The sequence below is a fragment of the Lagenorhynchus albirostris genome, chromosome 16, assembly GCF_949774975.1.
Source record: "Lagenorhynchus albirostris chromosome 16, mLagAlb1.1, whole genome shotgun sequence".
Lineage (NCBI taxonomy): Eukaryota > Metazoa > Chordata > Mammalia > Artiodactyla > Delphinidae > Lagenorhynchus > Lagenorhynchus albirostris.
In genome coordinates, this window is record NC_083110.1 from 47684778 (window position 1) to 47745725 (window position 60948).

The 60948-nt window shown below is 43.4% G+C and overlaps 2 protein-coding genes across 2 annotated transcripts; both read right to left on the bottom strand.

Moving 5' to 3' along the window:
- Positions 1–16225: 16225 nt before the first annotated feature.
- Positions 16226–21813, bottom strand: CH25H (cholesterol 25-hydroxylase). The gene is made up of 2 exons (XM_060125407.1): positions 18407–21813; positions 16226–18001 (listed from the first exon to the last, which is right to left on the bottom strand). Exon 2 carries the CDS (start codon positions 17881–17883, stop codon positions 17071–17073), a length of 813 nt encoding a protein of 270 aa, XP_059981390.1. The 5' UTR covers positions 17884–18001; positions 18407–21813; the 3' UTR covers positions 16226–17070.
- Positions 21814–24633: 2820 nt separating this feature from the next.
- On the bottom strand, positions 24634–60239 carry LIPA (lipase A, lysosomal acid type). Its single transcript, XM_060125406.1, has 10 exons — positions 60101–60239; positions 57251–57362; positions 55078–55195; positions 39196–39394; positions 37965–38074; positions 36289–36425; positions 33392–33538; positions 32435–32506; positions 25821–25892; positions 24634–24950 (listed from the first exon to the last, which is right to left on the bottom strand). Exons 2-10 carry the CDS (start codon positions 57359–57361, stop codon positions 24717–24719), a joined length of 1200 nt encoding a protein of 399 aa, XP_059981389.1. The 5' UTR covers position 57362; positions 60101–60239; the 3' UTR covers positions 24634–24716.
- Positions 60240–60948: the final 709 nt, after the last annotated feature.

A 60948-nucleotide genomic window follows, 5' to 3' on the forward strand; every position in this document is an offset into this window, starting at 1 on the left:
TTAGGCAGCAGATGGGACCCCAGGGCCTTCGACTTGAAGGGTTTCTACTGCGGGGAACAAGGCGGGTCATCCTGAATACTTAACAACAGAAGGCGACTTGGAGCAAAGAAGCTGAAAACCCTCTACAGATATTCCAGCTTAATTATTCACTCAGTTGACACGTAACCTAGGGGCAGGACAGGAATAAAGACGCAGACGTAGAGAATGGACTTGGAGACATGGGGAGGGGGAAGGGTAAGCTGGGACGAAGTGAGAGAGTGGCGTGGACATATATACACTACCAAATGTAAAATAGATAGCTAGTGGGAAGCAGCCGCATAGCACAGGGAGATCAGCTCCGTGCTTTGTGACCACCTAGAGGGGTGGGATAGGGAGGGTGGGAGGGAGACGCAAGAGGGAGGGGATATATGTATATGTATAGCTGATTCACTCTGTTATACAGCAGAAACTAACACGGCAATGTAAAGCAATTATACACCAGTAAATATGTTAAAAAAAAAAGATGTCTATCATTCAGTCAACAAAAACTCCATGAATGTTTGCCACATCCCAGGCCCTGTGTTACATGCTGGCGATACAGTGGTGAACAGGAGAGAGAGAGAGCCCCTGCCCTATTCAGTAAATGTTTCAAGCAGGAATGAATGAATGTAAGAATTAATGAATACGGCTAAAGACGTGCAGGGCCTAAAGGGCTGCTGGCTCTGGTTCAAGAGATGTGCACTTTGGCAAAAACAAACAAACATATATATATATATATATATATATATATATATATATATATATTCTGGGAAAAAGCATTTGATTACCTCATTATTTCCCATCTAAGTGTCCATTTACCTCGGGTAAATTTGGTTTTGAGTTCTGCTCCAAAGGAAGCTATTCTACCATGCCTCTGTCTAATGGGGCAGGTCTAATCAAGCAGCAGTTACCACCTGCTTCTACTTACCCCCGGTAAACTGACACCTGAGAAATTTATCTAACCAACTTTGATTTAAAAGCCTTTTTCACTTTCAAGAAAAGATGTGATATGACCTCTGCATCAGTCAGGGTTCTCCAGAGAAACAGAACCAACAGGATACAGGTTTCCCCTGCTCTCTGAAAGCAGAGCATTCCTGTGAAAACTTTTGTGAGTCAAAATGGCATACAGTGAAGAAGCAATTACCTTAGGACACATCTTGTTAACAGATGCACAAAATAAATCGAGATAAAGCACAGATGTTCACAGAGTTCAAAGCTATGGTGGCTGTATGCCGAGATGCTGAGTGTAGTTCCTGGGAAAGGAGCTTGGTGACACCACTCCCACTGCCCTGCCCATGCACTGCCTCTCCAAAATAACTGGAAAACAAATGCTGAACACTATTTTTACTTTTTGCCTTTTTTCTGAAAAGCAAAAAATTTTGGATTTCGTTTGAACCTACAGGTTCTAATGTAGGTCTTCCACAAGAGCAAAGTGGCATCAAGCAAACTTTTGAAAAGCAGGAGCTACCTGTATGTAGGTATTTATAGAGAGAGCTTTGTTTTAAGGAATTGGTTCATGTGATTGTAGACACTACCAATTTTTAAACCTGTAAGGCAAGCTGGCTGTCTGGAAACTCAGGCAAGGTTTCTATGTTACAGTCGTGAAGCAGAATTCCTTCTCTGAGAAATCTGTTTTTGCTCTGAGGCCTTCAGCTGATTGGATGAGGCCCACCCACATCATGGAGGGAAATCTCCTTTACCTGAAGTCAAGTGATGGTAGTAATCACATCTGCGAAACACCTTGAACAGCAACAGCTCGACCAAACAACTGGGCACCATAGCCATTGGCTTATAAAATTAACTATCACCATTGGCTTATAAAATTAACTATCACCATTGGCTTATAAAATTAACTATCACAACCTCTTAAGTAGCCAGAGCTTTCTGTGTGACTTAACTGAAGTCTTTGGTTACATTATTGTTTTACATTTTTCAGCAGTAGTTCCAGTAAAAAGTACTGACTTTTTCAGTAAAATGTAACAAGTGAAGTTAGCCAGAAAAAAGAAACAGAACAAAAGTTATGTTTTTACTGTTTGCAGAGACACTGCTCAAAACTCTACTGATCTTCAAAGGATTGATTGCGTGATATTCACTGAAGTAAACAACACTCCAGACAGCCTAATTATTGCTGTCACCATAATAGGCAGGATGCCAGCAAAGATGGTGAATTTTCACAGGATGCTGGCTCCTTCAGCAAAATCAGACCCAAAGAAACTATATATTCTTCTATAGAAGAATATATAGACTTTAGGAATTAAAGAGGAGAAAGAAGGAGGCTAAAAAGGAAGAGGAGATGAAGAAAAAGGAGGAAGAGAGGGGAGGGGAGTAGAGGAGGAAGAAAGGGGGAGGAGCAGAGCAGAAGAGAAGAAACCCCTTGGGAGATGGAAGACTATTTTGAACTGGTGTGTGTGTGTGTGTGTGTGTGTGTGTGTGTGTGTGTGTGTGTGTGTGTGTGTGTGTGTGTGTGTGTGTGTGTGTGTGTGTGTGTGTGTTTGGCCAATGCACTGAGTAATGGCTACAGCCTCGGTGGAGGGTGGCTGGCACTGTGAAAAGATCAGTTGGAGAAAAGCAGAGTAAGTTCTGCTCTTGCCTTTCCCGCTCCATTATCTTAGGACAATCATTGCCTGTGGGATTCCTCTCTGCAGAAATCTGCGACGATGGCAAGAGCATGGGTGCAGGAGCCTTTGGAAATAAAATTACAGCAGAGCACAAGCCCATCTGGGGTGAGAAGGTGAAGAAAACGGATGTAACTAAATGGCTTCAGGAATCCACCACACCCACGGCAGGCACCCAGTTCTGGTGTTTTAAATCCCCGCCTCTCCCCACCCTTTCTCTTTGAGGGTTTGAAAACAAAGCCCTCATGGTTATTGATGAGTTACTGAAGGGTTGCTGGTGGGTGATTCCAAAGGAAATGGGTTAACTCTGATTTTTTAAATTCTAGGGCTCATATCCTTCTCTTCTTGAACTTACCACTGACTATAACAGAGTTTCTCGAGTAATTACTGCACAAAAAGAAGAGGAATAACACCCTTTATTTGCCAATAAAAAACAAGGATCAAAAGAGTAAGGCAAATTGAAATCATACATGGGTTGTGTATTTTCTTAAAATTTGGATGTAAGTTAAAACAACTACTGGAAAGGTCAGAGAGTTCCCATCTCTGGCATGATCAGCTTATTAGAAAAACAACTTGCAGCAGCTGAGAGAGAAAGAGAGAGAGAGGTGAACATCTAGAATTTTTTTAACCTCATAGTGAGAGGTACGCATGGAACCAAAAGGAATGGGAATGACTGTTGGGCGGACCAAACAACAGTGGTAACCACATAGCATGTCTACTGTGGTGCCTTTGATGATGGAGAGAGGAGAAAGGGGCTAAGAAGAGCTGAGACAGTAAGGGGTCAGGGCTGCAAGCACTTGCCCTTGAACCCAGGTCTGTCTTACTCCAAAGTCAAGATCTCAGTGGCTATGTGGCTGAAGGGTGTGAACAGAACACAAGATTTAGAAGAAGAAGGAGGAGAAGGAGGAAAGCAGAGAAAAGAGAAATTTGTGAAGTTAGAGGCCACAATATGAGACACATCATTATCAACAAATGTCCCTAGAAGATTAAAATGGAAAAGTAGGGCTTCCCTGGTGGCACAGTGGTTGAGAGTCCGCCTGCCGATGCAGGGGACACGGGTTCGTGCCCCGGTCCGGGAAGATCCCACATGCCGCGGAGCGGCGGGGCCCGTGAGCCCTGGCCACTGAGCCTGCGCGTCTGGAGCCTGTGCTCTGCAACGGGAGAGGCCACAGCGGTGAGAGTTTTGAAGATTATTGTATGTATATTGTATTTTTAATTAATATAATTTTGCCACATGAAAATGAATTGTTAAGGCAGCATTTTCTTCTACTCCTGAAATCACACAGAGAAAAGAGGAGGAGGAGAAAGGACAACAAGAATAACAACAACAAAAGTATCTTTTCAGTAGAACTAGGAGATTTTAAAACACTCCATATGTGTAGGGTCTTGAAATATACATGAGGTCGGTAAGAAGTCACACAAAAGGAAGCATAAAGAATTGTAGGAAGGCTGGTCAGTGGCAGATCTTAGAATGTGCCAGCAAATAAATTTTCTACAAGAGAAGAGTTCACTTTGAAAGGCAGAAGCTGTAGCCCTTGTCTTCAACAAGATTTGAGGGATAAACAGATATAGAAATAGGAGAAGGAAATCCAAAGAAGACAGGAACAATGGATCAGAACAAGTATTTACAAAGATATATTATAAAAATTATAATTTAAAAAAATTCCTGAAATAAAAGAAGTTCCAAATCTTCATATTGAACGAATACCATATGCCCTGGAAAATGACTCAGAATTTATTTGGATGTGAAGACATAGCCTAATAAAGTTATTGTACTTGAAAGATAAACATCCTTTCAGACATCTCAGCCAAGATCAAGTTCCTAAGAGAGAAAAAAATCAGTGTGGCCTTAAATTTGTCCATAGCGACATTCAACTCCAGGATAGGGTAGAGCAAGATGGCAAGATGTTTAAGAAAATGGGAACCAAAATTTGTATAACCATTCAAACTTTCCTTCCAAATAAGAAGGGGTGTTTGACATACAAAAGAAGAAAGAATAAGTACAGAAACAATAAGACAATCATAAAAAAAATTTTTTTGCTGAACTTAATACAAATAAATTTGCAAACATGGCTGAAATGAGTATTTTTCTAGGAAAATTTAAATATAATTTAAAATATAATTTAGGAAATTGACAGGTATGCATACAGCAAGCAGAGAAGAACTGCTCTACCTTCCATCCCAAAATACACCAGGATCAGACATTTCACAGGGTACAATGATTTTAAAGAGCAGGGTATTTCAATGTTACTTGTCTCAGAGCACAGAGAGAGAAGGGAAGCTCTCATATTCTTTTTATGAAATGAATGTAACCTCAATACAAAAACTTGATAAACACCTCCTGACTGACCTCCTCCTCTGTCTCCTCCTTCTTCTGCCTTTCTCCCTCCCGTCTCTCTCTCTTTCCTCTTGCTCCCCCCTCCCCCATTCTGACATGCATCCACACCACAATATTCAAACTCAGTAATGAATATTGGGGGAAAATTCTAAAAAAAAATGTTGGCAAAGCAAATCCAGCAGCATACTGCAAGAATAATACCAAGAGTACCAAACAGTTTTTATTCCAGCTATGTAAGAATAGTTTGATGATGAAATCTATTAATTTAATTTATCAGACTATGAGATCACACTAATGAAGGGTTTTTAATAGATCGCATTAATAGGTCATATCATCTCTGTAGACACTAAAGGGCATTTGACAAATTCAATAACCTTTCTTTATTAAAAATAATAATGGGGGCTTCCCTGGTGGCGCAGTGGTTGAGAATCTGCCTGCCAATGCAGGGGACACGGGTTCGAGCCTGGTCTGGGAAGATCCCATATGCCGCAGAGCAACTAGGCCCGTGAGCCACAACTACTGAGCCTGCGCATCTGGAGCCTGTGCTCCGCAACAAGAGAGGCCACAATAGTGAGAGGCCTACGCAACGCGATGAAGAGTGGCCCCCGCTTGCCACAACTGGAGAAAGCCCTCGCACAGAAACGAAGACCCAACACAGCCATAAATAATAAATAAATAAATACTACTACTAATAATAATAATGGGAAAAGATGAATCATTCCTCAATACGATAAAAGAAAATCTATCTCAGGCCAACTAGTATCATGCTTATTGTAAGGAAAACTGGAGAACTTCCTACAAGAGTCAGCAGGTGGACAAGAATGTCTTCCTTCACCACTATTATTCAATATTTTACTAGAGGTACCAGTAAATCCATGATACAAGGAAAAATTACAGACAATTTAGAAAGCAGGAGGTAAAACTATAGTCACTTGCAGATAATATCATTGTAAATATTAAAAAACCTAAGAGAATAAATTGAAAAGCAAATGCATGCTTAAGAATAAGAAATAAGGGACTTCCCTGGTGGCACAGTGGCTAAGAATCTGCCTGCCAATACAGGGGACACATGTTCGAGCCCTGGTCCCGGAAGATCCCACATGCCACAGAGCAACTAAGCCCATGTGCCACAACTACTGAGCCTGCGCTCTAGAGCCCGCAAGCCACAATTACTGAGCTCGCATGCCACAACTACTGAAGCCTGCGTGCCCTAGAGCCTGTGCTTCGCAACAAGAGAAGCCACCGCAATAAGAAGCCTGCGCACTGCAGTGAAGAATAGCCCCCGCTCGCCACAACTAGAGAAAGCCCGCGCACAGCGACGAAGACCCAACGCGGCCATAAATAAGTAAATAAATAAATAAAAATTAAAAAACTAAAAGAATAAGAATTTGGTACAGCGATGGGGATGCATTTGTTTAAAAATCAGTATCTTTCATCAATACAAACAAGACTCATAGAAAGATATAAAGAGAGGTGGAAAAAACATTAAAAGTAGCAAAAGAAACGGTAAAATAGGAATAAGATTACAAAAATTGTGTATGATCTTGTCAACAAAATAATTCATCAGTCGTCAATCTAAGAAAGAAATGAAACATTTGATTTGAGCCAACCTGAGGATTATAACCCAGGAGACAGTCTCTCACAGAGCTCTGAGAACTGTTCTGAAGAGGTAAAAGGCGGGCCAGTAAATATGTGATTTTAGTGAAGGAGTGCGTGAGTCAAGCACACATCTCGGTGGAAAGTTACTGCTCTTCTCAAGGAACAGATACCTTGGTTAATGGTTTTAGGGCTTTTCTGCGCATGGGAAGATGCAAGAAACGGGGTTTACAAAATCTTCTTCTAGAAATATCTAATTATCTAAGTAACAGTTCTGTCAGTTTTCCCAGACAACAAAGTACCTCATCCTGATCTTTGCCCTGAATTCCTGTTAGGGTATATGGTAGGTCAGCAACTCAGTGACTAATGAATCATCTTGTAGAACTGGACAGTGGCAAACATTCTTTATTCTACGATCCCTTCTCTTTCTGTCTTAATTTCAACCAAAGTTTGAGGGCATTTTGTAACCAGTTTGTCTCATGGAGCTAGGAATGCTCATTCCCAGGTCAGGTGAGGATTTCGTTGATAGGCCACTCACTGTGCACTCTGGTCTAGACCCTGTTAACAGCAACCAAATGCCTCTGGGCCACCCGTCTTACTAGTCTGTTATGGTCCAGGAAACGGTTTCCTCTTGTTGCTTCTGCCCATATTTAGAGTTACACTATTATAATCATTAATCTCATAGAACTATATTTTTGATCAATTGTATCAAGTCATCACTGATTTTATCTGAGGCTCAGTCACACACTTGGTAATGCAAGAAACAATAATCTTATAAAATAGGCAGAGTACATTTATAAGGTCACAAGTAAGTACTTAAGCTAAGAACTTCCATTAGGTGCTGCACGGTTTCTTCCCAGGTAGTCTGACCCATCTGTTCTGCACCAATTGCTTTTTTTTTTTTTTTTTTTTTGCGGTACACGGGCCTCTCACTGCTGTGGCCTCTCCCATTGTGGAGCACAGGCTCCAGACGCACAGGCTCAGTGGCCATGGCTCACAGGCCCAGCCGCTCCGCGGCACGTGGGATCTTTCCAGACCGGGGCACAAACACGTGTCCCCTGCATTGGCAGGTGGACTCTCAACCACTGCGCCACCAGGGAAGCCCCCAGTTGTTATCTTTAAGGGGAATGATGTACTGGCATTGTGCATAAAGTTCGCTGAAGATGTCTGCACATATATCTTTGGTGAACTTTATGTAGATGAGGACTGGGTCATCCTGCCTTAAAAGACTGAGAAAGGAATTTTATCTTCTAAGGAGTTACATGGTCGGCGCCAGAAGAAGAAAAATTGACCTTTATGGTTGAGTAGGTATTTCTGCCATTGGGGAGGTCTGGTTAACACATAATGCAGATGCATGATATGCACACTAGAGGGGAAGGAAGAGGCCAAAAGGCAGAGAAAAAAGCTTTATGTTTAAATGTTTCTTGTCTTGCCTTAAAATGTGAATTTTTATTTCATCAATTCTATGTAAAGAGAGATGTAAAACACTGGAAAGACATACCATTGTTGGGCAGGAAGAAACATTCCTCTACCCTTCTAGGTTCTTCTGGCTGGTCTAAGAATTAAACTGATGAGAGACAGATTAACAGGAGAAAATCAAACAAAAGACCCAGTAAAATGGAGTAACTCACCAAAATGGCTGAAACCCTCACCTGAAATATACCATCTTCAGCTAAAGACAAAAGGGAACCTTGGGGGCAGTGGTTTAGGACATCACAGAGGAGGAAGGTAATTCACATGGAGAGGGAAGAAGAAAAGTTTGGTAAACAAGTGTTTGCTGGGCCTGCAGAGACAGTAGGACATAGAGTGAACTAGAAGACTGAAGTTTCTTCCTGAGTCTTTTGGGCCTTGATTGTTTTCAGCTCAAATAATCCACATGCCAAAGAGACATTTTGGGGTGGCAAATTTTGTCCTCCTACACCATGTTCTTAATAGAAAGTTTCAACATAATAAAGATATCGGTTCTAATTAAGCTAATTTATAAATTTATTGTAGTAGCAGTAAATAAAACCAACGGGGTTTGGGGGAGACTGAAGGGACCCAGAACAAATCATTTGAAATTTTATAAAGAAAGATAAACAAACAAGACTGGTTAAAAATTCTTTGGGGGAAAAAAAAAAAGTAGCAATGAGAGGTGACTAGCCCTACCAGATAATAAAACATATTATGAAGCTCCAATAACTAACAGGTACTAAATAGGCTGACAGGCAAATAAAAGAAATAATGAATTCAATAAGTGGAGTCCAGATAACTGCATTGCTATTGGGAAAAAACTATAATTGGCTTCACCTCTCACAAAATGTCAGTGTATATTATATGTATATATGTATAAAATATTAAACCACAAATGGCCTCAAGAAACAAGAATTCTTTATAACCTTAGGGTAGTGGAGAAGGCCTTTATTATTTGACTCAAAATCAAAAAACCATTAAAAAACTAAGTTCAATTCTTTAAAAAAAAATTAATGACTTTACTTGGGTAAAACTCACCATAAACAAATCAAAAAATAAATTAACAAGCTGGGAAAACTATTAACAATTCATCCCAGCAAAAGACTAATCACTCTAAAATATATAATCCCCAGAAATTTTTAAGAAAGAGAACAACAACACAAGAGAAAATGGATAAAGAATACAAACAGTTTATGGGAATAAAGATACAAATAACTTTCAAGCCTATGAAAGAATACATAACCTCACTCATAATAAAAGAATAGTATATTAAAACTACACTGAAGGCTTCCCTGGTGGCGCAGTGGTTGAGAGTCCGCCTGCCGATGCAGGGGACAGAGTTCGTGCCCCAGTCCGGGAAGATCCCACATGCCGCAGAGCGGCTGGGCCCGTGAGCCATGGCCGCTGAGCCTGTGCGTCCGGAGCCTGTGCTCCGCAACGGGAGAGGCCACAACAGTGAGAGGCCCGCATACTGCAAAAAACAAAACCAAAAAAAACCAAAACCAACAAAAAAACATGAGGTCCTGGATTAACTTATCACCATCATCGTCATCATCTAGTATAACTGATATCCAATAAACTACACATATTTAAAGTATAAAATTCAATAAATTTTGACATATGTATACACCTATGAAACCAGTCCCACAACCAAAGGTACTGAACATATTCATCATTCCTAAAAGTTTTCTTGTGCCCCTTAGTGATCCATCTTTGCAGCCACTCTTCCTCCCCCAAACAACTGCAGTCATATGAATTTCTGTCATATGAATTCATTTACATTTCCTGGAATTTTATATACATGGAACCATATAGTACACATTTTTTTGGTTTGGCTTCCTTTACTCAGCATAATTATTCATCTTTGTTGTTGTATGCATCGAGTTCATTTTTGCTTATTGCTGAGTTGTAGTCCATTGCAGTTCACAGGAATGAAAGAAAAGTTCACACCAGCTCTGCATGAAGGTATGCAAAACAGACCTCAGCAAAATTTGAAATAAATGCTTCACTCAAGTTCCTACAAATCAGCAGAGCTGTTTACGTTGTGTTTATGCAAATGATTAATGAAGAATATGGATCACAACAATTCCTAAGCAGTGTCCCCTAACTGCATTTCTGCTGCTCAGCAGGAGACAGCTCCCAGTGGCTCTGAGGACCCAGAGGGTGGGAGGAAAGCAGAAAGGAAAAGCAGGAAGAGCACGGGTCTTTGAGTTCTAACCCAGCTGTGTGACCCCGGGAAAGTTACTTCCCATCTCTGAGCCTCAGTTTCCTTATTCATAAAATAGGGAAACTGGACAGTGGTGTCTCAGCCTTAGCATTTGTAGAATCTCCGAGCTTGACAGTGTCAGCATGTGAGCTATCTTCCCTAGGCGATGCTGGATCTCAGGCAGATCAAACCCACTGCCAAGCGTGGGTCACTCTTCCTTTTCACCTCATGACAAGGAACTCAAACTGCCTAGTGAAGGGTGACTTCTTTTCAGTTACTGTCCAACTCCAAGGGGCTTCTTCTTTCAAAAGCCTTTTGCGGCCAAATCCCACTTCTCCAGCAGGCTGCAGCTCCTGGCTTGGAGCCGGTCCTTGGTACAGAAAGAAGAGCCCTCTCCTGGCGTGTCTCAGGTTGACACGACTTCTGACTCTGGACAAATACTACCGCTCCGGCTACTTCTGCAAACTGCGCTACCCTGGGGCCAGCTTCCTCCACTCCTGGTCCCTCTGAAGCTCGCCTCTCTTCCTATATTCTCCTGAGATTCAGCAGGGCAGCAAGAGCCAGGGCATGCAGAGGACGGGAATACAAGTAACAGAAGGTATGGAGCGCAAGAGGCAGGGGCTGGATGGAGGAAGCCCTCCATCCCTGGAGGAGTGTGGTCGTGGCAGAGATGGAGGGAGACGGCAGCCATAGCACCTTGGTGCCTCCCAGCTGCCGAAGGTCCACATCGTCCCACACCCACTCAGCCACTCGCTGCTCTATCTCATTGGGGCATCCCAGCAGCCTGAGGAAGTAGGCAATGCCAGTTATTATCACTCCAACCTCCACCCATTTCACAGAGAGAGAAACTGATGTTCAGCGTGATTCAATGATTTCTCCCCAAACAGAAAATCAGGCAGCTCAACCGCAGGCTCTTCGGCCTCCAAGCCCTGGAGCCTCCCCTCCAGAGACATTTATTGAGCATTTTTCAAGTGCAAGATCCTTGAAGGAATCAAAGATCTGTAAGACATGACCTCTTCTTTCAGAGACCTCTCTCCCCGGCAGAGAAGGCAACTGCTTCGCTGGAAGGCAGAAAGTAAAGTCACGGTACGTACGAGGCACCAAAGAAACGCTCTAGGCGTGAGAAGGGGAAGCAAGGAAAACCTCGCTTTTCCTCTGGCCCCGGGCAGTTCTGTGCGCTGTGAAGAGAGACAACTTGAGTTTCTCTTCTTGTTTTGAGTAGTGATCAAAAGGAATAGAAAAAAGAAATAAGCAAAAGATATTTAGAAGGAGGAAATGCTCTTGGGCCTTTGTCCAGAGAACTTCTGTTCACATTAACTTCCTTTTATTTTAATGCATTCATTCAATGCAAACCACTTAATGCATCCCAGCTGAGAGGGAGAAAGAGAGAAAAAGACACTGAATGACTGACTTTCCGTTTGGCATCCAAAAAAGGGTTAACTTTGATTATATCTGTGGTGGAAGTAAATTCATTGAATGGGGATGGTTGTTACTTTTTACCTTACACTGTTCTCTAGGTTTGAAATTTTTCCATGACCGTATGTTACTTTTATGTTAAAAGAGAAATCTATGTCTTAGTCTCCACCTCTCTCTCAGCTTGTTTTGCTGCAGGCTTATCATCTCACACTTGCAATTATAACCCTTTTGTAACAACTTCTAACAAAAGAGCTACTATTTACAGTTTTTGCTCTATGTGGGGCAGAGTGCTAAATTCTCTAAATATCCTCCTTATTCCTCACCATAATTCTACAAGTAGGTATTATCACCCTGTTTTTCCAGATGAAGAATCTGAGCCTTAGATGAAGTAATCTGCTCAAACACACAAAGTTCATCAATGGTGGAGGCAGGATTAGAATCCAGGCAGAACCTGCAACGGTCCTAACTGGAATCACCACTACCATCCTCTGCTGCCACTTAACTTCTTCCACCAGATCTGATCACATCACCCCTTTGCTTAAGGTCTGTGGAACTCTCACCCCTGTCCCCCACCATTGCCTAAAAAATACAACCTAAGCTTATTAGCATGTCATTTCCAAGTCCAGTTTTCAATTCATCCATGTACTCATTATAAAACAACAAATAATAGCAAGGCCTAATGTTCATTTCAAAGCAATTTTCCACACCATCTCCCAAATCCCTGTGACATAGGCAAACGAGCAAGCGGTTCGAAGCAGCTTCAATAGCTTGTCAAGTGGTGAGACAACATGCCTTGACATTCCTTCCTTGGTCGCCCAGTGCTTGGAGCTTCCCACCATGTTTCTGGCATATCCTGTTATTTCATCCCTCTCTGATTTACGTGCTGTTTCTTCTTCCAGGTATGCCCTTTACCCCGCCCAGTGAATGCATACAAATTTTTCATGATTTCTAGTGTTCAAAGGACCTGTCTTTCTTTAGGCTCCCTTAACAACCTGTTAACACACCCCCAGTGTGGCACTAACTACATTAGATTAGATGCATTTGCTTGCCTGATGCTCCTTCCCAGTAGACTGTGAACTTCTCTAGAACAGAGATTATGGGTTGTGGGCATGGCCTTAGTTAGGAAGCTAGGATGGACTAGTGATGGAAGATGGAATAAATGAAGAAAAACATGATTAATGGCAAATCTGTGTTTCTACTGCTTCCAGGATTCACACAACACTGAACCAGTATTTATCAAGAACGAGGCATAGTACTAGGGGCACAGATGAATGTTAAACAGGACCGAAATAGTAGTGTGTGTGTGTAGTTAGAGAGAGGAGTATATATATATATATATATATATATATATATATATATATACACATATCCGTATATATACACATATACCTGAATATACATATGTATATATATACATATACACATATATCTGTATATATACATATACATATGCATATTACATACACATATATAATATATGGTAGATGTACGTATATAATGTCTCTATATATGTACACATATATGTCACGTTTGAACATGTATATATATAGTGTATATATATTATGGGTACATATATACATGTATAGGGTGTATAAAGTATGTTTGTACATATATAGTGTTCATACATATACTGTGTATGTTCACATACACATATATACTGGGCAAATGCATGTCTGTGTCCGTATAACAGTGTGTGGACATATAGTTTGTACGTGGTAGGTACATAGACAGTGTGTATACATATGTCGTGCACTTATACACATTCACATGGCCTGTGCACGTAGAAGTGCCCACGTGTGCACTGGAATGCAATGCAAGCAGAGATTTAGAGGGTGCACCAGAAGATGGTAGGAAGGATCGTCATTACACACAACATAGATACTTTTTAATAAAATGAGAAGCACCTTGAGGCTGGCCTCCCTGCTGAGGAGAGCGTGCAGCCACTGAAGGAAGGAGAAACAGCTGGAGAATTGGGAAGGAAAACAACAGAGAAGCGTCACTAAAACCAAGCAAGAACCACATTCTAAGAGGCTGGTGAGCAGAAACAAATACCTTAAAAACAAAGCCAAGGGGCTTCCCTGGTGGCGCAGTGGTTGAGAGTCCGCCTGCCGATGCAGGGGTCACGGGTTCGTGCCCCGGTCCGGGAAGATCCCACATGCTGTGGAGAAGCTGGGCCCGTGAGCCGTGGCCGCTGGGCCTGCGCGTCTGGAGCCTGTGCTCTGCAACGGGAGAGGCCACAACAGTGAGGGGCCCGCGTACTGCAAAAAAAAAAAAAAAAAAAGCCAAGGAGATGGAAAATCAAGGGTGGGAAATCGTTGGATTTGATCATTAGGAAGATAGCAGTGAATAGGGAGTGAAAGTCTCAGGAAGAGGTGGGAGTGGGATGACTCAGAGGTGAGGAAACAGAATCAGACAAACACAGACCTCTGGCTCTTTCCAACACTTTTTTTGGTTCCCTGTAGACAGGAGAGCTCAAACATCTGTGTGGACAGAAGATTACGATCCTGGTACAGTCCTGGAGCTCACATCGTGAAGCATCATTTGTAGCAAACACAAATACAGTCCAGACCTCCAACCCACCTAGCACTCACACAGAGTAGCTCAAAATCTCTCACAACAGCTCTAGGAGGTAGGTTCTATAATTAACTACATTTTACAGATGAGGAAGCCAAGCACAGAGAGGTTAAGTAACTTGTCCAGAGTCACTCAGTTTGTTAAGTCCCAAGTCAAGTTTCCCCCCACACCCCTCCCGGGGCAATCTGGCTTCAGCATGTGTACTCTTCCCTGATGTGCAACGAGGGTACAGAAAACAGAGCCTCTGACCTGCTTCATGCTTTCCCAAGCCCTGCTGAGATTAATCTGGCTTTCTCCCCTGCCAAGCAGAGGCTTTGAATTCATGGCGGACGCTGTGTTTGACAGGGGAGGAATAGCAGAGGGAGGCCATTTGTTGGTGTTGCAGGGTTTGTAGCTCACTGGCAGTTGTGAAGATTACCATAAGCGCCACCCAAAGACAGGTACAGTATACACTACAAGACCTAAGTTCAAGAACCAGCTCCAAATCCTAGTACTTTATCATCTGGAGCAAGTCACTTGACCGGTGCAGATACCAAGTCTCCATCCATATCATAAAAAAATAATGATAATTATTTTTTATATTATATTATTATATATATATTTTATATTATATTATTATATATATTATATTATATTAAAATATATTATATTTTTATATTATTTTAATTATAATAATAATTAAAATTTAAAAAATAATAACTATTCTACATCCCTTAGAGTGTAAGGAACAAGTGAAACAATGTGAGAAAATTCATGCAAATGTGCATTATTTCGTTATTATCATTGTTCTTCTTCTCTCAAAACTATCCAAGAAATTGCTCATCCTCTTCACCCCCCTAGTTCCACCCCCCAAGGTATCAGAAACTGCTAAGACATCCAACTCTGAGAAAGTGTTCTGAACCCAAGTAATTTCCACGTGTACAATTTGTCCTAAATGGGAAATTCCCTTACACAGTGAGGCATTATGACCCATTTCAAAAATTCTCTGGGAGGGAGCTGTAACAAATTGTCATTATCCAAGATTTGCAGACTGCTTTTGCATGCCTAAATCTGCTCAAAGCAACTAATAGTATATATTCTACCCCAGCCTGTTCATCCCCCTTTTCTTTCTCTGCTCACCGTTTGGCTCATGATAATAACACACTACCTCCAGTGAGGCATTTTCCCCTCACTACCTGTGCTTGCGAATTTCACTTTTTATTCTTGATATAATCTTTAAGTCCCAGCATGGTCCTGCTGCGGACAGAGGAGGAGGTGACTTCAGCAGAAGCCAAGAGGGCACGCCCATTGGGAGGGAATGTGAGAAAATCAGAGGGGCAGCCAGGCACTCTGATTGCATCTTGCAAAGGTTTGGAGCACCGCAACATATTTCTAGGGAGGTTCATTTGGCAGAGTATGGATATCAAGTCTTTAGATGGATTTTTTTCATCTTTAAACAAGATAGTTTGGTGCATATATTATGAGCCTAGAATTCCATGCAAAGCTGCCTCTCTTTAGATCTTCTGTCTAAAGTGTCTTGATTTTTTAACTTTACCCTATCTACCTAAACGGTGTTCCAAAGATAAAATTAAAACAATTATGCAGCAGCAGAATGGGGTACATGATGGGTGACAGGTGTGCAGTCAGTTATAGGCACATTTACTGTCACAAGTAATCTATGAGAACATCTGGGACACAATCAATCTCCTTTTGCAAGTGAGGAACTAGGGATCTAGGGCCAAATTTCACTTTTTTCTTTCTTTGAGAAACGAGTATGCAGTTTGCATGTAAGTCTTCATAAAGAAAAGTGAACATACAAAAATCTCAGATTGCAGAGACAATGTGTGATGGTCATTTGTATTAGATGGCTTTATGAAAAGGGGGGGCTCACTCATAATCCCTCCCCTACCTATCAGCCCCTTTAAAGCACACACTTGACTTACCCGTTTTGCAAAGCAAGGCACTTCACTAATTCTACTCATCCCCCAACACCGCCCTTTCCCCCCCAAATAATGCAATGGTGGCCCAGTGTTAATCTCTCTGTAAAACTTTACAGAGTAAGTTTTATCAGTTTTCTGTTACACAGAAATCAACTAAAACACATCCAGAACAACAGTGTTTTTCCCTCTGTGAAATCTCTAGACCCAAACCAACAAACAGGTCCCTTCTCTGACCTCCTTTCCTACAAGCTTCCCCTCCCCCAAACCTGCCACCACCAGATTCCTCTTCCCACAGCTGGGCTGACGCAGACTCTGAAGAGCACCTGCCATCCCAGCTCCCTCTTCTCATTCCAGTTTCTATCAGTCAAAATGCCAGTGAAAATGCCAGAAGCCAGTACTTGTTTGGTTTATGTCCTTTTTTAAAACTTTTTTTAAAGCATAAATAACGTTTCCTTCGATATAAATATACAGCTCTATGAAAACAAAGAAAAAAGGCACAATAATCTTAGTCACTGTCCAGCAGGAACATGTTTCATTGTTTACAGAGTCACAGATCAGATTCTCCATAAAAATATATTATTTTAGCCTAGTTCTAGGACACCTTCAAACAGAGTAAAACTCCTTGTTCTTCAAACAAACCCTTTCAGAGATTATTTAAATACGCCACTGATTTTGGATACTTTGTACCCAGATATCAAGGCTATTGAAGTGAGCTGAAATTCCACATCAAGAATATAATTGTTGATATACAAACATTCCATAAATTACTAGATTGTGAAAAATACATCAGATTTTCTCTGTAAGTTTCCAGCAAATAAAACAAAAAAGCAACCTCAAGGGCGTCTCTCCCGATTCAAGGGTGAAATGCACAATGTCTGAGGTACACCCACCCCTCACCACAGCACACACTACTACGCCGGGAGCGGTGCCTGCATGTCACTTGGCGCGAGCAGACCGCAGGGTTCCCAGTATTTTGTCCCAGTGTGTGAAGTAAGGGGCGAAGTTGCAGGTAAACTGGGAGTGATGCAGGTCGTGGTGTTCCACGCCCCCATACCACCCGAAAGGTACCAGTTTGTGCGTGGACCAGGGGAAGTCGTAGCCCGAGTGGTCCTCCACCGACAGCCAGATGTTGACCACGTGGAAGGTCAGGACAGTGAGCGGGTGGCACTGGAGCAGCAAGACGTTCATCATGTCAAAGAAACCCAAGGAAAACAGCTCCCCGACGCTCATGTATTGCGTGGCCAGCGCGAATGGGGCCGAGTTCTGGTGGTGCATCTTGTGGAAGGTCCGGTACAGCCAGGGCACCTTGTGGTGCAGCACGTGCCACACGAAGAACTCGGTGTCGAAGAGCAGCAGGCAGAGCACGACGTGGCGGACCAGCTGGAGCAGCTCGGGGGCTTCGGGGGGCAGGAGGGCGGGGCTGGCCGCCCAGTGCAGCAGTGTCATGGGGAACACGAACACCACGTGCTGGTAGAGCGTCTGCCCCAGACAGGGCAGCTGCTGCCAAGCCGACGGCGAGAAGTCCGGGTGGATCTTGTAGCGCCGTAGCGCGGGCACCCAGGGGCACAGGACGTCCAGCACCACGAAGGGCAGGCAGAAGCCCACGTAGGTGGTGATGGAGAAGAAGACGGGGAAGAAGGGCGACTGGATGAGGGCCTCCCAGGTCCTGAGGCGGTCCCAGAGGGGCTGCAAGAACAGCTGGCCGGAGCTGCAGAGGACGTGGAGCTCGGAGCCGTTGCGGCTGCTCATGATGAGGTGGTGTCTGGCTGCGGCTGCCGCTCGGGTCCTACCGACTTTTCTTAGGGCTTTCGGCCCCGCCCCGAGTGATGTCAGCCGCCGTTTTTCTCCCCTTCCCGGCTTCGGGGAGCTTGCATAATTAAATAATCCAACAGAGTTGCGCTTAGTTGCTATAAATACTCATCTACAGCTGCATTTAATCGGCATTCATGTATGCAGTTACGCAACGGCACGCAGTACTTTCTATGCATGCAAGATTACGTTCTGATTTTCTAATTGACGTACAATTTACACACGATACCATGCACAGATCTTCAGTGTAGAGTTTCTACGAGTTCTGACAACTCAATTCATGGATCATCACCATTCCCAAACAAGATGAAGAATATTTCCATCATCACCAGAAAGAGCTCCTTTGCAACCAGTGCAGAATTACTTGTGTTTTTTCATGCATACGTAAAATTGCGTCTATGTGTTTTAATAAAGATACAAGTGTAACTGCATTAAAAAACAAAAACTTTTAAAAGCCACGTACCTTTCGTATTTCGGATCTTTTCTTTCTGCTCTCGCCGTATTGATCTAACCAGCAGTGATCAGCAAACTACCCTTTTGCAGTTAACCGCGGGTCTTGAGCGGCGCGCGGCGGCGAGCAGCGCAGGAAATCAGATTGGCGGGACGGGAAACTCCTCCAGTTTCAGTGTCTCCGGTGAGGAGCTATGCCCGCCAGCTCGCGGACTGCTCCAGATCCCACCTCACGCAGACTCCCCCGGAGGAGCCCCCAAACCTGGCGGGCGGGTCGTCCCTTCGCGGCGCGCCGGGGTCGCCCAGACCAGCGACGGGAACCTGGAGGCACGGAGGGATGAGAGGGGACCGCGACTGTTATCCTTCACTTTACAAAAAAAGAGAAAAAAGTAAGTCAAGGGCTGGATTTAACATCCAGAGCCTGCCCAGATCTGGCTAAAAGCCGCTGCATCTCAATTTGGGGTGGAAGCAGTGAAATCAGTAAACCACCCACTTTGAGAATCAAGGGAGTATTTTTGCATTCTGGAAGCCTCAGGGGAGGCTGTTGATTGAACAGATGATGTCACGCCCTCCCTACCTTTCCCTTGCTGGCTTCGCGAAGCCAACTTGCCCCACGTCCTTGACGCCTATTCCCCCAAACCATCCCAGGCTCAGAGAGCCCACCGGCGAGGCCACTCTCACCTCTGCGTTTCTCCACCATCAGCTGGAGTCGACTGGCCTGGACTGAGCCTGAGGAAGTCGGTACTAAGAGAGCTGTGCTGGGTCGGGGCGGGGGCAGGGGGTGACCCCAGAACTTGCATGAAAAGCAACCTCCGCGTTTGACCCGGGGGCCAGACACAAGGGGCGCCTAGAGGATAGACGTTTGGGACGGAAACTTCGAAGCCAGGGATCGCTCCTAACCCTAGCTTTGCCTCTTCTTGCCTCACAGACAATGAGGATGGGGCCAGCAGTCTCTCTCCATGAAGCTTTGCGTATTCTTATCACCCCTTCCTTTCCAAAGGGAAATAACAATAGTAGCCGCCGCATGAGGCTACTGCAAGCATTAAATGAGAAAACAATAACAATAATGTTAAAGTTACTATGTAACGTCTGCCAGGCATTACCTAAGTGTTTTACTTGAAGTGATTTCATCCAGTCCTTAGAAGAGCAGGGTTTGCCACACGGCCAAGATTATTATTGCCATGGTCTTACAGAAGGAAAAGTATAGTGCCTGGAACAGAGTTACAGAATGAGACATATTATTTTAAATGTGTACTCCACATTTTACCTAAAGAATAAATGAGGAAGTTTTCATTTAACATCAAATAAAGTTATGTAAAGAGAAATAAAAGATAAAAAGCCATATACTATGAGGAAATAAGTACAACAAAAATATAGACCAATATATGGGCCTAAAATAGATGATGTGTAATAGTCCAATTCATAACATATATATTAATATATGATATATATGGGATGTTTTATGTGTATGTATACACACACACCCCTATAATAGGTCAATTCATAATTCAGAACCTCCTTGAACTGCCACTAATGGAATATGGATATTCCTTAGATGCCCATTCTCTGGAACCCCCAGCATCTGGCCCTACTGCAGCCTTTTTTATTTTTTTTAAACTCAGTTGGCCATAAGAATATTATGATATTCTGCTTGTGTCTTGATCAGATAAATGTTCAGAAGCAGCTTTGAGCTTCTTGACAGCCAATGCGAAAAAGGAAAGGGGGTGAATTTTCTAATGTTGCTTGGATATCTGGATGGTAGCAGAGACAGGTACCATGCAGGCCCTTGGCTTCCCTGCTGGGGGGTTTCTCCCAGTTAGACAGCCTGTCCTTTCTAGGCTCCTCTTCAATCTTCCCCCTCCTCCACTGCTCTTTGCAGTTCACCTTTAGGACAACCCAGGCACCACTTCTTTCCCATTCCTGGCAGACATCACCCTACCTTTGAATTTTGTATAACTCATGCAGCAACTCAGAGAGAAGAGGAGAGCTTTTTCTCCTTTACTTTTTTGGGGGTGTGTGTGGGGGGGTGATTTTTAAGAAGTAGTTTGAGAATTACACCACACTATTGAATGTCTCTTAGGCCATTTACTAAGCCTTCACTCTTGGGCTCCTCAGTGCTCCAGAGGGACCATCAAAGCTCACTTTCTCACACTTCCAAATGAATTCTGCTCAGAAGTACGACGTCACTCAGATTTGCCCTCCACAGACATTAAGTCAACCTTCAAATTTCCGTTCAGCACATGCTGTTCTTTTCTTTGGCTTCAGCTCTCATGCTTGAATGCTTTGGAATCTCTCAGATTTAAGCGGGTGGCTTCATTTGCTTAATTTGGATTTAGCTAATAGATTGCTATCAGGACTGCCTCCTCTGAGACCCCAGCCTCAACCATCACGTTCTTTTCCTTACTTGGTTCTTCCAGCCTCTATCTCTAAGCCTGTTAGAATATGCTCCATAAAACCCTGAGCAGCAAGACCTGAAGCCACAGCTTCAGCCTGCTTGGCCCAGGCTCTCCCCTCTTACTCGCAGCAGCACTTTGAAGAATAGCCTTTCCAGCTTCTCTGCCTTTCCAGCCCATGAAGCACCACCACCACCACCACCACCCCCCCGCCCAGGACAGAAGTCTGTGTCCTCCTATCTACAAATGCAATTGTCTCAGGGCAAGTGGTCAGTTAAAATCTCATCAGTTGTCCACTCTCTCTCACGGAGGATGCTGAAACAGTAGGCACAACATTTTGACCAATCAAAACCAGCACCACTTAATGGACCCAAATAAAATTGAGCCCTATTTAGCCTTAAGTAGTGCCACTTCCTGCACTGGCAAACATGCACCTTTAAACACTTTAAACACACATAAAATTTAGTTAATGGCTTGCTAGATGAATAGGTCTTTTTAGGGCACAGAGTCTATCGTCTAGGATTTTTTTCCCACAGTGTCAAGCATCGTATGAGGTTCAAAAGATATCTGTGAACTCAATGCTCATTTTAGAAGATATTGGCTTTAAATAGAGGCTTAAAAAGGAATCATTTTTTCTGGGGCACTGGTTGATATCATTTAAGTCTATTTACTTACTGGGATTACTGGGATGGTTTTCCATAGAAGGGGATGTTTACTGACTTGTGATGGTATTAGGATTTTGGCCACACTATTTCTTGTGCTTCTCCAGTTGGTTTCCACTTCTGTGTATTTTTATCTTGGCGTGGTCTTTCTGACAGAGATCCAATCACTCTTCTGAGAGTACACCAATCGGGTCTGTGCCTGTTTAACACAATCTCAAAGCTCTTTGGTACCAACTCACCAAAAGACAACGTGTAACGCCCCCACCTCCCCACAAGAACAAAATAGAAGATGTAGTTGGAAAAACCCTTTACCAATGACACAATTTCTTTTCTTGCATGGCCTTTACGATTATTTTTTCTTTCCATAATTAGGTGAGACTGTGTTGGCATCTATCTAACCGAAACGATTATTCCTGGGTATCAGAGATGAGAAGTGTTTTAACGTTTTACAGTTGTAACACGTAAAACTCATAGAGGGTGGAGCAAACTCAAAGATCAAAATCTAATCCCTCCTTGTAAACATGAAGACTCAGTCTCAGAAAAGTCAAGACTAGCTAGGGTTCAATAGGAAGTAAGAGCCAGACTGAGAGCAGAACTTGGTCAGTGTCAATTTCAAGGTAGGTACCTCTACAGGAGGAGTTTGGTGTTGGAGTGCGGCACCGAAGTTCCACTTATAGGGCAGTTTACAAGAGACTCAGAAAACAATAATTATCAACACCAAAACAGTAGGGGATGCTGATGAAGAACTTGGCGGGGGGAGGGTATAAGCTCCCCCAAGAGAGTCCTTGATGGCCTTATTTGACACAGATGCTGAGACATACTTGGTTTTAAAAGTGTTCTCTTTATATTTTGATCCATCTGTGTCACATGTAAGTGGGTGCTTCTACTGACATTGTTGGAACTCTCAACAACCTGCTTAAAATACTTAAAGCATATAAAATCATCCCCATTAAAAGGCATACCGTTGCCTGTAAAGCAGAGAAAATACTCACCTTACCCGTCAAAGGGGTGCTGTAAAGATCAAAGCCTTATGAGAAGGCTTTAAAACCCCGGAAGGCACAGTGTAAAAATGCAAAGTATTTGTTTTAGTACTACTAAACCAAGTTGGTAGAGAAGGTTTTACTTGTTTAGTTTGGAATTGATCTTGAAATCTGTACCTTGCACAGTACAATAAATACTCAATAAATACTCTTGAATGAATCACTGACAAACTTTTTAAAATCAGAATTATGATAACCTGATGTTGTCTTTCAGGGGTCACATTTTGAAAATCTCTCCATATATCAAAAAAAAATGACGAGTTAAAATTACAGGATACTTTAAAGGCATACATTTAACAAATTAACACATTTCATACCCACAAACACAAAATAATCATTGTTTGGAGATAATATCAACAGTATTAATAAGTGTGAAGCCTTGGTTAAAGCATTCCCCACTTCCTCCCCATGTCTGAGGTTCTGACCACTCTTAGCTATTAGGCAAGTTTTTATTTTCATGTCCCATTTGGGGCACAGTTATTCTTTGAGAACATTTTTCAGATATTACGAATTAGGCAAGAATTAGTTATAATCCTGGACAGAAATGACCACAGACATGGTTGGTCTTATCAGTCCTCAAATTACCAGTTGCCTCCTAAATCAGCAAAGTTCTCTGCCTAGCCCAGAAAAGGTTAAGAAGCAGAGCCAAGAGCGCCCCCTTATGGCGAATAAAAAAATGACTTCATTCTCAATTGTGACTTCATGCAGTGGCTTTACCCAAGTAAACACAAGATCTTGGAGTTCCAAGTTGATGGAATATTAACTAGTCTTCTCCTTGCCCTAGAGGTCTGTGGAGATCTCTGTGCTCTGCTCAAGAGAATATATAGCAAACCCAGTGGAAAAGAAGAGAGTCAGAACTCCTCCCAACCTGTTACAGGACTTCTCAAGGTACAAGGTCCAATCTTGTTCTGTACTGTCAGCCAATGGTAAAATAAAGCTACATGAATGCAGCTAGGGTTGTAAGGATATAAGAGCCTACACAGCTGCATCAGGAGCAAGAGGCCAGCAACAAAGGCAAATGCACCGTGTAGCCCAACTGTAGTAAAAACCACCATGCAACATCTCCACCTCTGGACTGGCCCACATACTGAAGAAAAATCCCCAAAGAACAGTTTGGGAAGGAGGTGAAGAGAAAAACACTCCAACAGGTGGACTCTATAGAATGTAGCCCCTGCTCATTCATTCCCGTGGTCTGAGTGGCAGATTGACTGACCACAAGTTCTCAAGGGCATCTGAAGGAGACTCCATGGCAGCAACCAAAGAAGGGAAACCAAGTCACCTAGGACACAGAAGCCATTCTCTGACGAGCTCTCTCCCACTGCTGCTGGAAAACAACAAACAAAAACAGCCACTCACTGTCCTGTTCTTTCTGGCCCTGACCCAAGAATCTTGTACCTGGTTGGCCAAACCAGTTTGCCTTGGTCAAAGGAGAAAGCATTGTTCTTTCTTGAGGGGGACATAAGGCCAGTGGGGAGAGTGGCATCCTCCTGGGGACGTAGATCCTTCGCATCTAGTACAATTTTACTCTTTTCTTTACGATTTCACTTTAGTTGCCATGAAAAATCAGACTCCACTTCAGACCCTCCCAGATGTTACTTGTGCATCTAATTTCATATAGCTAAATGACAAAGTCCATCGCTTGTCACACATTCTGTCAGTCCGCATGTATTTATTAACTCACTAATATTCCAGGTATTGTGTTAGATTCTGGGCATACAGAGATAAGTAAGATATATCTTCAAGCTTACAGAGTAGTGGGAGAGATCACATTAGACTCCTAAATCTATGTTTTGGGGGCCCTATGGCATTGTCTCTGCCAGCTTTGGTTGCTTCATTTGTCCAAGGAGAGCATTGGATGGACAGTCCTTGAATCCAGGGTCGCACCTGCAGCCACTACCTGCAAATGGGGTCAATCAGGGCTCAGTCTCCACTCACAGCCTCGCTCAGTGGAAACTGCGGATTTCCAAACCATCACCCACCCCTCCTTAGGTTTAAGACCACTCTCCTCCCCATGGGAGAGGATCAAAGGTTGGCGGGCAGTTTGTTTGATTAAACAAAAAAAGCAAAAGCGTTTCTTATCCTAACTGGAGAGAACTGGGCATCTTCAACGGCATCATTTTCTTGAATATAAAAATACGAAACGCCTGGGAAAGGAAAACAAGTATATTTAGAGAAATTAAGCAAACAGATTTAACATGACTTGACAGTAAATGTCTCCAGCCTGGCGTTCACTGATACTTCCTCATTAGACTTATTATTTCATTATAGAGCCGCCACGGGGCATCCAAGCCCCAGATGAAGTCGAGATGCTCCCACTCAGGAATGTGCTTGTGGTACACCAAGTTGGAGATCTGGGTCAGTAAGACACTGACGTCGCTGACGTCCGCGAGCCAGTCCTGCCCCCCACTCCAGACAGCGGTCCGCACCAGCATGTCTCTCACATTGTAAGAGGGAGGGTAACTCTGTAATGAAAACCCATAGAAAGCTTTGTCTTTGTTGTTTTAATTGACAAAAATACAATCCCCAGGAAACACTGATTAGTCAATCTGATCTGAGAATCAAAGACTAAAGTTTGAAAATCACTCTATTTACTTTTCAAGTTGCTATTACCAGAACAAAAAGAAGCCTAACCCACAAGAAAAGGATGCTAGCCGTTACCACTGCTAGCTATCGAGTTGTTACCCTGTGTTGGGCAAGGTAACGAGTTTCATCCCCTGGGAGGAAGGCGTCATTCTCCCAGGTAGTTGATGCCAAGCTGTAGAACCAAACCAAGTGGTTGGGAAGGGGCTTTGGAGTCATATCCACACCTCCCTTCCCTCTGGGGTGTGACCCAAGTCATAGAAATTCCCTAAGCCTCTGTTTCTTCCTCTTTAATCATCATCACATCTATGTCACAGGGATATTCTGAGAATTAAATAAGAAAAACATGAGCAGAGTGCCTCCCATTTTAGAGCCCTTAGCACCCAAAAAGTGGTCAATTCATGTGTATATGGAAGAAAAGGTTTAGGCAACGTAATTTGGCCAAGGCCCCCCAACCACCAGGTAACAGCCCTACAGGCTTGTCTGACTCTTAAGGTCTGTGTGCCTGATCACTATCCATGACCGATGACAGAGATGACTATACAGAACCAGGGAAAGGACAAGGTCCAAAGCACGAACCAGGATGCTTAGGTTGTTCTAGAATTGACTGGGGGGCAACAAAGGCTACCTAGTCAACCCTCCCGACCATTTCCCCTGGCACCTGAACCCAGCCAGAATCCTTATAACTCAGGCTGGCTTCCTTGATGAGTTTTCAGGCCCCATTTTAATTCTAAAGACTCTGAAGACTTTACCTGGTTGTAATGAAAATAATTCTTGGCACTACTTCCCCAGTCGAAGGCTTGAAACTTCTGCAATTTAACAAGCTAGACAGAAGATAATTGGGGGAGAAATAAAGTTATCTAACACAGAAATCTGATATAGCATCACAGGTTGCAAGAGTTAAGCCACCCCCTCAGATACCAAGTTTATACCGATACCCAGATTCACTCTTAATTTCCAAACTGCAATTTAAAATAAAACGGCATAATTTTGCTCTGCTTTCCTAAATGACTCAATTTCTCACTGTATGATTGGAAAGTAGCTATTATCTGACACAATAGAGCAGCTACACATATGTGCTGTAAACGATCCTGGATCAGCATTGCACCCGTTGGATAAACTTTACGCTGATGTTTTTTTATTGGAATTTGAATCTTAAACTTTTCCAAAGAGTTCACTATCTCACTTGGGAAAGAAATACATATTACATATAACAATGGATTAATATATTAATGTGTATTTATATTAGTATGTAAATACATTAATTGTATATGTAACTCCATCATATTTCTATATTACATATAATCTCCATCATATAATCTCCATCATATTTCCTATATATCCATCCGATTTGACTATATTATTTAATATTTTACTAATTTACATATAATCTCCATCATATTTCCTATATATCCATCCGATTTGACTAGTTATATTATTTAATATTTTACGAATTTAATTCATTTAACACTTTTTCTTGAGTACCAGTACCAGTAAAATCACCAAATTGTACTGTACACTGAACAATTCTAATCAGTTGAGGATACTAGAGCCATGAAATGATATTGTATATGAAATTTAAATGTATGCTTATTTAGGATAGCATGATAGAAAAATATGAACAAAAAGTCACTTATTCATAAATTTTTAAATAATGCAAATCCATACCTCCTCTATATCCCCCAATTAAAAATATGTCAAGAATTAAATCCAAAATTGGCGAACCAAATGAACTGGAAACTGTTTAATAAGCTTTGGCCAGAGGGTGGCGTCTGGTAAACAGGAAAAACCTAGGCATTCTTTGTCAGAACTGCCTTTGGCTTCAGTTCTTATCAATTGCATAAAATTCTACTGGTTTATACAATAAACAACAGTGTGAGATGAGGTACTACAGGGGGAATGTTTAGCATCTGCATTTGCCATTGCAAATGACAGATATTAATACCTGCAGCACATTTAACAAGCAGAATAAGATATGAATTTACAGCACCTGTTAGTGCATCTCTTCCCTAGCTCTAAATGCCAGTGAAAATATATCAATGCAAGTTGTTCTGCCCCCATAGACAGACACCAGCTTGTCACTTTCTCACATATGTCTTTGGCTTTTATATAAAGCACCCAGAGTGAGTATAGAAACAAAGGAAAGACGTGCCGAGAGTTCAGGCTAAACTTCAGATTTGACTTTTGTGCTCAGCGTCATAGGACTTCAAACTACGCCCTTGAAAGGGCATCTCAGAAGGAGGGAAATGTGAAGAAGACTATTCATAGTAACAAAAACCTGCGAATAAGCTAACATCCAATGACAGATACTTGGTTAAATACATTATATTACATCAATATACACATGGTATGCCACTGTCATAAATACAAATATAATACAATAGAAAGAAAAACTGTTTATAAATAATACTAAGTGGAGAAAAGTCAGAAAGTAAAATTGAACATGCACTATGGCTATACTTAAGTGGTAATCTTGTGTGGATAAAGGTCAGGTGAAAATGCTTATAATACTAGGAGAGAGTTTTTAGTCTCTCCTAATATTATAAGCATTTCCACCTGACCTTATCCACATATGAATATTTTAAGTTAATTTTAAACTATTTAAAAAATTATTTTAACATCTTGTTGGTAATGAAAATGTAAATAGGTTCAACCTTTCTAAAGTACCAAACATATTTGGAAGTCTTAAAGAGATGCCTACCCTCTGATCACTAAGTCTACTAAAACTGTATCCTAAGGAAGTCATCTGCCTAATGTATAAGGACAGATCTCTAATTCAAGAATATTTATCCCAGAATGTTTTATTGCCAAAAAACCTATCATAGTAATAATAATAAATTCGAACAATAAAAAGTTGTCCTCAGTTACAAATATTTTTAAGTGTAGTTATTGACCTGGAAAAGCATTTCTGATCATGGCAGAGGCTGCTATCTGCCCCCCAGTACCCATTCCTGCCTTCTTCCTTTCAGTAATAAAATTTCTAAAGTTTTTGCTAAGCACATGGCTGCCAGGGTAGGAACCATATCCCTCATGTGCCTTCTTCCTGGGGGCTGGAACTGCCATGAACGTGACCCAGTTTCAACCAGGCAGAAGAGGCCAGCGCCCCAGAGATGGCCAAGCTATAGTGCAGAGGGGACTGGGTCACTGCATGACTTCCCAAAGCGGTCACAACTCCTCCACAACTGTGTGCCACTGATGTCTGGACTGGATTCTGAGGAAGGAAACTATTTATTTAGATGCTGTATTTTAGGGTCTTGGATACAGCAACTTAGCCTGTACCTCAGAAATACAATGCTGTTTAATCAAATAAAAAATAAAATTATTAAAAAGTGCATGTAGCATAATCCTCCTTCTGTAATGGAAACAATTATACCCAAAAAAATTATAAGATTACAGTGTAAGAGTTCAGGACATGCCACCCCAAAATATGCCGCTTCGGCATAATGATTATTTTGAGTTAAAGGCACTTGAAAAACAGAAGATGTGAAGAGGACGCTGACCTTCCTTTTTCTTTCTAAAAGGAGAACACAAAACTCCCATGTGAAAGAAGCCCTCCCTATACCAGGAGGAAGAAGCGTGCTCATCACCAGAGTCTAAACGAGGAGGCTGACAGAAATCTATACAAAAAGACCTTGTGAAAATAACTCTCATGTCTTGTAAGTCTCCCCATATATTTTAGTTACTTTCCTAAAACTGCTACCCTTTGTTCAACCTAGTATATAAGCACTTAGGCCTAGTTACTTCTTTGGGTCTTCATTTTTGTGAGGGCTCCCATGTACACGTAAATGAAATCCATACGCTTTTCTCCAGTTAATTTGTCCGATGTCAGTCCCAGTCAGAAACCCGAAGAGAGTAAAGGAAAAATTTTACCTTCCCTATAATACGCAAATACTAATCGTAGTTATCCCTGGTGGTAGACATACAGGTAATGTATTTTCTTCTTGTACTCACATATTTTTAAAATTTCATAATGAACATATATGTATAACAAAAATTTTACTAAATGTCTCTTACAGTGTTTTGAAGAGCCTAGCTAATGTATATTTTGCATTTATTTTTTTAAGCAGCAGGTTTCAAACAATAGAGAACATCAGATCTTACAAGGTGCTTATTAAAATGCAGATCCCAGAGCCATACCCTCAGGAATTCTGATTCTCAACAAGTCTTGGGGAGACCCAAGAAACTGTATTTTTTTATAGCACCCTAAGTAATTCTGAACAGCGCTGTAAAGATATGTTAGGACCGGCCTTCTTCAAACAGGAGCAAGTAGCTGGGCTCTGGGCATAGCTGGCAAGGGGGCTAGAGATTCCGGAGGGTCTCTGTAACGTGTGAGGCTTATAAGAGAAGGAGAAGATTTCTAAGCTAAATTAAAAAAACCAGTGAAGAACTAGGGTTTAGAACTTCGAGAACTGAATGCTAATTACTTATACAAAAGATCCATTTCAAAGTTTACTATGAATAGAATGGCCTTTAAGGGCACCCCCAAACTCCTGCCACGGAAACCTCCCAACTTCACATCTGAATTGTAGCCCTCAAGCCTGCCAGGATCCAGGCCCCGCACACCCTCAGTGGAAGCCTCTCCCAGCAGGGACCAGGGCTGCTGCCCCAGCACGTCCTGGGTAGGCAGAGAGTGGCAGTCCCTGGCTGGCAGCTCTTGGCCAACAGCCCAGAGGAGGGAGAGTCAAGAAGATCCTATGAAACAGCTGCACAAAGCAACCATTTTCTTAACAAAGGGATGACACAGGGAGCAGAAGAACAAAGGGCAGGGCTGACTGCTGCAGGGAATCTGGCCTTCAGAAACGTTCGTGGTGCACATTGCAATGCAGTGAGGACCTAAAACCACGTGGTCACCACTGGGCCTGAGAGCGGTGCTCTGATCCACAGCCAGCAGCCCCCGACCCCAGTCAGCTGCTTGACAAAAGGGCTGGAATGGGCTTCCCTGGTGGCGCAGTGGTTGAGAGTCCGCCTGCCGATGCAGGGGACGCAGGTTCGTGCCCCGGTCCGGGAAGATCCCACGTGCCACGGAGCGGCTGGGCCCGTGAGCCATGGCCGCTGAGCCTGCACGCCCGGAGCCTGTGCTCCGCAACGGGAGAGGCCACAGCAGTGAGAGGCCTGCGTACCACAAAAAAAAAGGGCTGGAACAAGAGCAGGAGCCTGGATTGCAGGCAATCCAAGAGCTCTAGGCAAACCCAGTGCCAGTGGGGGCCTGCAGCACAGAAGGCTGGAGGACTACCGTGCTGTGACATGCACCACATTCCCAAGGGTACCTGAAAGGCTAGGGCTGGCGGTCCCCTGTGCTCTGCTGAGGCATGGGGCTGCCAGCGTGGGCCGCTCAGCATCTGCCTCCAGTTCGGCTCAGTCGTCCTCCACACAGGGGAGCACTGACTCCTGAGGTGACAGAAACTGGACCTTACTGAAAAATGTCCAATAGGTAAGAGGGTAAAAATGCCCAGAAAGATAAGGCTCTTCTGATGGCAGGGCACACAGAGAAACAAGCGGCTCTAGATGGAGAAGTGTCTGGGGAGAAAAGTAGGGGACTGAGTGGACGCTTGGGGGTGAACATCTGAGGACTTCTGAAGGTTTCGGGACATCCCTTCAGAGGTAAAGGTGTGCTCCTCAGCATGTCATGAGCTACCTGCCTTCCAGATGCCCCTCTTCTAGGCCAAACTCTGGTACTGAGTCCCTGACGCTTAACACTAGGCCTTACAGTCACTACGGGGCTAAAAGCCTCAGGCCGGGTCCTGCCTGGTTCCATAGGGATAAGCCCAAGGAGAGGTAACCGATAGCACTCGCAACTGACAGCGTTCCTGGGACAACTGAGGAAGGATACCAAAGCACCAGGGATGTCCCAGATCAGAGGTTCCCAAATCCAGTTGGGCAGAAGAATCTAATGGGCAGAATTTTTAAAAAATATAAATTCTCACCACTCAGCACCAGAAAGAAATGAAGTACTGATGCACATGACAACTTGGGTGAATCTCAAAATAATGATGCTGAGAGAAGCCAGACAAAAACAAATATATACTGTATGATTATATTTAGACAAAACTCTGGAAAATTCAAAGTAACCTATAGTGACAGAAAGCAGATGGGTTGCTGCAGATGGGAGAGGGTGGAGGGGGTACTCAAGGGGGCTTCTGGGGGTGACAGATACGTTCATTGGTTTGATTGTGGTGATGGCTTTGCAGGTGTATATCTATGGCAAAACATACTACATTGTACACTTCAAATATTGTATGTCACTTATACCTCGGCAAAGATGTTTAAAAAAAGTAAAGGTATACACACTGCAGTCCGAATGAATTAGAATCTCTAGGGATGGGACACAGGAGTCTTTGTGTTTAAAAGCCTGGATTGTAGCTAATCCAACAGCTCTACCACAAACCCAATGTCCCTTACTTTTTAAAAATAATATTATATTAAAAAGTGTACTTTTAAAAGCAACTCACATGATTCTGATACAGGCAGTGACTGCCAGTTGTTTGAAGACTGCTATCCAAGGCACTCACTGCATCTTGGTCTGACGCTTAAATGGTGAGTTATTTCATATTTAAAAAGAATTTTGGGGGAAAAGTTATACAAAAACATGTCCTGAGGTAGAAAAAGTCCCTGACATATTGTCAGGTGAAAAAAAAACAGCTATAAAAGAGTAAGAAGAAAAGTAAACAATCTATTTCTACAATTATGATTTCTATCTGTATCTTTAACCACTTCTTTCTGAAATGATACGCAGCAAGAGATATGGAGTAGAATGCAGAGACATTTTATATCCCTGGTACACATTCTCTATCTCTGTGTGGGATTACAGAACAATTTTATTTTTCACCCTATGAGAATTTTTATTATTATACTCGTATGTAATTTATACATTTTCTAGAATGAACATGCATACTTTCGTGATGTGTGATCATACAACCAAAACTCTATTTTAAAATTTAGTGTCTCTTACTTATATCCTTGACTGATTTAGCTCTGTTTCTCCACTGATGTTTCAGGCATACAGTGTTCATAGGTTAATGCTGAAATAGCAGCTTCTATCTCCAAAGCTGCTCTAAAATCTTGCTTTCTGGAGCAACACAGAAATAAAATAAATCTGGGACTCAATGAAAAACTGACAGAGGGGAGGGGGAAGAAAAGAACAAACAAGTCAACCCCAATAGCTGTTTGGTGAACTCATACCGTAGTACAGTCTGCCCCAGGGAGGATAACACAAGCGAGATAAACATAGTGACAGGAGCCCAGGACTCAGGAAGGAAAGCAGCTCAGATGTGTAAGCAGACTACCTTTCTATTTGCTTCATGGAATGCACAGAACTTTCTAAGGCCGATGTTCCACAAACCCCCCACTGTACTCCTGGAATGCGTACCTGGCTCCAGTGTAACATATTTTGCACAGAAGTTCCGGCAGGACAGTGTGTGGCATACACAGCCACTCTAGACTGCAAAATAAACACATGGAAATAAAGAATGAAAACAGCCTGAAGGAGGCATTGATAATAAACACAGTTTGCACCTTGAAGCATTAAAAACTACAGAGCCACAATCTCAAATATGTGAGATTAAGAGCAGGAAAAAAAATTCTTTGACTACAAATACGTCCTGTAAAAATATGAATAACCACACATACACACACAGAATACACATGAAGGATATACAGCAACATGGTAACCGTGGGGCTGTATTGGTTGAGATTACTGCTCATTTCTATTTTCTTCTTCATATTTTTCTGAATTTCCAAAATTTTATATAACAATCATACCTTGCTTTTATTCATCAGAAACAAGAAAAATTAACATCCCTTAAAAATTCCCTAGAGCCTTCATTCCAGAATTTTAAGACCTGTTTTCAAAATACAACATGACAAACTACGAATGTATTTAGAAACACCAGCACATTGCTGGCCAAGGGTTTACATTTTATAAAATAAATAAATAAATGTATATATACATGGGTGGGTATGTGCCTGTGTGTGTGTGTAAATGGCCATTCCAAATTTAAACACATTTATAGTAATTATTTTGAAGAAAAAGATCACTATAATAAATATAAATATTGCAATTTAAATGATGACCGATCTGCCTCATTCCATAGTTTCCACATAGGTACAATGTAGGAAGCTGACAATGGCTGGCCTGAGGTTAGCCGCAAATGGTGTTCCAGGTACCTGCCAAGGTTGATTCTTATACCCGTTAAATGAAAGAGCCTTTAGAGCTCTAATGAGGTCATTCCTGCCTCTCCCACACCCTCCAACACAAAGAAGCACATTCACAGATAAAATAAAATCACTGACAGTTTAAAGCAAGTGTTATTGTAAACATACATACCATATTTAAATTTCTCTCATTAAATCCACACATAACAAAAAAGACATTTCCGCAAAGCTCCTTCAGAATGACATGAGTACAAACATGTGTACTCAGCCACCTCACAAACATACTCTGGGGAAGAAATTCTTTAACCCCAAATAAGTCCTGCAAAATAAAAAGAATATCTCAGCATTTCCTTCTGGTGTATGGCCTCCACGTCCCACCTCACAAGCAGACACATGCCAACCGTGTCCACGGATGGCCTCAGAAGAGAAATGGCAACCAGTGGGCATTCAAACTAGGACACCTGTGTGATACGTTTACTAAGGCAATAGCAGATGTTACAGATGTGTATTTAAAGTCTCAAACGAAAAAAAGAAGGCAAAAAATCACATAGGTCCACAGAAGACTTTTACAGTGGGAGGGGGCCTGAATGATCCCTGATCCCAGGGCCATCCCCGAAGTTTCATCTGACTTTGATGGATTGCTAGTGACTTCTGAGAAAGAGTTGAAACGGTGGTTGGTCAGCAATGTGTCTGCTTAGGACACATACATCTGATCCGATGCTATTGGCCAGTGGGCCAAATCCTGCCCACTGCCTTTGGGGTTTTTTAATACTTAATACAAAATTTACCATTTTAACCATTTTTAAGTGTTCAGATCAGCAGCATTAGTACATTCACATTGTTGTGCAACCATCACTACTATCCATCCATCTCCAGAACTCTTTCAACATCTCAGACTGAAACTCTGTACCCGTTTAAACAATAACTCCCCATGCCTCCTCTGCCAGCACTGCCTGTTTTTATAAAGTTTATTGGAACACGGCCATGCTTTTCTCTATACACATTGTCTCTGGCTGTTTTCATAAGACAAAGGCAGAGGACTTCCCTGGTGGCGCAGTGGTTAAGAATCCACCTGCCAATGCAGGGGACATGGGTTCGAGCCCTAGTCCGGGAAGATCCCACATGCCACGGAGCAACTAAGCCCGTGCACCACAACTACTGAAGCCCACGTGCTCTAGGGCCCGCGAGCCACAACTACTGAGCACATGTGCCACAACTACTGAAGCCACGCGCCTACAGCCCGTGCTCCGCAACAAGAGAAGCCACCGTGATGAAAAGCCCGGGCACCGCAACGAAGAGTAGTCCCCGCTCACCGCAACTAGAGAAAGCCCACGCACAGCAACGGAGACCCAATGCAGCCAAAAAAAAAGAAGACAAAGGCAGAGTTCAGTAGTTGAAACAGAAACCATATGACCCACAAAGCCAAAAATATTTATTATGTGGACCTTTAACAGAAAACATCTGCTGACTCCTGGTGTACATCAGACCTGACCAATGGCCCCTGGACCTGTGCTCAAGTATTTCTGGGGCAATCACCATGCCCTCAAGGCAGATCGTCATGTACATGTGTAATAGGAACTAGGAAAAAGATCTTCTTTATAGTGAACCCAAATTTGTCTCCTTATAATTTACACTTTCGCTGATGCCTACCCTCTGGAGGGACAAGCAGAGTGAAAAATTCAAATGCCTACAAAGGCAGTTTTATGGGTTGAATTGTGTCCCTCCCGAAAAAGATATGTGGAAGTCCTAATTCCCTGTATCTCAGCATGTGACATTATTTGCAAATAGGGTCTTTATCAAGGTACTCAAGTTACATAGTTGGATACTGTCTACAGTGAAACAAAACAATACATTTCTCTCTGGACCTATACAGGTATACAAATTCACATACAAGGTCTATAGGAAAAGACCCCAGGCTGAGCACGGTGCTTAATTCTGAGGAAGGCGCTAGAAGAAGCCTTGGTAGTTGAAGGGTACTTTATTTGTAATCTCTGAATTGTTTATAATGAAAATCGAAGGTTCTGTTATCCAAGGTATTTAAAATAAATGTGGTTAGAGGGGCCCACATCTTACCTGCCTGTCTGATCACTGGTACAGAGAATCCCATCTTAGGTGAGAGTCAGATTCTGAGGTCAGAGTATAGTTTATATGTCCTGTGAACATATTTCTTAAATGGCCAAGAGATATGTATAAGTTAAGTATATATTTCTGTATAGGATTTCATATGTGTGTGTACACACCTATCATACATAAAACATAGATAGTGTGTAAGTAACGGACCATCTGGCCTCAGCTGGCTCTCAACTCCTCATAAAAACTGCTTCCTGGGCTTCCCTGGTGGCGCAGTGGTTGAGAGTCTGCCTGCCGATGCAGGGGACACGGGTTCGTGCCCCGGTCCGGGAAGATCCCACATGCCGCGGAGCGGCTGGGCCCATGAGCCATGGTCGCTGAGCCTGCGCGTCTGGAGCCTGTGCTCCGCAACGGGACAGGCCACAACAGTGAGAGGCCCGCGTACCGCAAAAAAACAAAGAAAACAAAAAAACCCTGCTTCCTCCTTGAGCAAATCCTGGAGGGTTCACACATTGAGCTCCGATGAAGTTACTGGCCTCTGCTTAGGGGCCATATAATAAAATATAATAGATCACCCTCAGTGTGGTCAGGGTCGGGCATGTGGAATAGCACATCGCCTGTCTCCCATCTGCTGCCTACTCCTAGGCACAGACCCACCCTATGGAATAAAGGGCAACTTCAGGGAGGCTTAAGGTTTAAGTTATGCTCTCTTTGTAAGGTGGGTGGGGATTTGCACTGACGCGTTAGCCATGAGAACAGGGAGCTCCATGAGAACAGGGAGCTCCAGTGTGGAGTTAAGGACACCTTCCCTGGCTCCCCCGGATCTGGAAGTAGGGGTGAAAGGGGAAAGAAAAACCACAGAGAGAGGAAAACCCACTGTTCCATTGATAGCAAAACACAGGGGAGGAAGACACACCTTCTTCCTCTAAAGGCCAATTCTTCAGAACCAAAAAGGAAATCTGTGAGGGAAGGGAGTGGAGGTGGGGGGAATCCAAGTACCTTAATGAGAAGATCTGAAAATCGTCCTAATTTAACTAGAGGGCTAGTAGCGAACTGGGCTGAGGTCACGGGAGCCAGGGCAAAAAACATTTTAATCTTTTTGGCCAGCTCCGGGATCCGTGAAAATGCTATGAAACCTGTGGGAACAAAAGGAAAATAAGAGAATTCCATCTTCTGGGACTCTTCTCTGAAAAGGCAAGGGCAGGCATGAGTGTCGCCTTCTAGTGGCAATCTGAGACCTGTGCAAGCAATGCCAGGAGGCAAAACTCCTGAAACAAGGGCCTCTGAACTCCTACATGCAAAAACACTGAATTTGGTTAAACCAGTAAATCAAGTTTTGCTAAGTGCTTGTTTTGATTTTCAGCCTACATATGCACTGGAAGAAATCTGGGTTGCTAGAACCAGAAGATGTTTCCCGTTCCTTTAATGATGTAAGCCAGGGAATCGAAGACTATTCCTAACAGCTCCACCCCACTGTGTCCATCCCCTACTGCCGCCCCCCTCCATCACCAAGAATGATGTACGAAGGTGCTCAACGCAGTCGCCAAGGACTCGAAAGGAACTTACACATTTAGAATCCTCTAGCTTTAAAATATCTTTTAGCTTCCTCTCAGGTCACTTCTTGTCTTAAACTTGGCCCCAGAATGTCAATTTTGAATGCAGTGGGGCAAAGGACACCAATGGACAAGTCATGGAAGAACGAATATAGATGCAAGAAATGCTTAAGTCCATTAATAAGGAGGGCAATTACGTCCATGTTACTTGTTGCTTGAAGCCTCTCAAGGTGACCAAGAGGAGTGGTAGTGAGGACAAGGCAGCTTAACCACGCATAAGGAGACACTTCAAAGCACTCATACCTTTCACATCATAGCTGTCTTCTAGGAATGTATTCTAAGAAGATTGTGTGATAGGAACACAAAGATATGAGTCATAGGAAACACTAACAGGGGAATTAAATAAATTACGGGACAGGTCTCTAGTCCCTAATCAGAGGAGCTCTTGTTTGCTCGAATTACGAGCATTTTTTTTTTGGCGGGGCGGGGTGGGGGGTAGGCCACCAGGTCAGTTGCCTGACCAGGGATTGAACCCAGGACGAGGCAGTGAAAGCTCGAAGTCCTAACCACTAGGCCACCAGAGAACTCCTGGCAATTTTTATTTTTTTAAAACTTTGCTAAATTTTCTGTTTCTGTTTACAATGAACACATAATACTTTTATCATCAGCATAAATTAAAAATATATATGACTTTAAAAAATTATTTGTAAATAAAGCGTACTATGGCATCCTTGGAGCTAGCTTTATTTCACTTCACTTTAAATAAATCAGTGTATTTCCTTGTTTTCTTTATAAAAGTCTCTGCACTTATACAACTTCCTGTTTTCTACTCTCTCACATCCCCGTATCACTTAACTAGGAAAATATGTAATAGGCTGTGGTTTACATTGATTCCTTCAATCAAGGGAACCATACACCATGTTCATCTATTTATGTTTGTCTGAATTTCCAGAGAAGACTCAATATTACCAAAATTCTTTGCCCTATTCATTATTTCTGCCTGGCATTAAAAAACAAACACAAAACTCTATCTGAACATTATTTTTTTTATATTTCACTTTTAAGAAGGAACAAACTGTAATAAAACATTATATCAACCTCCCATCTTTATTTTATACATACCTATCGTGGTGCCTTGAGAATGGCCCACATAATACACTTGTTCTTGGCCAGTTTTATTCAGAATGAAGTTAATTGAAGCTGGTAGGTCATAATTTGCCATCTCATCGTAACTGTAATCCAAAAAAGGAAATTTTTCATTGAGACATTGCATGCAACTACAACAGCATACAAGTGTGCTGCTTGACGAGTTATCACAAACTGAACACAGCTGGGTAAACCAGCCCTGAGCACAGGGAACTGAACGTTACCAGCGCTGCAGAAGCCTCCCTGGGCTCCTTGCTAACCATGCCTCCCCAAAATAACCACTATCCTCCTTTCTTAAACCCTAAATTAGTTTGATCCATGTGGGAACTTTTCTATGAATGGGATCAAACAGCGTGTATCATTCTGCATCCGACTCATCTTTGCCGTCACATACAGCTGTCGCTGGTCATCGTGTAAATACATGACACTTTATTTGTTCACTCACTGCTGATGGGCATTTGGTAGTTTCCAATTTCTCGCTATTACAAACAGTGTAACAACGAGTATATTCTTGGAGATGCCTTTGGTAGAAGCTCTCATTCCTGTGTTTCATTCACGGCCTCGGGTAGGTTCTGGTTTTACAAATGGGGAAGCAAGCCTGAAGGAGTCATGGTGCTGACTTTCTCTAATGCCTTGTACAGAGACACAGCCCTGAACCTGTACGCATGTGTACTGACTGTAACCACCACTTGCGCTGTGCAGGCTCTGTGCCAGCCTCTTGCCTTGTATCCTCTCCTTTAAGCCCCCAGTGACCTTATGAGAAAGGTATTTATTATCCCCACTTTACAAAAAGGCAACAGACACAGGGCTTATGCCACATGCCTAACATCATGCAGTGATCAACTGGTAGAGCCAGAAGTAAGAGAGAGAAGAGGAGAACTTCTAGAAATAAGAGGAGTGAATACTTGCAGGCCGTGTTTATGGAGGAAGGGAGAGGGTATGGTACACAATTTACACAGCGACACCCGCACCACCAGGAATGTCAAAATAACTAAAAATCCCTTATTGAATGTAACCCATAAATGTAATCATTTATTTATAATTTACCTTACTGCTATTTATTAAATTCCTAACAAGGCATAAAACCTTTCATAAACCATTAGTTTCCCATCATATGATCTTGAGTTTCCTGTCTATTTGCCTCCCCAGTGTCTATGTTGAGGGTACCAAGGAAAAAGACCCCCCGTCATAATCAATTCAAAGATACCTGAAGGCCCAGAACTCATCTTGGTCTATGGAGAGGGTCTTGTGTTTCCGAGACCAGGTGTTTCCCCTGCTGTTCCCCATCCACACATCAAAACCCGCGTCTGCCAGAATGAAGCCCAGGCTGCTGTTGGGCAGGTTTGTGACCCAGTTACTGGAATCTGCCAGCAAGCCATGCTGCAGGAACACAACTGGTTTGGGACCTGGAAAGCAATCATGTTTAGGAGTTAGCAGCACTAAGCTTCAAAACAAACATGATATCTTGCTAATCAGAAAAGTCACAAAAGATCACAAAGCAAATAAGGAAACAGAAACAAGACTGAGGTAGCGTTATCATTCCGTGGTAACTGTACTATACGTACTTGTGTGAAGGGCGCTTGGGAGCTGTATGCTTTCCTTGGGCACATTAAGACACTTCTCACACACCCAAGGTGCTCTGGGGCTGGGCCATGAGGAAGAAGACTGGACCTTAAAAGACCAGGAAGTCAGGCTAAGCAAGAAAAGACCTTGGCAACATATGGGGAGCAGTGGGGCAGGACTGCCTTGTTCCAAGAGGTGCTGCTGCTGGTCACCAGTCAGAGAGAAGGAGCGTGGGCACTGCGGTGGCCCCTGCTGGGGAAAGGAGAGTTAGAGCGAGGCAGAAGGAGAGCACGATGGGGGCCAGATTCCTTGTGCTGGTTCCAACCTGTGCCTCTTCAGACACTTAGTGAAACCTGAGGCTGTGCAGCCAACTTCACAGGGCAGAGTCCTGAGAAAGAAGGACGGGTTTCAGTGGGGGTGGGAGAACCGAGGAGGGGAGAGCAGGATAGAGGGTGGGGCAGTCAGGCCAGGACTGAGCTGGAAGGGGGGTCAGGTGTCAGTTCTCAGGGACCAGGAGTCAGCTGCCTACCTTTTCTTTCTTTTTTTTTCTTTAACATCTTTATTGGAGTATAATTGCTTTACAATGTCGTGTTACTTTCTGCTGTATCACAAAGTTAGTTTCAGCTATATGTATACATATATCCTCACATCCCCTCCCTCTTGCATCTCCGTCCCACCCTCCCTATCCCACCCGTCTAGGTGGTCACAAAGCACAGAGCTGATCTCCCTGTGCTAGGTGGCTGCTTCCCACTAGCTATCTGTTTTACATTTGGGAGTGTATATATGTCCGTGCCACTCTCTCACTTCGTCCCAGCTTACCCTTCCCCCTCCCCATGTCCTCAAGTCCATTCTCTACATCTGCATCTTTATTCCTGTCCTACCCCTAGGTTCTTCAGAACCATTTTTTTTTAGATGCCATACATATGTGTCAGCACACGGTATTTGTTTTTCTCTGCCTACCTTTTCTTGATGGGGAATATGTCAAATTCCCCTGAAATCTCTCTGCACTTCCCTCCCTAACCCCACAGAAGGCTTCAAGGGAGAAATTTAGGAGTTGGCAAGTTAAAGATATACCAGGAAACTCTTTAAGCATCACCAACAAATAACTTCTGGATTCCCACAGGCAATTAGGAGCCACTGACACTTTCCCAGGAGGTGAGCGTGAAGCCCAGGAAAGTGCAGGCGGCCAACTCAGGCATGTGCCCACCATGCATGTGTGCCCACCATGCATGTGTGCCCACCATGCACGTGTGCCAATTATGGTGGCTGAGGGGCTTCCAACAATACCTGCAAATACCCCCACTGCAGCCCGTACCTACCATTCACCCCTGCACGAGGCTTAAAACATTCCCAGACCCCTCGCCCTACACTCCATTGAAGGGTTTCCCAAAGTTCCTATATTTTCCCTGTACATTGAACTTCCATGGACTTGGCTTTGCCTAAAACAACCACTACTGAAATCCAGGTTATAAAGAGTCTCTGTTTAATAGAAAAACAAAGAAAATATGTTTAATCACTTTGGAATTTAAATAAACTGTTTACATTAAAGGGTAATCTGTGGACATCCATTAACTCTATGCCACAATCAGCTGGGTACCTACAAAATGAAAGTAACTGCACAAGGACAAAGAGAACACACCTACACACACACACACAAACGCATACACACACGCGCGCGCGCACACGCGCGCGCACAACCAGACCATGCAGACCCCAGGGTGACAGCAAAGCCATCCAGTGTGTGTCGGGGGAGGGGGTGGTGGAGAAAACTCAGTGATTTGTTAAGACACCTGTCACGGGGGAAGGGAGCGGATCGAAGTCGCTTGTTTTTCTAATTCTCTTCTTGTGTGTTGGGATTCCCCCAACCCTCACTTCAAGCTGAATATGAAAAGCTCAAGGAACAGACAGAAGAGGTGGGACCCAGGAAGAAAACAGTGAATCTGTTCTTGGAAAGCCAGGTGTTTCCAAATCTGGAGGATCTGGGCCAAGAACTCAAAGCATATGGCAGACCCCACGGCTTTCTCGTGGGAAATGCCAGCAGGGGAGGAAAGGGGCTGGCATGGAAAGGCACATGCTGAGAAACGGCATCTCAGCAACCTCAGCCTCTCAGCTGCGTCCTACTCATTCATCGGAAGAGTTTTTACTGAGAATTCTACTGTATAATAAGCAGCGCACTAGAAGTCAAAAGAAATCGAGTGATTCAAAACACACGTTACATCTTGTATAAACCTGTCCTGGTACCTACTATGTGTTAGTCACTGGGTTAGATTCAGGGACACGAAAGTGGGTAAGTCATGCTCCCTCCCCCACGGAGCTCCATTCTAGTGAAGGAGACAGACACACGATTACCTTCTAGCCCAGTGTGGAAAAGGTCAGACCACCACGCAGGAAAGCCCAGAGGAAAGAGAAAAGTACTCAGCCAGGGGAGTAATATTCGAGCCGGTTCTTAAGTAAGAGACAGACTGCCCCACAAAGGGTTCGGGTGAAGAAACGGCAGCCTGGATTGGCAGAGAACTGGCACTGCATCCCAGGCCTCAGCCCGATGGGACCCCCGGGTGTACCGTAAAATGTAAACGCTCCCTCCAGGAGTCTGATGCACAGGCAGCTTGGGGAACCGCTGGGAGGGCATGGTGCCTTGTCTGACCTGGGCATAGAGGGGAGATGAAGGACTTCCTTCAGGGCTGCACATCCTTGCAGGTGTGGCCAGCTCCCTTTCCTCCCAGAACAAAAGGGGCCTCTAAGGAGGAAGCTGCAGAGGATACAACCCACTGGGCTTCCCATGCCCGTGATTCCATTAGACACGATGGGCCACCAACAAAGAGAAAATATTAACAAATCCCGTCCGGGGATGGAAAATGGGTGCTAAACGGCTCGTCCCTTCCCTCTGGCATTTAGCGAATGCAAAAGGGCAGCAGAATAGACAAGGGCACTGTGACGGGCCTACCCACATGTCTGCCAGCTTCTCCCACCTGCTCCTAAGGGGGGGCGAGTGGGGAGAAAGGAAGGCATTATGTCATCTTTCCCATCCCGCCACCAATCAAGGATTTAAGGATTTGCAGGAAAAAGAAGTTTCTCTCTAGGAGGGTTAAACCTACTGCCATTCACAGCTTCCAGTGAATTACTTTAATCAGATTTCTTTTCATCCTGCTGAGAGAAGCCGATTGAATTAACAGCTAGCTATATTATGATGCACCCCTGTGCTCTAAGGCACTGTGCTGAAAATCCTATGAAGTTAGTACTATCTCCATTTAACAGAACAAGAAATTGTGGCTAACAGAAGTCAAGTAATTTGCACAAGACTGGATAAGAGCTAAAAAGTGGGGGAGCTGGGATTCGAATCTACATAAGTCTAATGCCAGGGTCCATGCTCTTAGCGGTTTTGCTACGGGAAAGGCTAACAACAGAGTCATTCTACAACTACAGCTATGGGAAAGGCTAACAACAGAGTCATTCCACAACATACAGAGGCCCTCAGGGAATGACAAGAAAGACAGAAAGCTATTTTGGAGGGAGGTGGACCAAGCGCTTGGAAGAGAGGAATCTCTAGTAGATGGATGGAGGAGACAGAGAACAGGAGGCCAGGCCACGATATGCAACCTTGCCCGCTCAGGCAATTCTTCCAAGGACCAGCCTAGCCCACACACTCCAGCACCTGCAGCCTGGTCTGTCTTTGAGCAACAAACCAACAGGTCAGGACAAGGGCTGCCTTTCCTGCTGTGCCCTGCAATTAGCTTGTCCAAACTGGCTGTACGAGGGCTGGGGGCTGAGGGAAAGGCCTAAAAGTACCTTGGCCCAGAGAGGGCAAGTGACTTCTTCACAGTCACCTACGTAGTTAGCACAGAGCCAGCAAAGAAATGCAGCCCGGTGACAGGCCGCCACGGCGCTGCCTGCCTGATGGGGCCAAACGTGGGTGGAAGCCAGGAGGGGATTACTCAGCCTCCAAAAATGAATCTGCTGAGCCCACAGCCTCACAAGAGGAAGATGACTGGGTGCACGGGCAAGTTCCTCCTGCCTCCCAAGCACTGGCCTTCTCTACCAGGGCAGTGTCTGGACAGGCCTCCACCTTGCTCAAAAATGGTGTGAGACATCAGCTGAGGTCCAACAAAGAACCAAAAGAAGGAGGAAGAGAGGAGGAGATCACAAAGATCAGTGCGTTGGCATGAAATAGACTTTGGTTCTTACTGGATATGTAACCCTTTAGAATTTACTCAATCTCTCTGGAGTATCGATGTCCTTTTCTAAAGTGGGGATGGTACAATGGCTGATAAATAAGAGTGACTCACAATAATAAAAAATGTACAAATGTAATAAATCATTACTAGAACGCAAGCTCTGTGAAGAAAGACAACATGAAGTGGCATTCTTTAGCCGAGAAAAGGCTAACGGCAAAAGGAACTTGGCAGACGGGATTAAGGATCTTGAGATGGGGTAGCATCCGAGATTATCCGGTGGGCCCAGTGTAATCACAAGGCTCCTTCTAAGAGGGTCAGAATCAGAGAGAGACTGGAAAATGCTACCCTACTGGCTTTGAAGATGGAGGATGGGGCCAGAAGCCGAGGAATGTGGGCAGCGTCCAGATGCTGGAAAAGGCAAGTGAATGGATCTTCCCCAAGTGCCTCCAAAAGGCAGCCCTACGAGCACCTTGATCTTAAGACTTCTGGCCTCCAGAAGAGTAAGGTAATAAATTTATGCTGTTTTCAGCCACTAAGTTCATGGTAGTTTGTTACAGCAGCAGTAGGAAACTAATACATTTGGGGACGAGTTTTCACCCCCATTTTTCAGATAAGGACTCTGAGGCAGTGTGGCTAAGTAACCCGTGCAGAGTTGCACAGCCACCAATCCCAAACCAGGACTCAGAGGCGGGCAGGATGTCTCCTGGGCCTGAAGAAGAGAGAGACCTGGCTGCTTGCTAGTTTTGCAGGAGCCTGCATGACCTAAAATCTTCTAGAAAAGCTTAGAAGATGGGCTGTAAGTGGCATAAGGGCCCCCCATCTCCTTCTGCAAAGGCAGGTTCTAGACAAAATGGCAACAAGGACCTGACTTATGGTGCACACACATCCCTGGCACCCCATACTGAGTAATGCAAAGTCGGGATCACCCCTCACTTTAGACCTCCCTGCAGCCATCCATGGGACTGCACAAAGCCAAAGTCCAAGGGCTGGTTCAACCACGCCAAAGATAGGCTGTCGATCACCCAAAGAGCCAGGGCCCAGCGGGCTTCCTGAATCTGCCCCGACTACTTAAGACAAACTCTAGCCAGCATTGTGGCACCTGGTGGATTTGTTGTTATTATTACTATTCGTCAGTAACAGCTACCTATCACGCACCACGTTTCACATGGATTACACTGTTGCCAAGAGAGCTGTTAAGATCCACCCCCATGTTACAGATGAGGTAACTGATGCCCGGAGAGAGAGGATAGGTAACCTGCTCTGAAACAATCACCTAAGCAGTGAGCCAGAATTGAAACCCAAGTCAGCCACATGCTAAAGTCCTTGCTTGTAACCACGACTCTAAAGAAAACTTCATTCAAAAATAAAGAGGTAGGGGACAGGGGGAGCGCTTATAAATATGCCGTTTGTACGTGGCCACTTCAAATCAAGCCAAGCACTATTTCCTAGAAGTGGCTACATCTCAAAATCATCTGGGGGCGCTCCACGCACATTTCTGCCCTTGGTCCTGATTTAGGGAATCAGGAAGTCCAGAGACGGAGCCTGGAAATATTTATTTTCGGCAAGTTCCCTCAGCTCTTCTGACGTAGCCCATCCATAGCTGTGCTCAAAGTGGATTCATTAAAAGGGGAGCATGTCCAGTCCTCTGCTGCACCAGGCTGGCCCAGAGAAGAGGCCAACCAGACGCGAAGGTCTGGTTGGCCAGCATCCAAGAGGCCCCTGAAGGCAGCTCTAGGGCCTCCGACTCCAGAATAATCAAGAGCAGACTTTTATTTATCCACAACAGGGGACGACTGGGTGAATTTCTGTAGTCTAATTCTAATGTGAAGAATTGGCCTCAAAGACAGCCCAAAACACTGTCAACAAATAACATTAGTGGGAAGGCTCGGCCACAACACCTTATATTCACTGGAGGGAGAAATAAGGAGAGGCTTATCTCCAAAGCACTCATCACCAGGAACTTAAGCAATGGAAGCTGGTACGCAGGTTATCTAAATCAAGCACTTTGCACGCTGTCCCTTGATCAGAGACATTGCTGCAGTGCTAAGAGCCCAAGGGGCAGACATGCCATCACAAGCCATGGGAATCCTGCCTCTACTCCAACCACCAGCTACTTTATAATAAGCAAGTTAATTAACCTCTGTAACCTTGGTTTCCTCCTCTGTAACAGGGGGTAATAAGAACCCTTACATCCAAGAGCTGTGTGACAAGTCATGTGACAGTTCACACAGAGTGCAGCACATGGCCCAACCACAGGAAGCGTTCAGAAAGGCATGCAGACCTTGCCACTGCCCAGATCACTGCACTCACACTTCACAGTCACCCTGCTGGAAAGGGGGTGACCCTCGGCAGAAGGAAACACAATAGTGCCGGGATCACAGAGCAGGGAAGAAAAACACCCCATCCTCGGGATGCCATTCACCCCACCAGCCGCAGTGGTGGTCACTTTGATCGCTAAGCAACAAGAAGGCAGCAATCGGTCCGTCTCATTCACTGCAGCCTCCGTGGCGCCCAATGCTGAGTCTGCCACGTGGTGCTCGCTCCAGGCAAATTTGATGAATAAAAGCAATAATGAAGGAATAAAGGAAGGAAAGAAATAAAAAAACACCCAACAGCGCATATTGACACACACAGAGAGATACCCACCCCACATATACCATGTGCGCTTTCCAGGGCACTGCCTTAATTAGAGTTTACTGTGTACCCAGGATGGCACTACGCCATTTATGTTATCCTTCCTACGTTACAGACAGGGACCCTGAGGCATAGAAAAAAGAAATGATTTGCCCAAGGATGTAAATACAATTAGTATATGGTGGAACAGGGAACCATGTGATTACGTGACACCAAACTGCTTGTTATCTCCATGCCAAACTGCCTTTCTGCTTCCCCTGCCCTTCTCTGCTACCACAGCCTGCCTTCAAACAGAGGTACGGTGCCTCTGAGCTCAGGAGGATCCTTAATTCAACGTGCTCTTGGGCAAGGAACACTAGAAAGTGCGGATGCTTTGGTCAACCCGGTCCCCAGGAGGACCAGGACTGTAGAAGCAGGTAGACTGAAGCCTTGGGTGGGAGAGATCATCGAGTAATCAGAAAAGGTTTGGGCTCTCCGAGAGCTCATGGTCTAGTGGGGAGGACCGAGGTTATAAGCATCACCCCTGACAGAATACGCTATTATTTATTGTCTTACCTGTCTTAAGTGCTATGAAGGAAACACACAAAGAGCGATGAGAATACGTGGCCAGGGGTCAGCCTGAGCAGGTGTGAGAGCTGGGGAACTCCTCCCTGAAGCGACATCGAGGTTAGGCAGCAGGCAGGGAGGAAGTACTGGAGGAGGGAGGGGTGCCAGGCACAGCGCTCTCTTCCCTTCCACTCTGACTCTTAGCCCCAGCTCCCACCGGCCAATACGAGACAAGCTGTGCTGTGCAGCTGACGCTGCCTCGTGATGCTCCGTTACACAGGGTCTGAATACAGCCCCCTGCCCCGTGTACCATCAAGGTCCAAGTGAGCCTGGGAGTGAGCTCAGGGAGCTAGAGTCAACAAGCCCGGGCACTGATTAATGGCCCTACGTCTGTCCAGTGCCACTGGGAGGCGAGAAATTACATCCCAGCTGATCAAAGCCTCTGTTTAGCTTGTTAGAGCACTGCGTTTAGGAAATGGTTTCCTTAGGAACAACGTACAAGGGAAGAACAGAAAACCCAGAAATTGGTCAGAAACCTAAAACGTATAGTCAAAACCAAGGTTTTTTTTTAAACCATAGCCTGATGGTCTTTCCCCCCGAAACCTAACTCACAAGCCACGTTGTGAATTTTCAATTATGACTCAAAAAGTTCAATGGGCAACCCCACGGCAAAGTTCAAAAACCCTGTTTGTGCACGAAGGCAATTACTCACACTCCAGAATGAACTCACTCACCAGGCCATCAGACACATACTGCTTTTCAGACATAAATGTTCCACGGTTGGTGCTTTTTTTGATGATTGCTTTATTTTACAGTTTATTTCCTAGTTAGGGAGAAGTAAGTCGGCCTCGCTGTTACTGTTGCTATTTTATGTATTTTAGGCAAGGCCTTTCTCTATTTCTTTGTTTTAACCAACAAATAAATATGCTGACTATCATAGGATCAAGTTGCTCAATACTTACTACGTAAGGCCGCACACTCCAGTTCAAAGGACACTGAACCCGGAGTCAAACTGGCTGGGCCACTAACTTTTGACCTAAAGCAAATCCCCTTCCCTCTTTGAACCTAACAGTCACGCCCAGTAAAATGAGAGTGTTGCTCTAGAACCTGGGTTCCCACACCCAAGGATTTTCCCTTGGAATCCACTAGAGAGTTATGTTAAAAATGCAAGTTCGGGCTTCTCTGGTGGCGTAGTGGTTGAGAGTCCGCCTGCCGATGCAGGGGACACGGGTTCGTGCCCTGGTCTGGGAAGATCCCACATGCCGCGGAGCGGCTGGGCCCGTGAGCCATGGCCACTGAGCCTGAGTGTCCGGAGCCTGTGCTCCACAACGGGAGGGGCCACAACAGTGAGAGGCCCGCGTACCGCAAAAAAAAAAATGCAACTTCTCCAAACTGCCGGCCCAGGCAGGACTCTGAGATCCTTCTAGTGCCAGCATCCCGTGACCTTCTGAAATAAGGCTGAGCAGATTAAAATATAACCACTTCCCTATAAAGGATGGATTTCTGAATTTCAATTCCCTTATTGGAGTTAGTGCAAAGTAGGGGTAGCTCAACACTTGATAGAGAAGTTTGCTTAACACTGAGAAACAGCCCACATACACTCCACAGGTCACTAACAGTTTTCTAAATACACATTTCAAGCTTCCTAATTAGTAGAGGTCTGACCAGACAGACAAAGGATTGCCTAAATCAGGGGATTCTTTAAAACAGTGTGGTATTGGTACAAAAACAGGCATATGGATCAATGGAACAGAACAGAGAGCCCAAAAATAAACCCACACACCTATGGTCAATTAATCTTTGACAAAGGAGGCAAGATTATAAAATGGGAAAAAGACAGTCTCTTCAGCAAGTGGTATTGGGAAAGCTGGACAGCTTCATGTAAATCGATGAAGTTATAACACATCCTCACACCACACACAAAAATAAACTCAAAATGGCTTAAAGACTTAAACACAAGACATGACACCATAAAACTCCTAGAAGAGAGCATAGGCAAAACATTCTCTGACATAAATTGTACCACTGTTTTCTTACGTCAGTCTCCCAAGGCAATAGAAGTAAAAACAAAAATAAACAAATGGGACCTAATCGAACTTACAAGCTTTTGCACAGCAAAGGAAACCATAAAAAAATGAAAAGACAACCTACGGAATGGGAGAGAATATTTGCAAATGATGCAATAGACAAAGGCTTAATCTCCAAAATATACAAACAGCTCATACAGCTCAACAACAAAAAAACAAACAACCCAATTGAAAAATGGGCAGAAGACCTTAATAAGACATTTCTCCAAAGAAGACATACAGATGACCAGTAGGCACATGAAAAGATGCTCAACATCGCTAATTATTAGAGAAATGCAAATCAAAACCACAATGAGGTACCACCTCACACCGGTCAGAATGCCCGTCATTAAAAAGTCTACAAATAACAAGTGCTGGAGAGGGTGTGGAGAAAAGGGAACCCTCCTACACTCTTGGTGGGAATGTAAATTGGTAGAGCCACTATGGAAAACAGTATGGAGGTTCCTCAGAAAACTAAAAATAGAATTACCATATGACCCAGCAATCCCACTCCTGGGAATATACCCGGACAAAACTATAATTCAAAAAGATACATGCACCCCTATGTTCACAGCGGCACTGTTCACAATAGCCAAAACGTGGAAACAACCTAAATGTCCATCGACAGGTGAATGGATAAAGAAGATGTGGTACATATATACAATGGAATAAAAAAGAATGAAATAATGCCATTTGCAGCAACATGGATGCGACTAGAGATTATCATACTAAGTGAAGTAAGTCAGAAAGAGGAAGACAAATACCATATGATGTCACTTATATGTGGAATCTAAAATATGGCACAAATGAACCTGTCTACAAAACAGAAACAGACTCATAGACATAGAGAACAGACTTGTGGTTGCCAAGGGGGAGAAGGGGAGGGAGAGGGATGGACTGGGACTTCGGGGTTGGCAGATGCAAACTATCACATTTAGAATGGATAAACAACAAGGACCTACTGTAGAGCACAGGGAACTATATTCAGTATCTTGTGATAAACCATAATGGAAAAGAATCTGAAAAAAGAATGTCTCTGTGTGTATAACTGAGTCACTGTGCTGCACAGCAGAGACTGGCACGACACGGTAAATCAACTCTACTTCAATAAAGAAAATTTTTTAAAATAAAAATAAATCGGGATTCTTTACTGAGTCCACACACCCTCTGCATCTTAATATAAAATTTGTGTGTGCACAAGTGTCTATTTTATTTTACTAGAGAGAGGATCCATTGCCTTCATGCACTTCAGAATCCCAATTCTGAAGACTGCCCGATATATCTCTTAATTAGGCCACCCACGCAGGCAACCTGGTGCTGCTGGTTGCTGTGAGGAACACAGAGGTGACAAAGACACAGCCTCTGCCTTCAAAGAGTGGTTGCAGGGAGGGATGGCGGGGAGAGAGAAGTACACACATGAGTTAACCCCGAAGCAGAGGAAGAAAAACACCTCAGGAGGGGTGTTAGCAAGGCATCTGGGAGTTTGGAGGAAGTGTGTCTCCTTCATGCTCAAGCAGCATGGAGAGTTGGCAGTTAAGCTGGGTGGGGCTGGAAGGACAGAAAAAAAAATGTTTTTAGGAATGCATAGAAATAAAGATGGTGGGTAGAGTGAACACCAATCCAGAGGGTGTGTCACCAGCTGAGGCCCAGGGAGGATTTAGCAAAAGGGAAATAACTCATTTGGATTTCAGCATGTGAGAGAACAGTTCTTTGATACTTATCACAGATACAACTTCAGTTATACCATTTGCAATTTGGCTATGGTGCCAATTAAAACCTGTGCAGTTGATAAATGATAAATGTTTCTTAGATGATGGGTAAACACAGCTGGCAACCAGTGGTTCTCAAGCACTCCTCAAAAACCTTGCGAAAGAGATATTCTATCCCATTCTACAGAGGAAGTCACCGTAGACATCATGGCCCATAACTGTAATCACTAGTTTGAGGAATCATGAAGTTCTTGCACATATCCATGGTGAACTTCAAAGGTCCACTGCTGTATAAAATGAGGGTGAACAGTAAAGACAACAGCTAGGACAAAATATTAAGGAATGGTGTTATCTTCATTTAAGAGGCTCATGAAGATTGCTGAGTGGCCATATCATATAATTATACCTGCGCTCTACGAAGCTTAATCCTGCAAAACTGCGTAAGATGGATGAGAACAGGGAGGTTGGCAGAAAAGAGAGCAGTTGGCATGGGTAGAGGAGCCATGTGGCCAAGTCCTGTGATCATAAAAAACTTCCAGTGATCCCCAAGTGAGGCTCTACATACAATCAGAGGGGGTCACTGAGACAGGACTGAAAGATGCTCACCACACAGCTTTTTTTTTTTTCCTGCGGTACACGGGCACGAACCAGGGCACGAACCCGTGTCCCCTGCATCGGCAGGCGCACTCTCAACCACTGCGCCACCAGGGAAGCCCAAGCATCCTTTTTGATTTGCTCTCAGGTGGTAGGAAGAAGAATCAGGAGAATTCTGCCTGCCCCTAAATACTTCTGTGCTTTCTCCTCTGTGGGCCTTGGATTCTTCATCTGTAAAAACAGTCGATTGGCTGGGATGATCTCAAAGTTCCCCATTAGTCTTTATCACTCTCTGGTTCTACGGGTTATATTCTATATTCATTCATTTATTGGCAGGGGTGTGTGGATTGAGGCAGTGGATACCCTTGGTTTTCAGAATGGGGAACAGACTGAATGCACTCTAAACCAAGTCTGGTGATAGCATTAAGTCCCCACCCTTTTCCTCTGTTCTGCCGAGGCCTCCCTGTAGAGGATCAGTGGTATGTATATAACACCTGCTGTGAGCTAAGCTCAGAGACGAGTTTTGGAGGAAATCTGTGACAAGTGACTTAGTTATCTAAAGGAATTTGTGATTCTCCTGAAAACTGCATAGGTGTTTCTCTGATGGTTTGCATTTCCATGGTCCAAGGCAGAGCACGGAGCTGAGGCTCCGCACTGTCCTTCAGTCCCATTCAGGAGCAGTGTTGTCAGTGGTACTAATTTGGCTTATTTAAGCCAGATAGAAAAAAAGAATACACACAATCCTTCACACCCAACATGGAACCCAGCTCATCCATGCCCCTTCCTCTCCTGACTCCCTCTCTATTAATCACACCCTTGTCCTCCTGGACCTAGACCAGAAACTGCATAGTCACTCTTGACTCCCATCCTGGAGGAGCTGTCAGGTCCTCTCTAGGCTCCCCTGTTATAAGGCTTCAGTTCAGCCCTTTCTTCTCTTCGCCAGGCCACCATCGTACCTTATGCTCTTGTGACCATTTACTTGGCCATCTGAAATTAAGCTTAGAACCTGAGAGAGAGAAAGAATTTCAAAACAGGAATAGGGAAATTCAGTCTGCTTATCTTTTAAGAAATTAATGCTTTTAAGAAAATAATGCCGTACATCTGTACTATTTATAAGTCATTACAAGATACGTTAAAACATTATTCGTTTATCAAGGATGAAGTGAAGCTATTCCTCTTACCCTTCTTAATGTAGTTTTTCTCAGTTTTTGTGTTCTTCTGTGATGCTGTAACCTTACCCCTGGGTTCAGGGGTGCTAACAAAGGCATTCTTGTCTGTGGATAGTTGCTAAGTTGGAGTTTCTGTGCGGGGGCTAGAGCTGGGGATCTCCTATTCTGCCATCTTGCCGATGTCACCTCCGTTATTTATTTATAGGTACCACATTCCTTGTGGAACCTTAGTTTAAAGCTGTGTGGTGAGGGCTTCCCTGGTGGCGCAGTGGTTGAGAGTCCGCCTGCCAATGCAGGGGACACAGGTTCGTGCCCTGGTCCGGGGAGATCCCACATGCTGCCGAGCGGCTGGGCCCGTGAGCCATGGCCGCTGAGCCTGCGCGTCCGGAGGCTGTGCTCCACAATGGGACAGGCCACAACAGTGAGAGGCCCGCGTACCGCAAAAAAAAAAAAAGGATGCTCACTTCCCAGGCACCTTCACCTGCAGTGGCTGAGATACATACCATAGGGCATCTGGCACTATATGCTTTAATTGCTGTAGGAAAGAGAAGCCTAGAGGTGGATATAGAAAAAGAAGAGGAGGCACATTCTCTAAGCATGTTTTTACTGTGGTTCCCTGCATTTTTTAACAATGGCTCACACTACTAATTATTAGTCAACTAACCACTTTTAAGAGAAATAATATCAATACCTATTTTTCTTTATATGGTATCCGAAATCTGTACACAGGGTTTACTTCTTTTTAAAAAAGGGAAGGAAATCAAGATCATATGTTCACTCTGAAATAAAATATGTTTTGTGTGTCTTGAGCAGAAGAAAAAATAGAAGCCCTTGCTGTAACTCATTGCTCATTTTGTAACATGCTTTTAAGAGTATCTGTAAATCATAAAACTCTCAAGAGTTAGAAATTAAATTTCAAAAACAGCATTGGCTGTCTTGACCAGGTAACATTACTGAAAGGCTCATTATAGCTAGAATTTATGGCAGAACAACATGGATAAATCAGATTATATTAAGAGAAAAACAGATAATGATACAAAGCTCACATTAACACAGAGGGCTTTTAAGTTTGCTTTGAATAAAAATTTTGTACTCACATAAAATTTTAATTGAAGAAGAGACAGTTATCCAATTACCTTAATCTCACCTTAATATCCTAAGTTTCTAAAATCAGAAAATGTTAAAAGAAAAAAAATAAGCTACATCTGGAGAGATGATTGACTAAGGATCAGATCCTTATTCTGATATCTAACAATTTCAAGTAATCTATCTAGAAATTCCTCAATCCGCATTGGAAACCACAGTTTTGCTTGAGTTATAAGAAAAAATATGTATATATTTTAAGCCAAAACTATAAGAACTTTCATATATTGCTTATGAGAGTAATTACCAGAACAAGACCACATGAAAAGCAATTTAACAATATCTGTCAAAATCACAAATCCATACATCCTCTGACCCAAAATTTCTATTTCTGAAAATGTATCTTATAAATAAACTTGCACACATACAAGGTTACTTACAGCAGCAATATTTGTTAATCGAAGACTAGAAATAGTCTAAATGCCCGTCAATAGGACACTTGTTAAATAAATCATGGTACAGTTATACAGTGGAATACTATGTATCAGCAGAGATAAATGATGAAGTGCTCTCTGTACTGTATGGAAAAATCTCCAAAATATTAAGTAAAAAATTCAAGGAACAAAAGAATGTGCATTATAAGCCACATTTTATATTAAAAGGGAAGCAAGGAAAAATAATAATTTATGTTTGCTTCTAAAGAGATTTTTTTAGAGATAAAGAAATTTAAAATAAAGAGATTTTGGAAAGATACATAAAAAACTGGGGAGGTGGAGAATGAGATGGGAGGGAGGTATTTCACTGTGTATCTTTTTATTCTCTTTGATTTTTGAACTATGGGAATACATTACCTATTCAAAAAATTAAGTAATTTTCAAACAGCAAGAGCTCTCTACTTAATGCTCAAACCATTTTATTAAATGAAATGCTTCCTTATAACAAAGAAAGCAGAGATTTTAGCATATCCTCAAACAAACCTGACCTTCGAAACTTTAAGCGAAATATGAAATTAGATGACCCTTGTCCTTATTTCTTTAAAAGAAGAAGTGTTTTTTTTTAAAGGAATTTTGCCTTTTTTAAAAAAAAATTTATTTATTTATTTATGGCTGTGTTGGCTCTTCGTTTCTGTGCGAGGGCTTTCTCTAGTTGCAGCAAGTGGGGGCCACTCCTCAACGCCGTGCGCGGGCCTCTCACTATCGCGGCCTCTCTTGTTGCAGAGCACAGGCTCCAGATGCGCAGGCTCAGTAACTGTGGCTCACGGGGCTAGTTGCTCTGTGGCATGTGGGATCCTCCCAGACCAGGGCTCGAACCCATGTCCCCTGCATTGGCAGGCAGATTCTCAACCATTGCGCCACCAGGGAAGCCCGAAGAAGTGTTTTTTATACACCTTGCATAAATGTAACATGTTGAGTACTTTGGTCTAAAAAATAATCCCATTTCAATATTTTCAAGTTAAATCTGAACTTGGTTACTGACATAAAAAAAGAACGAAATTCCAGCAATGCTGTTAAATTTTCAGAGCTTTCCTTTCTCACCACAGAAAACACCCATACCTCTGTCAGAATGGTTCTTCCTCCCGTGGGGGATTCGGTTAAGGCAAAGAATATATCCATCTTCTGTCACAACTAGGTGTTCCTCACTAGGGAATCCCCAGTGAGAGATAATTTCACTCTGTGGAGCAAAGGAGAAGACAAAGTGTCGATGACATTCTCCAGGTTTTCCTTAAGAAATGAATTGTTACTGAAATTGCAGTCTGCTCAATCTAGCAGCCAACATCCCATCGCAAAAGTAAATCCTCCCCTTGTTTTACCTCTGTGTTCTACTCATAGATGTTCAGCTAAACCACTTTAACATGTTCTACACCAAGTGTGTTTTATTTTACCATAGCTTTGGGCTTCTTTGTTTCCATCCTGGCTCCCAGGTACAAATAAACACTTCTTTCTTTCTTTTCTAAATATGCCAGGTAATACTGTAATCTACCATTTTCCTTGTTTTAAGAGACCCCATCCTGGGAAATGAAGCATAAAAAGTATTAATCTGTTTTTAACCAATGGACCAATAAAACTACACTAGAATGTCAAGGTAGAGTTGAACAAGAAAAGAAAAAATGATTGTGATAGCATACGCTATTTGTTTTTCTCTTTCTGACTTACTTCACTCTGTATGACAGACTCTAGGTCCATCCACCTCACTACAAATAACTCAACTGCGTTTCTTTTTATGGCTGAGTAATGTTCCATTGTATATATGTGCCACATCTTCTTTATCCATTCATCTGTCGATGGACGCTTAGGTTGCTTCCATGTCCTGGCTATTGTAAATAGGGGTGGGATAGGGAGGGTGGGAGGGAGACACAAGAGGGAGGAGATATGGGGATATATGTATATGTATAGCTGATTCACTTTGTTATAAAGCAGAAACGAACACACCATTGTAAAGCAATTATATTCCAATAAAGATGTTAAATAAATAAATTAATTAAATGATTGTGGTAATCATTTTACAATATATACATAGTGCAAATCATTATGTTGTACACCTTAAACTAATACAATGTTATATGTCAATTATATCTCAATAAAACTGGAGGGAAAAGAGGAAAAGTAAGGAATTATGATCAAATTCGCTACTCCATAGGGAAAGATCCATGGGGCAATTGTTTTTTGTTTTCTTTTTTTTTAAACTGAGGTTATAGCTGATGTACAATATTATATGTTTCAGGTGTGCAACACAGTGATTCACAATTTTTAAAGGTTAAATTCCATTTATAGTTATTATAAAATATTGGCTACATTCCCTGTGTTGTACAACATATCCTCGTTTATCTATTTTATACATAACAGTTTGTACCAATTAATCCATGGGGCAATTGTTAATTGGGAGCTCAGTGGCATATGGATAACTCAATTATCCAGAAGACTTAGTGTAAATAAGTACTCATTATTCTCTCTACCACAAACACTTGAAAGGATTTAAGTTTATCATTCTTACAGGAAAAAAATTTTAAAATAAAAATGCTTTCAATTTTAAAAAAACTTAAAAAGAAAAGATCTGGGACAAGAAATAAAATGTAACCTTAAGACCCAGATATCAGGTCATACTCTCTTGGCTGACTATAAATTTATCTCCATCTCCAAGGTTGCCTGATTCTTCAGTTGCGTCACTGCATCATCTGTTTTAAAGCTGCTGTTTTCTGTAGCAACATGTACTTTCCTGATATTTTATGCCTAAATAAGGTATCGCCAGATTTAATTGTTTACTTAAGATTAATAACTTTGAAATGTTTTCATTACTCGAGGGACTATTTTTGCTTATTCTAACAAATTTTTTTTCAGATACTTTGATTTTTGTATTGAACTATGGACATTGGTAATCCGTCCTTATTCAGCACATTGAGTATTAACATTCTTTCAAAGTTTTGACACTTTTTTTTATTGTTGTTTAAACAAATTCAGTGAGACTTAAAAATGAAATGAATGTATAAAAATATCACTTATCTTACTAAGAAGTATATGTTTTAACAGCAAATGAGGTTTGTAAAATACACATTACCTTTTAGGTAAAGTCCAGCTAGCTGAATCTAAGATTCGGAGAACAGGAAAAACATAATGTGATATAAAGAGAATAGAGTTTGTGGCTTCGTGTAGCTACATAACTGGATTTCAGAAAATAATTAACATTGATCACAGATGCGTTTTTAAAAACAGATGACTTTGAGAAACTTACCACATTCATATTTGTTTCAGGATCCACAGGTGCCAGCTTCCCTCTGGATACCTCGGAATGCAGGGTCCCAAGGACCAAACAGACCACCGAACACCAGAGCCACATTTTCATTCTGTATAAAACAGTCTGCTGTTACTTGTCTACACAAAGTTTTACTACACAAAATTATGTTAGTAAATAATGCTCCCATACAAAGTTCTGAACCAGGTTTAGGTCAGGTAAAAGTTAGGTAAAGGGCAAATATAGAACAAATGACTCAAGCCATACCTCGAAGCAAAAATCGAGGAATTCTCTTTTACTGGGAAACCTCCCACCCGCCACCCCCAGTTAATATGTGACATTTGGAGCCCAGAACACCCACTCACCTCCTCACCAGGTGGTTAAACATAATGTTCCCAGAGAAATAGCAGAAAGAAGGACTCAGAAGAGAATAGGTTGAGAAAAAGGAAGATCCCCCAAATTCCAGAGCCTGTTAACCTCCCACCTTTTCCTAATTGTAATTTAAACACTTTTAAGTTCAGCGATAATGAGTTCTTGCTCCCACTAGCTATTCACTTCCCTTCGTGCATAAAATTACACCCAAGGGAAAAAGTGTAATGAAAGAAAAGAGAGCTTGCAAGAGCAATAGAGGGAAAGAAGACCACCCCTCTTTGCTTCTGAGACCCTCCAGCCATCACCAAAGACCATCTAGTCTCTGGCAGTGATGGCACAAAATCATACTGTAGCAAAGACCTTGAAGATGGATGTTAAGGGCAAAATGAAGTGACTCTTCCAAGGACACCCAGATGGTTAGAGGCAAAGCTGGGACAACAGCCCAGGCCTCCCACATTTTTTAAAATAAATATAATCATTCAAAAAGATGCATGAGTGTATACCCATACAAAGACTTGTGCAACAGCCAAACACTGGAAAAACCCAAATGCCCCTAATGGGTGAATGGGTCAACATATTGTGATATATACACACTACTCAGCAATAAAAAGGAATGCACATAAAATAACATGGATGAATCTCAAAACAATTATGGTGAGTGAAAGAAGCCAGACCATATAAATAAATATGTACGATTTCATGTCTATAAAACTCTAGAAAATGCAACCTTATCTCTATTGACGTAAAGCAGATCAATGGCTGCCTGGGGAGACGAGGGCCAGGAGCTAAGCATTGCAAAGGGAAATCTTTTGGGGGTGATGAACAGGTTAATGATATTGAACGTATCACAGTTTCACATGTGTATACATATCAAAACATAAAATTGTACATTCTAAATATGCCCTGCTATTGTACGTCAGTAATACAATACAGCTGTTTTTTTTTTAATACAGCTGTTTTTAAGTCTTGGGCTTAAACTGAGTATTCCACAAGTCTTAAGAAATTGGTTCTCAGAAGATTGCAAAAGTGAACTGACTCCCTTCTGTCGGTGCATCTCTTGATGGTGCTACAGTGATTTCTCCCAGCAGTGGTGAACCTGGAAATTCTAGACAGGAGGGGATGTTATCTTGAGTCTCTACTGGCAAAGCAAGCCCACTGTGCTTACTCATAAGTTTGTATTTCTCTACAGTGGTTGGGAAGGGCTGTACAGTTCCGGGCTACCTTTTATTATAAATATAACCTTCCAAAAGCCCATTATTACTCGGGAATAAGGAGTATATTGAAAAGAAAAGTGAAAGTCTGTAACCACAATTTGAAACAGTGAAGCCTCTGGCAGTACCTGCGTTTCCACTCAGGCCTATCCTCCGGGACCTGGACCAGCTGTCCACAATGGAAGCTCCAGGAAGATAACAGCTGAAGCCACTCAACTGGAAATGTCACCCAGCTGATTTTTCCTTCCAACAAAACACTAGTTTTTCAACCTACTCGTCCAGTAATTGTCATAAGGATGAGGATTGAGAAGTTCAAAAGAGAAAAAGCCTCCTCCAGGATGCATGCAATGTGCTTTGCTGGGCTCTCTTAGCAACTTTTATCTCAACCCTTTTTATACTGTAACAATCCAATTAAGTACTTGTCTGTCTTCATTCTACCCCAGCCCAAGGGCAGAGCCAGCATCTGAGTCGACTCTGAACCCCCAGGACCTAGCAAAGTGTGGATGCACAAGACAGATTTTGAAAAATGGGATTGGGGCAGTCCAGAGTTCAGTGGCTGAAGAAAAGCTCCAAAGCAGCTTGTCATTCAGCTTTCTAATAATAACACCACCACTAATAATTTCCGCTCCCATTTAATCTCCTGCTGTGCTCCAGACTTCCGCAGGCAGCGCTTCCGACCTACTATGTTAATTACGCCTCCGCCAACTCTCTGCAGTACCGTTAAGTCCTTTTTCCAGGAAACTGAGCCTCACCCAAGTTAAGTACTGGAAGCAAAATGCCACCTGGTTAAATAGTATCGCCAAGATATCCACCAGGACCGATGGCAAACCGTTATCGACCACACCTTGACTAACAAGTTAGAGTGGTCTGCAGGCTGCCTGGGGGAGTTAATAGGAGTAAAGGACAAGGAGGAAGGAGGTGAGGGAAGCTGGGAATCAGAAATCCTGGGTGTCGCTGCAGCCCAGAGGTGACCGCGCCTGCCCAGGAAACCCGGGGGCACCTGGGAAAGAGCAGGCAAATTCAAGACAGCCCTCAATTCCTGGGTCACCGCGAGATGCCTCGGGCGACCACCTGCAGAAGAGGCATCCACAGGTGCTCCAGGTAAGACGCGCCGGAGACCAGCGCAGAGAGTCCTGCCGGCGTGCGGAGGCTCAGGGCCGGCTGGAATGAGCCTTGGAAGCGGTGCGGGGCCCTGGCCTCAGAGCCCGTGGGGGGAAGCCGAAGCTGCGGCACCCGCACCTGGCAGCGCAACGGGGCCGGCACTCACCTGGAGCAATCCTCCCGGGCCGCTGTCCACAGCCGCAGTGCCAGCTCGCGGGGCTGGGTCCCCGGCTGGGACCTGGAGGAGGCGGTGACGGCTGGACGCCAGGGCCAGCTCCCGCCTCCGGCTACCAGCGCCCCCAATCAGAGCAGCCGGCCGCCGGGAAGTGCCGCGGAGACACCGCCCAGGCCTAGCGCCGCCGCCGCTCCTGAGAGGGTCCTCTGCTGAAGCGGAGCATGCGCCATGGACCCAGAGGTGCGGCGCCCTGCGGCCTCCTCCCCGGCGGAGTCGATTACCAGCTACACCTGCAGGCCGCACCCGCCCGGTCTCCTAGCGGCTGCCCCCGGCTCTGCCCCAGGGGCTCTTGCAGGGCCGCCACTCTCTGCGCCTAGCACGGAAAACATAGGCTCTACAGATGAAAAGAAATTATATGCTACGTGTAAAGCCCTTAGCGGTGTGCCTGCTGCGAAGTAATCTTACTGTACATTTTATTTTTATTGCTAAGATGCCTAGCATTATTAAGACACTAGGGGTATAGTAGCCAAACAGGAGCCCTCTTCTCCTGCTTACATTCTAACGGGAAGAAACACCATGCATAAATTAAAAAATGAGGTAATGGAAAGTGCTATGAAGAGCAATAAAAAACTAAAGGGATAAAGAAGGTGGGTGCTATGTTATGTACAAGGTAATCAGGAAAGGACTCTCTGATGAAGTGACACCGGAGCACAAACAAAAAGGAGGTGACTCAGAGCCATGTGGATACTGGGGAAGGAGTATTCTGAGATGAGAGAATAGCAAATGCAAAGGTCCTGAGGCAGGAATATTCTTAGTAGGTTCTAGTAAGCGAAATTCGG

What these genes read in the sequence shown, in the direction of transcription:
- CH25H (XM_060125407.1), bottom strand. Translation starts at nt 17,883, where the DNA reads ATGAGCAGCCGCAACGGCTCCGAGCTCCACGTCCTCTGCAGCTCCGGC.
- LIPA (XM_060125406.1), bottom strand. Translation starts at nt 57,361, where the DNA reads ATGAAAATGTGGCTCTGGTGTTCGGTGGTCTGTTTGGTCCTTGGGACC. An exon ending in GAAGAACCATTCTGACAGAG is followed by an intron (nt 39,395 to 55,077) that starts GTATGGGTGTTT and finishes ATTGCTTTCCAG; the next exon opens with GTCCCAAACCAGTTGTGTTC. An exon ending in ATTATTTTCATTACAACCAG is followed by an intron (nt 24,951 to 25,820) that starts GTAAAGTCTTCA and finishes TTTTCATTACAG; the next exon opens with AGTTACCCTCCCTCTTACAA.